Genomic DNA, 60,948 nt, shown 5'->3' with positions numbered 1-60,948 from the left:
GAGCTGTGACTAGGAAGCAGTAACAAGCAGGAGAAGACGTCAGAGCTGTGAAGAACTGCCCCCAAGAAGTATCGCTAAGAAGGTACGAGACTTTAGAAATATGATTGTGACAGTATGGGACTGTAGAAATATGAAATGTAACAGCAAGATAACAACAGCTGTGTGCATTCCAAGGGCTTGTGTGGGTCAGAAACAGAGACTTTGCTCTCTTACCAAAGCTGTGAGTAGAACCAGAAGAGACAAAATTTCACTCCAGGTTGAGCCCTGATGAACTCTTTCTTCCCCTGTAATGGGAGCCAGGTCTTGGCCTTTTACCAACTGGTTCCGCAACAAGCATCCTAAGTCATGTGCGTAGAGTGCACAAGGGAGATGTTGAGATTCCACAGTCACTCCTGTGGTGCTGGGATTATTGCAGCCCCCAAAATATCTTCCTCTGCTTTAAAAACAATTGATGGTGATGGAAAATGCAGTAACCAGTCACAGGAAAGCACCCAGGTTCCTACCTGATGGTTAGTTGCCATCTAATAAACCTATGCTACCTTTTGCCTACTGCTCTGACCTACCAAAACAGGGTTTTGGAAATAATTATTGGTTTTTTTTTTCATTAATGTGCCTGCTCTTGCAGTTTTCTTCCCTTTTATGAAGGCTGCTGAGGCTCTTGTGCCCTGAATGGCTCTCCCAGTCTCTCCTTGAAGACCTGACCTGAGCTGTGATCCTTCCAGCCAGGACCCCACTGTGGCAGGATGGCGAAAGCTCTGTGGTTCAGCCCTGGTCTGGAGGCTGAGCTGGGAGTGATAATTATCCCTTTTCCGATGACCTGTGAGTGGTGACTGTCAGTTGTCCAAGGGTCATGACACATTTCCTCTAGGAGCAGGGGGTCCCCGTGTCCCCACAGCCCCATGATGTTTGAGAGCTGGACGTCTCTGGTCACCCCATGCTGGGGTTTCTTCTGAGGCCAAAAGAGATGGCATCACTCCAAGGGCTGCCAGGGTCCCACCTCACCCGGCAAGCTTGGTGAAGTGTGGGTGTTTGACACGCTTGAGTGTTTTCCCAGTTTATCCCCATTTCTTCGGGGGATGGTGACCGCTTGCCCTAAAATGGCGGCTCCTCTCTCACCCTGGCGGTCATTATGAGGGGATATTGGGGCTCAGCTGGGGGTGGAAATGGTCCTAAGTGGCCTTGAACTCCTCTGGGAACCGGGCCAACAAGGAGGTGACGTTACTCCTTTCAGGGAATTGTGGAGAGTCACAAGGTCCCCGCTGAGCCTCCCTTTCTCCAGACTGAGCTCCCCCAGTTCCTCAGCCTCACCTCATCAGACGTCTCCAGAACCTTCACCGAGAGATCGCTTCTACCTGCTGAGGCACAAGCCCCGAAAAACTCGCCAGCAGACAATTCGCCTTGTCCGCCACCCGGGGGGGATCCTGAGCGAAAACAGAGTTCTTCGGTGCGGTTGCCTTGGTAAAAGAGAAGGAACCATTTCAGGCACACGGGAACCGCCGATTCGCTCGCCCAAGCGGCTCCGCAGCGGCAGGGACAGCCTCAGGGAAGGCTTCCTGGGGCCTCCCCGCGCTCCCCCGGCCCCGCCTCGGAGCCGCCCCGCCCGGGCCGTGTTTGCCCGGCCCCGCCCCGCAGCCGTGCCCAGGAAGCGGGAGCAGGAAGCTGCGGGGCCGCGGGCATGGCGGGGGGCGGCCCGGCGGTGAGCGGGGGATCCCCAGGCAGCGCCGGGGCTGGAGCGGGGCCGGGAGCCGGCGCTGCCCGGGCCGGGGGTGCGGGGCGCGGCCGCGGGCCCCGGGCAGGTGGTGAGGGCGGGGCTGGGGCGGCAGCGGTGCCGCCGGGGTCTGGCGGGGGCTCCCGGGCAAGAGCCGTCCGTGTCGTGCTCTGCGTGTGCCTTGTCTGTTCCCTCGTCGGGTTTCTGGCTGCACGGATGGCACTATGGCTGCCAAGTGCGTTTCAAACCATCCCCAAGGCCGTAGGTTGTGGTTTCTGGAGTGTAGCGCTGTTGTGGGGGAGGCTGCTGAGTCGGGAACCAGCTTTGCAGGGTGCTGAACGCCTCTGTCATTTGTCCTAATGCACCTTAACCCCATCCCTGCTGTCCTCCGCTTTGAAAGGATTGGTCTCTTGCCCGAAGGCTTTAACCGTGCTTTGAATTAACATCTTCGTTTGTATTAACAGAACCTACCACGCCCAGTGAGTGCTTCTGGTAAAGGGGGAGCTGTGTGTGGTGTGCAGCCGATAAGTAATAGTGGTTAATAATTGTTTTGTTAACAATCAGTGTAAAAGCCATTGCCATGGGCCTCATCGACCTCATGTGCACAGGAGCCACAGCGTCCATGAAGATAAAGGTCTTCCAGGCCCATATCCCATTGCTGAAGACCCCAGCACCTGTGATATTGTCAAGGCTACACAGTAAGTACATGTTCTGAATGTGCAGAGTGTTGGAACAGATGGAAGTGTCCTCAAATGTGAGCCAGGCTGGATATTTGTACAAAGGAAATGTTTTCAGTTTCATTTTCTCCCTGTAGTGGAAGAAGAAAAGTAACTTACTGTTGCTACTGTAAATAAAAACATTTCAAGCAGATTTGTTTAAGTAGAAAATTCTACTCGTCAAGGCATAGCCCCACTCTTTTTACAAGACTTCCATTGAATGCAATGTGGAATTTGCTCCAGTGGGATCTGCTGGGTGATGCTTACTGAGATATATTTTTTTCTTTAGGGTGCAAATGTCTCCAGACTGGAGAATACTGAAAAAATATAAGTATAATAATTTTTTTTTTGTTTCTCTTTTAAGGTATGGAATGCTAGAACGATGCAAAGAATTGGTAGAAGCAGGATATGATGTTCGACAGCCAGACAAAGAAAATGTGACTCTTCTTCACTGGGCAGCCATAAACAACAGACAGGAGCTGGTAAAGTAAGCTGAGAGTCCCTGTGGCAGTAACACAGTGTATTCTGCCACTGGTACCTATAATCACTTTGAAAAGAGAAGGGTAGAATTAAAATTTTAATGCACTTACCTTAGTGAAGATATCACTGAAATGTAAAGGTAGCCTGTTTCTTTATATGTGAAATCATCTAGTACATGAAATCATTGGATTTTCCTGGGTTTCTTTCTGTAACAAAGGTGAAAGCTGATTTTAGAAGTACCTTGCTAATGACTATTTTTTCTTCAACATTTTCTTGAAACAGCATTACTTACTTGGTAAACTGCTTTTGTCCATTTGCTTCTCCAGTGAATTTTTTATTATGAATCATTTACTGCTTTAGCTATGTTATCTTTAGTGTAAGGCTTTTCTATTTTATTGTGTCTGTTCCTGACCTTGTTGTGCTGTTATTACACAGATATTACCTTTCCAAAGGTGCAGTAGTGGATCAGCTTGGTGGAGATTTGAATTCTACACCCCTGCACTGGGCCACCAGGTAGTGCTGCTTGCAAACCCTAACTGCAAATCTGTCAGTATTTAAAGCTGTGGTAGCACTTTCTGAGATTCAGAGAGCAAAGCACTGCTTGTCAGGAGAAAATATAACCTGAAATAACTATTCTGGGAAAACTTCTCTGAGTGTGAAGTCTCCTGCTGGAAGATGAGTGCTTTCTTCTGGACTGTCAGTCTTTTGCCAGAATCAGAGGCTTGGATGACTACTCATAAGAGAAGTTACTGTGGAATACCCACTGTAGTCTAAATTAATGCTTCGCCCTAAGCTTGTTTGTTAGGCTGTATGTATTTAATATGATTTCCTAAATAAAGCCATGAGAAGCTGAAATATTTTGTGGGATGCCTGTGAGAATTATAAAGGCAATGCTTTCCTTAAAATATCCATGTTTGAAATCGTCTCTATAGTTTCATTTACACCTGTTGTTGCAGACAAGGACACCTTCCGATGGTCGTGTTATTGTTGAAGTGTGGAGCAGATCCCAGTCTCATTGATGGGGAAGGATTCAGTAGCATTCATTTAGCAGTGCTGTTCCAACACATGCCCATCATAGCCTACCTCATAGCAAAAGGCCAGGTATGTTGCTGATGCCCCAAATATACTTTTCTGCTTATGAGTAGCTGCCTGTGTATAGGAGGCATTCCAGAACTAGCTGGGTTTTTTTCGATGAAGAACAGTGATTTTACACCTCTTCTTATGTGCTAGAAGCACAGATAAACTTAGGCATTTGTATATATAATTTTTTTTTAATGCTCTTCCCTATTCCTGTCATGGCCCACATCCATATTCACCTACATTTCAGCATGTTCAGGAGGGTTGTTAAGGTCGTGTGGATTTGTGGTGCGGTGAAATAACCAATGGCTTTTAAACGTGGGAACAAAAAGCAGTATATGATGTATAGACATTATACAGTATTTATGAATTGATTACAACTTTGTAACTAATAATCTATGCAGTTTTCCATAAATTGAAGAATGCAGAAAAAATGATCAGACTAGGTCTGAATTTTCATTAGAAATTTCTGTGTTGTATCCATGGTAGTTGATGTCTCTTAGCTTATATGTGAAATGAGTGGAATTGATGGCAAGTGTAACAACATGCTAATAAAAATGACAAGAGAGTTCTTATATGATCTAGAGTGATTTTGAGGAACAATCTAGTGTTAGAATTTACAAGTTTGCTCAGTTTATTTTCCTTCTCATGAAGTTCTCTTTAGGGAGAGTGACTGACTTCAGGAACGTAGGTGCAGTGGTGTATATCACAGGCTTAATAAAGTTGTTGGTCCACCTCTCTTCTACTAAAAATATTCATGTGAATAATTCTTTTAAGTAAGTCTGTGCTAATATAATGATGGATGGAGGGAGAAAGCAAGGAAACCTTTGTTGTGAAGAAGGAAGAAAATTTAGGCTAGATATTTACCTATGTCTTGAGATACGTAGTCCTTCTTTGTTTTAATAAATCTGTTTTATGTGTTTTTCTTTACATCTTTTATGTACTTCTATTTACACAAGGAACTTGGTTAGCATTGCTTTATAAGGTTCTTCTTATTGATAGTGTATTTCTTTGCAAGGAGGACAAGAAATACAATTGACATGATTCACTTAAAAATATCCTTAGTGGAGTCTCTCCCTTAAAAATTCCCTTAAAATAGAAACTCAGAATATTCTGTAAAGAATGACATGCAAGACTTAAAGAAGGAGGAAAAAGTTTTAAATGAGTGTCGGCTTCTTGGCTGATATGTTTTGATTTGCCTTTTTTCTGTTCATTAGTGAAGCTAAGTCAGTTATATAGCCCCAAATTCCACTGTTTCCTGAGATCACTGGTAATCACTTGCTTGTTATGTTTTTCTTATTTTTAGAACATAGACACAACAGACTTCAATGGACAAACGCCTTTAATGTTAACAGTACAAAAAGCCTTTGGGTAAGTAGAGAGTAACTGAAGAAAAGTCTATTGTATTGTAGTCAAGAAGCAGTGAGGTGAATTTTTCCTTGCTTTTTTTTTTTAACTGACGTTCCTTTCCCTTCCATTTGTACAAAAATATGATGTGTTTCAGAGATTCAGAGTTGGGAATGCTTATTGGATATAGCAAAGAAAGTGAAAGGAATTTCTTAAATAAGTTTAGGTTTATGGCTAAATTGTCTGCAGCCTTATTGTATTTTCTGCAAAATTAAAACAAATGGGTGTGGATGCAGTGAAATACATTTAGAACTAATAAAATGGGGAGATAGAAGCTATGGTGTTGTAGAAGATATAACCGGTGTTATGTACCTCATGTTTGTTAAAATGGTGAGGTAACATCATCTGGAGAAATGATGATGCTACCTTACTTCCAGGGCAGATGGGGAATTCTAAACATGGATTTACCATTGATGAGCTGGTTGTGAGAAGGCATTATATGTTCAAAAGTTTCATTTCCAATCTAGATTATCTTCTGTTTGTTAACTCTGATAATTTATTTTCATCTAGACCAGAACCCATGAAGTTTCTCTTAAAGTTTAACCCCTCTCTCAATGCTGTAGACAATGTTCAAAAGAATACTGCACTGCATTGGGCAATAGCCTCAGGAAATACTAGTGCAGTGGATCTGTTGCTGGAAGCTGGTGCCAGCCTGGACATAAAAAATGTTAAGGTAGGATTTCCTTTGTGATATTTTATCCCATGTAGCATGAATGTGAAGAAAAATCTCAGTCTTCTCCATGTTGGATGTAAATTGCAGCGGGGTTTGGCTAAGAGCAGGTATTCTTAGTCTTTCCCAAAAGGGAGTTGGTGCCTTTCTTGAGGTGTGGCTCCAAGTATGAATGCAGAGGTTCTTTGCAACTTTTGTGTAATGAACAGCCACGCCTTGTGTTCACTGAACAGTAATTGTGTCCTTTGACTTGATTCTGCTCCCTCGCCCTTTTTTGTTTCGTTTTCTTGGGGTGTTTAGTTAGTTTGATTTTTCTCAGGACCTTGTTTAATTTGTTTCATTTCTTCATTTGGCTGTTTTCTACTTAAAGACATTGGTATGAGGACTTGGGCAGATTTTAAAAAATGCATTTCTTAGTGTCTAGTCAGACTTGTAAAGACTTCAAATTAAGTGAATGTCCTCCTGTGAAAGCTGATGTTTGGTAATGCCTGTTTGTACATTCAAAAGGTTATCACATATGAAAGGCTTCAACTTAATATTTGTGGGAACTGATAGCATAAATGTTGAAAGTGTAGATTCCCGTAACTATATAGATGTGTTACTGGAAACAGCCCAACAGATAAACAGCTACAAGTATCAGTTTTCAGAGCTATGAAGCTCTGATTTAAGCACATTAGCACTCTGAATTTAGCTTACCTTTACCTTAAAAAATAGTGCAGGGGGAGGTGGGGCTGGGAAGTAACTGCCCAGTTGGTCTTGTTTTAACTATGTTAATTTCTTGCCTTTGTTGAAAGTGAGAGTGTTTATGTGTAAAGTAATAAATAAATAAATAACCCTATTTGTTGTTAAAGGGAGAGAGGCCGCTTGACATTGCTTACCAAAGTCAGAATCCCTTCATGATTTACATGCTACAAGAGGAAGAAAAAATGAGAAACAGGAGAAATAACAGGTTACTGAAAGTAGTAGAGAAATATGAGGTAATTTCCTGAGTAATAAGTAATAGAAATAAAACCAGAGCATGCTGTGTTTAGAGTGACATGCAAATTAACTCTAACGAGAGTAATTTCTGAAATTGGGTGCACAAAATAGAATTCTTTAAAAGCACATTGGAGTGGTTTGGGTGAGAGTTTTGTGTCATACCTCACCCCTGCTTTTGATGTATTGATGTGTCACCTTGTCCTATCTTATTGTGAGTCTTTTCAGCATTTGTCATTACATGAACTGAATACTTTTAAGTAAGACCTGCTTGAGTACTTTGTCATATTTTAAAAATAATAATTTTAACAGCTCTTCCTGGTGTTAGCATCTTCCTTGACGTTCATGTGGGCCATTGGATACATCATGGACCTAAGTTCTGATTCTTGGCTTTTAAAAGGAGGTTTGCTTCTCAGCCTGCTATTTGTGATGTCTCTGTTTGTGAGGTTTGTGGCCTTTTCTCTCTGTTTAGGTACTTACTTGGCAAAGACTTTAAAAAGCATCTGATGCATAATTCTTTTCAAAGGTTAGTTTCAGTTAACAAAAAGATAGCACCTGAGAAATGGTTTTACAATGTGTGGAGAATTTAAATGCATGTACTTTTTAGAATTAATGACCATAATAATCAAATATATTTAGGTGCACACAATAATAGTTCCTTGTCACTGAAGGATTTGGAAAAAAAACCCCAAATGCAGTCTGTTAGCTGATTTTATTGTCAGAGTATTGCTGATGGTCTCTATCTGGTAGACATTGAGATATCTGCTCAGAAGTGTCCTTTATCACAACTTTTTCCTGCTGTGTTCTGTCACAAAATGAGTTTTCAGGAGACACCCCCTCTCCTGCTCTCCAGACCTCCCAGTGTTATCCTGAGCTGTTTCTCACCTTTCCTGCCAAGGTCAGTGGTCACTGATATGGCAATGCTATCTGTGTGCAAATAGACAGAGGTGGGACTTTTCAACCAGTCCTACTGCACTTTTCAGGTATATAATATTGTGCTGGAGCAGAGCACTCTTCAGTTTTATTTTTGCATTGTTAACCCCCTATATGTATGGATAAAGAATGCTTTTGAGTGACAGTTCTTGATAGCTTTGAGCAACTTTAAATAAACCCTGTGCTTGAAGTTTTTGCAGTTAAAACCATGTTATTTATATTCTGTGTATTTTCTATATCTATGTATAATCTATGTTTCAAATATATTTAGAAAAATATTTATTTCTTTTAATGTTCTTTCAGGCAACTTGTGGGGCTCAAGAACCTAAGATACCTTCCCACAGCATTTCTGCTAAGTTCAGTTTTTTGGATGTCCATGACCTGGTTTTTCTGGTTCCTGCCTGATATCCTTTATACTCAGGAAATGCAATTCCGCTTGGAGTTTCTTGTAAATCTAAACCTGTTGTGCAAACTGTGATGAGAAGTTCCAGATAATTCCATGTGACTGTTCATCTCTGGTAAGATTGGTTTAATCCCATTGGGAAGAGGCAAAGTGACTTTAAATTAAACAAAGACTAAAATTCTGTACCTTCTTTTGTCTGTAGATTTTTGTCTTCCTTACAACCTGACCTATTTCATATGTTACTGGAATATCAGAATGGAGGTGTTAGGTAACTAATGGCTTCTGTTAGCATCTACACATCACTCTTTAATCTTCCTCACTGAGACTGTGGTACAGTGATGTATTTTGTCATGTGCTGTAACTGGGTAATACATCTTAATAATAATGCTGAAAGCATCTCTTCTTTTTAAAATAATCATTTGACAGTTGGTGGTATTCATGCTCCTGCCTTTAAAAACATCCTCTACCACCACCTCCCTAAAAAAAGAAGAAATTCCTTTGTGTTCCTGCAAAGTAGACTGTCCAGTCTTCTGTCTTTATTCACAGGTTACATTGAATCTTTAGTATACAGTGAATTAATTTCTATCTGACATTTACTTGCTTTGAAGAGGCTTCTCAGTGATGAGTACAAAAGCATTTTAGTAGTTTGTGCTCTCTTTCTAGTGCCCTGTTCTTTGTGAAACAGTTGGCATCTGTTCATTGATTAAGTTGTGTGAAAAAGCCTTTAGGAAGATTCTTAGAACTGCAAATAATTTTGTACTAAAGCAGCTACAATGTATTGCTACACAGTTTTAATTAATTTTTAATTCAGCCTTTCAATTACATTTTCTCTTGTGCTGTTCCCAATTAAGATGCCCTTAATGGAATTATCAGGATTAACTTTGATGAACTGATCAAGTGTATTCCTGCTGGGGATTCACACACGTGCTTGTATAAATGGAAATGGTGTTATTCAATTGTTGTGAAGGTTTAAGGTTTGTTTTATTGGTGTAACATAAGTTAAAAGGAAAAACAATTCCCCTTGTAGGGATTTGAGTTGGATGCTGCTGAAGATAGTGAGCATAGCAGTGTTCTGGAAGTACTAACCATAGCCTGGTGAGATGGGCTGGTGGATAGGTTTCCATTTCACTGTCCAACCCTTGTTCTCATGAGTGTGTTTTCCTTCTGGAGCTGGTCACAGTGTTTTAAAAGTTTTCAGGATTTTAGTTAGCTGTATCTCTCTGTCAGACTTGCTTTGGACTGAATGAAAATCCAGCCATTCTAACTAAAGATTTCTCTGAGCTCCAAAAACCAATACCAGTGCAAATAGACCAGTAGTATCCACAAGAAACACACCATCATTTTGACTTCTATAATTGCACCCTGCAACTGCATTGTAACAAACACAGCTGATGTTTGTGCCAGTATTTCCTAAACTGTCACCTTGATTTTAATTAGAACTGTTTGCAGTGTTGTTAGTTCATAAGAGAAAACGACTTTGGGGTTGCCATCCTGGATTTTTCAAAATTATTTTCCCTGGAGTTCACGAAGTGACTGAGGAGTCACTGGAGATGCCATCCAGACTTGAGCTCTCTGTCTGGTCCTTGGTAGCAGCAGGATGGTTCTTTAGCAGCCTGGGCTCTCAAGGTTGATGCATGACTTTAAGTTGTATTAAACTAGTCTCACTCTGTATGCCTCTGTTTCTGTGTGGAGACAGTTAATCTTGACATGTTTTTCTTCCCCAGTCATCTGATACACAGATGGTTTTAGTTCTTAGTGTAAAAATGGTGTTCCTAATGTCCCATTACCTTCAGAGGTGTTAAGCAGTGTGTGCTTGGACTTTTTTTGTGTGACAAAAATAGTTTCAGGATGACTTTCAGTTACATTTTTCTGAATGAGTATATTTAGTTGCTTTTGGCTGAAATGAATGGGACAAGGTAAGACTGAGTAAGAGCCTGTTTGAGTTAGGGGTGGTCCAGCAGCCAAACTGATCTCACAGCTGCCAGAAGCTTTATAGCTCTGCATGTCTGACTGATATCGTGTAAATAAAGTACAAAAGCTCCAGAGGGGAAAAAAGAAATCAAATTTGTTTCGTACCTCTGAAATATTCAAAAGCAGAAGTCTGGAGGACTTTTAAGGAGGATGACATGGAGCCATGTTGTGATGCAGGTTTATACAGCTGTAAAAGTTGTCTTCAGCACTCAGACTGGACAGAATATTCCATTTCTCTGATAAGATGGCCTTGGAAGGACAGAGAGGATCCGACTGTAAAAGTGAAAGTATTTTTTTTCCTTCTTGTGTCTTGCTTGTATTAACTAATTAGTATTAACCAATTTTAGAATATTTTGCTTTTTTCACAAAGAGTGGTGTTATGAGTTGTAAGAATATAGTCCTTAACCTGACTATCACATACCACACACACAAATGTAATTCTTAAAATCACTGTTGTGTTCAGCTTGATGGGTCTTCTCTATTATTTCTATAAAACCTGGAGTACTGATCCTGGATATATAAAGACTTCAGAAGAGGAGAGAAAAGAGGTAGGTGGTTTTGTAAAAACAAATGGAAGGGCTGGCGTGGTGCAACATGTATCAGCCACTTCTGGTGGTTGCTTGTCATCATGTGCAGCTTTGGTAAACTGGAAAGCAGTGAAATATTCTTCCTTAAAGAGGTTTTAGCAATGTTGTTTAACAGCACAGATCTTGGAGAATTTCTCCTTCTACTGCTTGTTTCCTTGTCTGCCTTGTCCTGCTAAAGTTTGCTTGCCTCTGTCTTCTCATTGAAATATGAGCTTTGGCCAAAGATTGTACAGACCCACTGGTGTTATCTGTGATATGAATTCACATAGAACTTCACTTAAAAAATATAAGTTTTGCATGGCTTCTGTTGCAGTTGTCTATGGTTAGAAAGAAATAGTCACAGTGCTTTCCTATATATCATGTGCTACTAATTATTTAAATTCTATCATGTGCTTTGAGGATGTGTGTAATGTTTTTTGTGCTTGAACATCATGCAACTCTCATGCTATTTCCTAACTGTTTTATAGCAGCCAAAAGAAGTCATGGGCAGCCAGTCAGTAGAGAATTTAGTGTCTGCTCTCTCCAGCCTATGGGCTGAGGAGAGCATTTTCTTTGTGATCTCATGGCTCTCATTGAGGTTGTATTTCTTCCAATAGCCAGGGAGAATAAACTGCAGTTTTAACATATTGCCACAGGACTCATAAATGTTCTGTCCTTGTAAAGGAGCAGGCTTCATCTCCCTGAAGTCTGGCTGACTGTATGAGGGGTGCCATCTCATTTTAAGGAGTATTTAATTCACATCATTTATTAATTCTGACAACACAGAAATGCTTTTCTGAGTAATCTTGTGTGGGTGAAGCTGCATTAGTCTTTACTGGTTTGTTTTTTCTTGTGCACCTCTTTAAATAGCAAGTTCTTACTTCTGTTCATGCTTGGCATTTAAAATCCTTACAAACTGCAGAAGTCTTAATGTAGAAATGTTCATAGCACCTATGGAAAAGTTATCCAAGTGCAAGCACAAAATCTTTATCTTTCAGAACATTATAGCTCTTGCAGAAACTGGGTGCTTGGACTTCAGAACATTTTGCACATCGTGCCTTGTAAGTAGGGCTTTTTGTACTTATTTTTTGTGAACCTGCCTTTTACTCAATACTGCCATAAACATCCTTTTTCCTCACTGCTTGTCATTAAAGTGTTACACAAGTAGTTTGTTATATATTGTTTAGATTTCTTTTATGGTGATAAGAGATGCTTTGAGATACTTGGACTCTAATCTTAATTTTTAAAAATCCACTCTTTTTTTCTTTTTAATTAAGGTATATGGTTCTCATCCATGTTCTGTGTTGTGAGGTCTATGACACAGTAATTATGCAAAATGTGGTGGTAACTAAGATGATGCCTTAAATTTTGAGCAAAGTAGATGCTTCTGCTATGAGTGTTATCTTTCCCTTCATCCTCCCCTAGGTAAGGAAGCCTTTGAGATCTGTGCATTGCCTTGCTTGCCAAGCATGTGTAGCCAGATATGATCAGCATTCTCTGTGGACTGGACAGTGTGTAGGTGAGAGTGTGTTGCTTTATCAAATTTGAAAATGCCCCATATTTTAAAAGTTGCAGAGAACATTTATCCCCTTAAAGAGAGAGCACACATGACACAAGAATATCCTGTTGATGCTGAAGGCCTCTGATAGGTGGCAGAGTGAAATCAGATGGAAGAGAGAAAAGCAAATAAGATTATTTAGGGGTTGTTAGAGTGGTCACCCTAAGAACACACATCATGCAATCTGTAACTCCTTCTTTGGAGGGAGAAGGAACAGGAGATATGATTGAGACTTTAAAAAAGGAAAGAAAAAAATTTATTGAGATGGTGGCTAAAGTGAATGCAGAATTACTAGCCAAGCATGTCATAGTAGAACCAGGGATTTAGGATTAGTAGAGGAAAAATGCCTCCACATGGCAGGCAGGGAAATTTTGGATCTTGCTGTTGTAAGGGTTTGCAGACACAGGCAATGTCAGCAGGTTCAGAAAGGGTTTAGACAAACTTTTTTGGACAATCTGTCCAGGAGTAGATACTGAAAGAACCAGACAAGTGTGCACAGTCTGACATTTTAATGCAGTAGCTGTGGGTGAGGAGAATGAGCTGCAGGAAGTGGCTGGACTCGTGTGTCCTCCTGAACTTCCATTGCCCCTTGTCACTGTCGGGGACAGTTCTGAGTGGGGGAGCTGTACTGCTGAGATGGCCCTGCAGGGCATTTCCATCTTCTTGTGTTCTTCCCTCTCACCCTCTCTCTTCCTTTCTGGCTTATTTCTGGTGATGCTCAAGATAGGAAGGTGAGAGCTTCACATCTCTAACAATACGTTTTTCACCTTTTTTTTTTTTTGCCAACAGCCTTTTTCCTAGTGTTAAATGCTATTTTTGCAATGTTTGCTATTTACAAGGTGCTGAGACATCCTTCTGATGTGTTGTCTCAAAGCTTTGAACAATATCACTGTAATTAAAAATATCTTCATGTAACAGTTGTTCTGACAGAGGTCTAGGGCTTTTTCCCTGTATGTTTTCAATTCTGAAGCACACAACGTCCAGCAAGTTTAATAGCTTAGACTTCTCAGTACATGAGGCAATTTTATTGTGCATGGGAGGGAGTTGTGGTTGCTTAATTAGGGCTCACCAGACTAAAACAGCTGAAAGCATGCTCTGAGGGAGAGACAAATCCTGGTTGACTTTATCAGAACTAATTCTGTTATATAAATTGGGATGGCTTACAGGACAAAGTTGAGAGAGAGATCAGCCTTGCCAAGCTCTCTTGTGGATGGCAGAGGTTAAAATAAGAAATGGTTTTGACTCTGTTTATTCCTGATAACTTTAGTAGAAATGCAAGTACTGCTGAATTTTAAGATGTCCAACTTTAATTTTTTTGCCTTTTTTTCTCCTCAATTTCAGGCATTGGGAACCATTATTACTACCTGTTGTTCCTGTTTTTCCTGACAATGACTGGTGTCTGGCTGCTTTATGGAACTCTTCAGTGTATGTATCCATGAGTTTAGTTTTATTTAGCTTTCAAATCCGTCTCTGTGTGGTCTTTATTTTTCAGCATTTCCTTTCCAGCAAGTACAACCTGCACAAGCAATACCTTATTTCAGCAGTGATGTTACTGTAGCATTAAGTGAAAATGCATCCTATCTGAGTCTTTGGTCAAATACCTGATTCCATTTGTGTTGAGCAGGAACAAAGATGCTGCTGTAGTGGGGTACCAATGGAAAATGAAATAGCAGGAGGCATTTTTGTTAGAGAGGAAAATGTGGCAGAAGGTCAGGTGACAGGTTCTAATCTGGATCCCCTTTGCTGTAACAGAAAATGAGTTTGTAAATACATTATTGCAGAAGCTTGATTGATTTTTTTTTTTTTTAATTTGGAAATATTCTTACTAAATGCAGACATTTCTTCTTGGTTTTAAAGTAATTTAATTCTGAAGAGAAAAAAAGTATATTATTTTGTTAATGAATCTGAACTGTTGCTTTGTAAAATTCAAAATTTTATTGGAAAGCAGAGGAAAACCCTCATAATTTAGTTGCTGAGGATGAATTGCTATAGCACCAGCCTTTAAAAACAAGGATGTTTTTCTGTGGATCATGAGCACAGAGTGTAAAGATTATGCAGCCAGAATAGCAAGCACTCACACATCTGTGTGGGTGCTTTTAGGTGGCAACGGGATAGATGAAACATGGTATTTCTAGAGGATGTTGCTATGTAATACTAATTTCATGCAAATAATCTTCCCTCAGCTCTTAAGGGCTTAAAAACACAATTGACTGATTGTGTGTGTTGTCAGATTGGTCTAACCACTGTGCAGCAAATTTCCATCAAGATGGAGCATGGATGTACTTCGCCCAGACAGTGTCCTGCTCTCCCTGGGTTTCCTACATCTCCTCAGTCACTTGTTTCCACACCCTGTGGGCCTCTCTGTGGCTCACTGTTCAGCTTTATCAGGTAATATTTTCCTTCAGTTTGTGCTTCTTGTCAAATCAAAGCTCTTCCCTGGATGATTTGCTCCCATAAAAACTCTGTGCCTGCTCTCCCTGATAAATGTCACAGCAAGGTGCTTCTCTTAAATCTCAAGGCAGAGCTTCAAGTTTCACAGGTTCAGCTTGTGCACTCAGCATTTCTCTGTTGGAAGTAGAATCACCAGTCTGCAAATCATTCCTATAACTGAGCTCTGGGTTTACTACTCAAAATTCCAAGCCTATAAAAAGTTGTATTTAAAGACAAGAAATTTATTTGACTAATAGAACTGGTATTAATGCCCCCAAAACTGCACGAAATCTCAGTAACACAATTATTCAGGAGTTGAAAATTCTGTGGCAGAGCTCAGCCATGTGTCATTAGGCTGTATTAAATCCCACTGCTACTGTAAAAATATATGACCTGGATTTTATCTTGAGGACTGTCAAGTTTCTTGTTTATGTTTTTATCAGAGAAAAGCTTGGCTATGCAAGCAAAATTGAGAAGAGCTGTCTTAAAACATCTGTGAAAGCTTGTTTAGCAGCTCTTAGGAAACAGGTGTCTTTGAAATATGTGCTAAGCACACTGAGCTAAGGGCTTGTTTTACATCTTGTTCAGTAAAAAAAGCCGAAAAACCAAAAGCTCCACAATCTTAGACATGTACTGCTAGATTTTTGCAGTGTCCAAAACAGTGGGATATTATGCTGGAAAAAGATAGGGAGGATTAACTACTTAACACAGTTTAACTGCTGTGTTTCATACACAGTGATTTGACAATGTACTGCTTTGTGGCATTTAGTGTCATTGTGGATCAAGGTGTCTTTTTCTGCCATTTTGTGTGGTAGAATGTAGACAAAAATCTGAGGAGATTGGTGCTTAACTGTGATAGATCTTCCACTTCTGCAGACATCTGTGAAAGGTACAGTCTTCACAGACATCCCAATTAGGCTTGCCTTCTCTGGGAGCTGGTTCTTGCCAGGTCCTTTTAGCCTCAGTGACATTTCAAGACTTACTTTGCAGTCATCAGTTATAGCAGTGGTTACTTATTTGTTAGATATATCCAGGCTCTTCCCCCTACTCCCTTAGTAGTATCTTTTGCTCACTAGGATTTTAGTTTGTGATATTTATGTTGTAACCATTACTTATGTTTTTTTTTCCAATCAGATTGTGTTCCTGGGGTTGACCTCACATGAAAGAATGAATCTCCTGGTACAGAGAAAATCCTCTAAGCATCCTGTTTCACTTAGGAGGACTCCCTACAAGTGGGTATTAATGAATAGAGTGTTTGAAACATGTTATCTCTTCAGTACTGATTGGCTTCACCGCCTCATAAATGCAAAACCACTGTTTTTGGGGTGAGGGATGCTGTCCAAAAATTTGTTCATCAGTCCCTGTGTCTGTTGTGTAGGATCAGAAAGGGACTAGTTCACACCTTAGTTCTCTTTCTGACTTCTCCTGCAATATTTAGCTCTATTAAGAGAGAAACCAGTACCAAGGTTTCCCAGTTTCCTCAGGTATGCTAACAGATGGGATCTTACTAACTGTGGGGCATTATTTCAGTCCAGCTTAATCTACTCTTACGTGTTTAAGTAAAACATGTTGTAAAAGTTCAGCAAAGGTATAATGCTTAATTGAGAGCTCTTCTGTTTCTTCTTCCTGAGCTGTCTGCCTTGACAGGTTAAAATCTTGGGTGCTGTCTCATGGTGAAGTGGTGTTTTTCATGCTTGCAGTCTTCGTTTCTTGGGTTTATGAATGCATGTTCTTCTCTTTTTTCAGCCTTGGATGCTTCCAGAATCTTGCGGACTTTTTTCAGTGCAGTTGCTTTGGTATGTTCAAACCCAACTTAATTGACTGGACCAAGCAATACAAACTTTTTCATCTCTCAAAAGAGAAAAATGTTCATTCTGTGTAAAACTTTGCTTAATTTCTAAAATGACTGAGCTGAAAGCTAAATAAAACAAGATATTTCATTAATTTCTACAGATTCTTCTGAAGCTGCTTGTTTTTAATTTTTATTATTGTTTCTAATATTAAACTTACATAAGATACAGCAGATTTGTAGATGGAACAGTCACTGTGTGTCTGTGTATATATAGTTGGAGCTGAAACTATTTAAAATTTTATGTGGTGAGATGACACAAATATATATATTTTTAAAGGTAAGTTTTTGGGGCAAAATTTCAAAATTATGTTGGTAACATTTGCTTTACTTTTCTGGTAACAAAAGACAATTAAATTTGAAAATTAAGGTGAAAGTTCATGTTTAAAAACTTAATATTACAATTATATTGTAATTTTATTGCTGATGCTGTGAAAATCTCTATGTCTTTGTATTTGAAGAGTTTACATGTAATAAAACAGAGCTTTCATACTTGTGAGTGTATTTTTGCAGATTGGAATAGAGTCAAGGGATATGTGGCCAATGATGTATTTAAGAGTGGGTGGGCACAAAACCATAAGAAGGAGCCTGACTCTTTGCCTTATGTTTTTCACATATATATGCCCTGTTAGGGTATGAAAATGGGTGAGTTTATGATGGAAGAGAGTCATGCACATAAAAAGAGGGAATTGTTCCCCACTGCATCTGTAATAGCTGATGTCAGCCACATTCCCAAGGAAAGGAGGGGCCAGCTGTACAGTGTGATATGAATGTAAGTCAAAGTAGGTAACAATGAAAACCAGCAGGAAAAGGGTTCAAGATCAGGAAATTAAAGTCAGATAGCATCTAGAATAGACTGTAAGTACTGTAGTGAAATGCAATTCTTGTGAGGGGTTTCATTCATCTTGGTGAAATCCATTTATCTCAGCTCTGTACAATGTGTAAGCACAAGCAAATACAAATAAAAATAATGTGAAGCAGTAAGTACTTTATTGTAGCTTGAAAACAGACAAAACTTACACCACTATATCCTGAGAAAATGTTGGGTTTTTTTAGAAACACCTCCCTCAGAGAAAGGTGTGTTTAAAAAAAAATCCTTTTTAGTTGTGTCAAAGCGAATTACAGCTACTTGTTCTAACACAGTTGCCAGCCTAGTCAAAACTCAGCTAGGAGACTGGTGGAAATACAGACAGGTTAACATTGTGAAAAGCAGAAAATACAATCTAACTGGGAACACCTGGGCCCTTCGCTCCACAAGGGATCCCTGTCATAAGGGGGCATTAGGAGTCTAAACTTCCAGTCTAAAGTGTAACAAGTACTAGCTTAAGAAGCAATAATGTTCCATGAGGTTCTTTGTCTTTATATACTAAACGCAAACATGAGTCTAGTGTTATCATTGTACCTTTTTTAATCTACTCTAAGAATTTCTTAAGATACAGCTCATTATTTTTTCCTGCAAGGAGGAAAATCTTAATCAAATGCCCTAGGTACTTAGCAATATGTGTTGTTTAATGTTTTACTTGACAGCTGTCACTTGGTGTCATCAACAGCGGTTTGAGTCTGTTGCATCCATTTCTTCTCATTCACACTCTTTCTTTTCCACTTGGGTGAGGCCACCAAACCCAATTCCCTTGGGACCGAAGTTTTTTGCATAGCAAACTGCAAAAGAAGGAGTGGGAGGTAAATGGTGCTCTGAAGGCTCTCGGAGGTTAATACCTTTTGGTTTTCGTTTTTAAATTATCAAATTGAAGTTGATAAAAAGGAAGGAAGTCTGAAATAGTGTATTTTCTGTAAGTTTATCCAGGTCTTAATAGTGAAGCTGGTATTACATATTTGAAGTACACAGAAGTTGCATCTGGTGGCTCAAAGAAAGCTAAGAAATTATCTGTTTTTTCAGATCTAGGTAATAGTTTCGTTAAAGCTAATTTCCTGTCTGAAAATGCTCAGTAAAGCTTGATCTGATGAGTAGTACAAAGTAAGCCAGAGATTTTTAAGAAGAGCTGGAGCATAATCCAGAAACTATTGATGGGCATTTAAGTAATTCCATTTAAACTCTTTATTAGTTAACGTGTGCATAGTTGTTTATCACAACTCTAAGTGGTGATGGTGAGTATATTTCTCCGAATATGCCAACTTGATCCACTTGTGGTTAACAGACTGTACCCAAAGTCACAGAACTCCAGTGTTCTTCTTTAGGGTTCTCTGTAAAGTTTAGCTTTGTATATAAAAGCTTCATGTACTTTTTTTCCCCTAAAGCTATTCCTAGGAGTCAACTGAATTCTGTGAACTTTGTGAGTCTGAGAAGAAGATCTAGATGTGTAATTTACTATTTTTGCATCATCTTCTGTGCTACCAATGCAGTGGAAATATCTTTGCAACTTTACTGGCAAGAATTCTAATTTGGAGGACGAAAGATCTGAATCTGTGTGGGTTTTTTTTATTTTACTGAGTAAGGTGTAGGTACAAGAGTCTGCCCAGCAGATATGGCCAGCACTCTGTTAGAAGGTCTGACAGGTTTGAGAGGTTGTCCCATCTGTAACATTTTAAATTTAAATGTTAATAGTAGAAGCTGCAACTGCAATGTCACCATAGCTCTTTGCTTTCAGAAGGTTGTTAAAAAAGGACAAAAATTAAATTTCCTGGGGGTGTTAGTGTACAACAAGGTAAATCCCAATGGCAATCCCAGGTCTAGGGAGACTAACTCTAGATTGACTCTGCAGGCCAGTTCAGCTCCTGCAGCTCTCACCTTTGCAGTAGAGCTCTCCATCCTTGTCCGTGACGTTGGTGGATTCCAAACTCTTCCCACAAATGGCGCAGCGGAAGCAGCTCTTGTGCCAAGGCTGAGCAAGGGGAGAGAAGTCATTGTGTGGCACAGACAGTGCAAGAAACAAATACTGCTTTGGTGGTGTGGAAGGGTTAACATTCATCTGTTGATCTTGTGGCTTCCATTTTTAGTCATTCTGGGTTAGCCCTTTTTGAGTTACGCTGTCTAAGGTATCTTCAATTGCCTCTACACATAAATGTTGATAAATATACCCAGAGATAGAGGAGCAGCCAGCTTGTACAGTAAACTGTGCTTGGTCCTCAGACATCAATAAGAAGCAAAAAGTTGGAAAATATTTACAAAAAGTACAAGATTTTAAACCTGTTGTAGCAATTTGCAAATTCATCCTCGCGTTTTCTTTATGAACGAAAATTGAAATTATTGAGGACCTTTAGCTGTAGTTTCTCACTATTATAAATTGGTGGGGTTTTTTTCCTAGCGCTGAAGTCACTACTTACTTTTCCTCCTCCCATGATCTTTTCTGCAGCGTACACTGATTTGCCACAACGGGGACATTTATCCACATCTACCATCTTTTTGGCAAACTTTGAAGCATTAGTTGGTGTTGAGGGGCGAGCAGGCTTTGGTGACCCCCTAAAACAGAAGTTTTTAAAGCTGCTTAAAAATCTTATCTTCTTTAGAAAAAGGATTTAATTATTTTTTTAGTAAGGCATAAAAGATACTAAATTGCTCATCTCTGACATGCAAAAGGGGACAAAAAAAAAAAAAAAGAAAATGAAAGTATTCGATTGAATTCTGTGTTGTATGATTGAGAAGCTGGTAATGTAAGCACTGATATTGCCTGTTCTGGGCTAAATACATGGAGCTGGCAGCAGCCATGAGCACAAAAGATTATATTTAATGAAAACTGAAGTAAAAACCAATTTTCTCTCATTGAGAGGCAACAGGGAAAATAAAAGGAAAAGATGTCTCTAGTCTTTGTAACTGGTTATCTGCTGGTACTCATCAAACTGAAAATAACAATTCAGGTTTTGCATGCCGTAGTTTCATTAGGTAGTGAAACATTTGGATGGGGAATTGAGGTTCTTTCCTGGCCTGGGGTCAAAAGGACATCAGAAAAGTAGCTTTGTTTTTTATTTCTGGTCTGTGTGTTTTAAATCTTTGTGCATAAAGCCTTGGACAGAATGATTTCTGATTTATCAGATAGCTGGACCGAAACAGTTCATTTTATCCTCAGGATGCCGCAGTTTTGGGCGCAGAGCTCTGCCCGTAATGGATTTGTATGGCGCAAGGAGCTACAGTTAAATACATTGTTTAAGCTTTTATTTCCTGCACAGCATATTGCTTAATTGGTTTCTTTATAGCAGACCACCAGAGGGAGGAAGAAGCATTGTTGATGTAGAAATGTGCAACTTTGAGAATTGCAGGAAAATCCTATAAAAATGAACTGTCAGAGCTAATTACGTGCTTTTGGAAGATGGTATCCCATTAGAATTCTTTTTGTTCAAAGACATTCTCAGTGTGTTTGTAAGTGTTATTAGAACCACAGGGAGGAGAATGTTACTTCCCCCATTGAGAAATGTTAGAAATGTTATTGCCCCCATTGAGAGGAGCACTAGCAGTATGGGGTAGTGTGATTATTTCTCTAAGAGTAAAATGTTAACTAAATTTTAGCCTCTAACAGGAAAAAGAAAAAATCTTTTTCTGTGGCCAATGTGACTTTACCACTGTGCTGCAAATGGCAGATTACAAATGCAGTGAACATTTACACATGTAGTGGCATATAAAGGCTGCTTCTACAGAATAATTACCTATTGAAGGAGGGTATAATTTGTAAAGGAGGCTTAAAGAGATTGAGCATCATTAAAAAATGTAAATTACAGTGTCTATGGAAGAAAAGGGTGTAGGGAAGTCTGCTCTGCTCCTTATGCTGGATGTTGTTATGGAAACAGAATGAAATATATAAAACACCCTGGCAGGAGACAAGAAGAAGCAGAACAAGGAGCTGTGGCTGGGGTTTGACTCACTGCTGCAGGTTCAGGCCCAGGTGCTCTCCGGTGTCCGTGCTGAGGCATCCAGCCCCTTGTCCAAAGCCAACCCCTTTGGGGCCGTATTTTCTGCCATAACAGGTTTTGCAGTAGATTTCAGATTCGTGAGCTGCCACCGTGGTGCTGTCCAGAGCTTTCCTGCAAGCCACTGAGAACAGGGAGAGAAAGGCACGTATCAGCATTTGCCTTTTCAAATTTGAATTAAAATAATTGCAGTTAGTATTTCTTTTTGTTTAGCTTTAAAAATGTGGGGAAAGGAGCCAGCCAGTAGGAAACTTGTCAGTATAAAACTTGACTGAGTTGTTGCTGAAGTAAGGGGGAGGTGTGTGTGTGCGTGCACATAACCTGTTCTTCTTTTGCCACTCTGAAGTTATCCTGTAACCCCAGGGAAATCTAGATCTGTGAAGCTTAAAATGGGCTTGGGATTGAAATTGGGCATCCTGAACTCCCAAACCTTAAAAACCGGGGAAAGAAGGTTGCAGAGACATTGATCTGGCCTTTTCAGAGCGTTTGCTCTGGGTCTGTGGTGGCTTTCTGAGCTCAGCCCAGGCTGTTCTGACGTGGTGTGTTTCTGAGAGAGGGTTTAACATTGACTCCTGTCTGGAGTCAGACAGGACATGTTGGGGTTTTTTCTCATTATTTGTTTGTTGGAGCTGTGGCACCAGGGCAAAGCAAGTGTCAGCTCTGTCAGGCTTCCTCCAGGATGGCAGGAGTAGACAGCTTAGCTCAGCTCACTAAGGAAGGTCTGGCAGCTTTTTGGACAGAAGGTGTCATGGGAATGCCCACCTTTCATCAGGGAATACAAATACAAATTACAAATTATGTCCTCTAATAATGAATGGGGAAAAAAATACAGTAGCTATACTCCTCAGTGCTTAGTGAGGATTTTATGCCTGTGTTTGCTGCACCCCTTGGGGAACTCGGTGTGAGACAGCCTCCACCCCACAGAGAGGGAGGAAGATGTTTCAGATCAGAATCTCTCTTAAAAACCAGGGTTTTCCAGTATGCTAAAAAATTACTGTTTCAGTACTTCTCATAAACTGTTCACTGTTTGACAGTGGTTGATTAGAAATGGGGAAAAATTAGGGAAGAACTTTCTGTCCTGGTTCCTTAGAACAAATGCTTACGCTGCAGAAGGCATTCCAGTCATGGGCTATTGATAGCTTGGAAAATAAAGTTGCTGAGTTCACGTTTGCAACAGAAAACTGTGAAATGCAGAAGCATTGGAAGTGGCCTGAAGTGCAAGCTCTGGAGGAGACACCTGAGGGTTTGATTAGCCCCTTTCCCTCATGTCTACTTTAAATGTCCTCCTCTGAATCCAATTTATCCACCACAGGGAATGTACAACCTGGAACCTCTGCACCTTTAATTATAGACTCCTGGCTTGGTTTGGGCTGGAAGGGACTTTAAAGATCATGCAGTTCCAACCCCCAGAGCAGGTTGCTGTTCAGGGGCAGTATAGCTAGTTATACATCCCCAGCTCTCTGGTTATCCTTGTGGCTTTCTTCCTCCCTGTGTGGCATGGAGGGAGAAATAATTTGCAAAGACCTTTATAGCTAACAGAAGTAAAGTGAGGCACTTCTGTACTGCACTCTGGCTTTGACATGATAATTGTGTTTGCTAAGGGAGTTAAGGGATGATGGAAACTCTGGCAGTAGATAGTGTTTCTATTTCTGGTACCTTGGGGAGAGGGTATCAATTCACCACGACAGATGGAGCAAAAGCTCTTGAAGTGCTACTGTTGAAATAACATAATGTCATTGCCAGCAGGTCCTGAGACCTGTCATTGCCAGCAGATCCTGCTCTCCCGCCCGCGCCGAGGAGATCCAGGTTCATGGAGTGAGATCCTGCCCAATGCCCACCACAGCTGCCCTTGGGGTGAAAGCTGTCACTGAAACATCAGCCTGCAGGGAAACGGGAGCCTGCATGGCAAGGAGGGATTGCTGGAAACAAATTTCTCCTTGCAATACTTGTAGGGAAAAACCGTGGAGCGGAGAGTGTTGTAAATAATTTAGCTTGTCTGATCCTTCCCGTGTTAACAGGTTGCTTTGAGTTGTTTATAATTCTGCTGAAATTGAACTCGTTGGTCAAAAAATACTGATGTGCTTTGTATACCTGGTCAAATACAATATGAAATAGAGGATGTATTTGAAATAGTTTTATATAGAAATATACAAAAGTTTATATACATTTAGATAGAAATATACAAAAGTGCAGCTAAACTAACTGTTTCCATGCCCAAGTTTAGGCTGGGGAGAATTGGTTTCCTTCTGTTGAGAAATGAGATCCTATAAATGGTTCACAGTAAAGCCCACGAATGTGACACGTGATCCTGACGCATCCAGAGCGACTGAGCAGTGTATGTGAATCGTGGGGGAAAGTAAAGCCAATTAACATACCTTTTATATGCCAGCTGGGCAATTTAGATGCATCTTTGGGTTTTGACCTTAAGCATATTTCTGATGGGAATTCTATTTTTAGTATCTAACCTATTAATAATTAATTCAGACTTAAAACATGGGACAAATAAAGGAACATTTAAAAAAACCAACCAACCAAAAAAAAAAAAAAAAAAACAAAACCCACAACAAAATACACCCCAACCAACCAAGAAAAGCCCCACAACAAACCAAATACTTGATAGAGCTAATGAAAGTTGTTCATTATGAATCACTAAAAGAAAATAATTCAGCTGTACTAAGAATGAAGACTACACTAGAGAAATATTCATAACTATGCTATATTAGGGCAGATCTTTATTTACTATTTATTGTTATAGCCAGAACATGGAAGCATTAAGAAAGTTTTAGCTGAGACTGAGATTTTCCTTTTGCCATTCTGTAAGAATTGGCCCAAGGTTGTCAGTTAACTGATAATTTTTTGAGGGAGTCCTTTCTTGCTTGGCCTTTTAGGCATCACTAAAGGCATCATTTGGAGTTTTAGGCATCACTTTCGGGGCAGCTGGCAAAGGCACAGACAGCTCAGGTGTGTCCTTTGGTTTCATTCTGCAAAGAGCTGCTCTGTATCAGCTAAGCATGTAAAATTAGTCCGATGCCTCCAAATAAGAAGTCTGTATCCCTCCAGAAAGGGAAGGAGAAAATTGGATTCAGTGGCTCCTAAACTGTCACGCTGGGAGCCGTACTGCACAGGTGCCAATCCCGAGTATTTTCTGCCAGATAAACTCTTCAGCTATCTTTGGTTCTTAGCAAATTGTTTGCTCTCTCCCTATCCACACAGGGCAAACAGAGCTGAATTGGTACCTTCTCTCTGAATTTTTTTTTTTTTTACAAATTTCTGCCTCTTCTGCAGAGAAAGCAAAATTCCTGTAAACCAAACATCACAGAGGAGTGTGGAGGGGAGGAGTAAGTGAAATGGGAGTACGTGGAACAGGGAGGGAGGCTGAGGAACATGCAGAGTGTTGGTGGCAGGTTTTGATGGCACTAGGGTCCTTCAGCTTTTCGGAGTGAAACAAATGAGTGCCAGGATTCACTGTGAAAGTAATCCTCTCCTGAAAGTAAAGAAGCAATCATCCTTCTGTCTGATGGGTGCTGCTTGTTCAGTTCTGCTGGGCTTTCTAACCTGGAGCAAACCTGTGGTGTGCCACACGGTGGGACAGAAGGAAGGGTGTCCTGGAGATGGACTTGGACACTGTGATTCTGCAGCACTTTCGTGTCCCTGACAAAATCCATCCCATGTTTGGACAAAGAAAAGCCAGGAGACCAAGAGGCAGATTGCTCCAGGTAAAAGGCAGCAAAACTGCCTGCCAGGTAATACAGAAATAAATGTTTGGCTTTAATGCAAGAGTTATACAGAGCTGTGGGGGTGTTGAGATGTTAAAGCATTCAGGCCAGCTTACTGCAGAGGAAGCATGACTTGTGGAAGCTCCTTCCATTGCACTGGATTTCCTCAGCGTGGTACACGGTCTTTTCACAGGCCCCACACTTGGCTCCTCCGCCCCAGTTCGGCATCCTGGTGTGTAGGGTTAACCTAGGAAATCAAATTACATAAATAAATGCAACAGCAAATATGAATTCTTTTAAATGAAATGGCTTGACTTAAAATTTTGTTTTTCTTCCTTCTCCAGTCAACTGCTACAGCATACTTGGAATATACCTCATACCTGTGTGGTAGCAGAAGTGAGGGTGCTGCCTTGGTGCTTTGGGGACAGGGACAGTCCAAATCCCTGTGATTCCTTCATAAAAAAGGATATTCCTTAACTTGGCATATTGTGATGGTAAATACGTGAAATGAATGTGAGGCGTTTCAGTGAAAAGGTGCTAGGATCACTCTGGAAAAGAGGATCTGGGGTTTGTTTTCCATCAGTCATTTTCTGTCAACACTGCCCTTTCCTGTACTCCAACACAACCTTTTCTGAGTTCCTCACGAAACAGATGTGAGATCTCTGTGCTGCACAGCCATTGTACAGTAATAATGGACGGGCTCCTGGGGTGCTTAAGGTGTGGGCTTTTTTCTTTGTCTATTGCATTTAAAACCTAACCATCAGAGAAAAGAAGGGCCATGGTTTCTGTTCCAGTTCCTGCCGTTCCAGTCAGCCCTGGAGTGCCTTGCCAAGGTCTCCTGATGCCAGGCTGAGTGCTTTTCCCTGAGATTGTGCTGTCACACACCTGGAACAGCCCCAGCCCCAGCCTGCCCTTCTGTTTTCTGGTTTGAGTCATCGTTTCTGGAGAGCCTGGGACGTCATCTTGTCATCTGCACGCCGAATTATCGGGTTGTTCCAAGCCCCTGGCACGGCCCTTCCTCCTCCTTCTTGGAAAACCAGTCACCTTCTCATTATAGTTATTTTTTGAAGCCTGCTTGTGCTATTTGTGTTTGAGTAAACTCACCAAAAGGTAACTAAGAGGAGGATTTTGAAGGCTGAATCAGGCCTGCTACCTGAGAATTTTCTTCTGAGGTCAGGTGATAGAGAGAGGGGGATTTATCACAGCAGCAATGTAACAGAGCTGGTATTTTCAATTAGTTGCATTTTAGACTAACATTTTACTATATATTTACATTAGACTCATGTCCAATGTACAATGATGAATGATGAATAAACAAATAATGAATTTGATCCCTCTCACTCAGTGAAGCCTTCACTGAACGGCACTGTTAAATTGGTTTTTCAGTTTCTTTTAAATGTGAGATAAAGGAATCTTTCATGTAGGTAAAATCTTATTCTCACTCTGCCATTCTACATTTTCTTCTGCTTTTAAAGCACTTTTGTATTGGTGCCATTTCTTCTTTCTCTTACAAAAACATTTCAAATGATGCTTCAAACATTTTAAAAGAAGGAAGAGCAAATGTGGATAAAAACCAGTTTTGCGACGCTTCCTTGAAAATTAAAATGAGATTTCGGTGTCTACAGCGTTCCCTTTCAAATCAGGTTTCCAGTGGGATCCCTTCCCAGCTGAGGCAGCGCTGGGAGAGAGTGGTTTGTACCTCCGCTCCCTGTAAAGCTGCCTCCCCTCTCTCAGGTCTCCCCAAAGGCACAGCAAGCCTCCCAAACTGCAGCAGCAAGGATAGCTGCTGGAAGGTAACTCCAATTACATCATCAGCTGAAGGGGAAAAATAACCTCTGAAAAAGTCTGATAAAGTGTGATAGTGAACCTTGTGCTGTCAAGAGCTCTTAGAAGGACCATTGTTCCTGAGGCCAATTATAGTAGCATGACTGGGCATGCATGCACATTTTCCATGGTGTTTTGGCATCACCTGATGGCAAGCTGCAGGAGAAAGAAGAAAGGCATGGCAGAAATCAATATTTCTGTAAGGATGCTGGTGTAAGACCAGCAGTGCATCCACGGTGCCTGTGCTGGCTGGAGGAACAGCTGGGTGAGGGACAGGGCACATCTGAGCTCCTCCTGTCCGGGCTCTGCTCATCCCTCTGGAGCTGACCGCCATCCCTGGGGTGCTGCAGGCTCACCATGAGAATTCTGGGAGTCTCCACAGGGGTGTGGCACTCACACTTTTGTACTCATCTAAACTGTACAGTGGGTAAAGCTCCATCCTTTCAATAGAAACAGAACTCGGTCTCCCATTTGTCATCAGAAAAAAACAGATCCAAAGTCTCCACTTCACATCATTTCATTGGGTGTCAGTGTCTAAAGCCCCATGAAATTCCCTGAACTTTGTTGTCTTAATCTGGTTAGCTTTTCATGTCTGCTCATCACATGGTATTTGTTGTATTCTGGTGGTGGGAAGTAGAGCAGACTGATCCTAAAGGTAAGCAATGTGTGACGCAGAAACTCCTGAGTGCTAGATGCAACGTGTGGGCACTCAGGGTGCTGTTGGGCTGCAGGAGTGCTCTTGGCCTTGCTCAAATGCTGTTCAGCGGCTTGTGTCATTCCTCAGAATGCAGCTTCTATATGGAGCACCATTTACATGTCAGATGTGCAGCCAAGGATTCGTGCCTCCCATTACTTAGAGCTGTATCACCCCTTTGTAAGCAAGGAAGCCTTTGAAGCATTGGTATGCTCTGCACAGTTGTGAGCTGTCTTCTTTTGGGCTGTTAGTCACACTGTCCAAACCTGGGTGTCACATCACTGCCACAGAGGGGCTCTCTCTAATCAAAGTGCCATTGATAAGGATAAAATCCAAAAATGTGTTTTGGTCCATTGATCTAAATGGGTGGTGGATGCAGTACGGGCCTGATGAAATGTGGAGGAGTAAAAGGCAGTGCCTATGCCTGACTGTGCTGCATGTGAAAAATGTAATTAATTAATGAATTAATTCTGGTGCTTCCTTGCTAAACACAAGGTTTTCCCTTCTATATGCTCATGCATTTGGCAGTCTAGAGCTCAGGTCTTATCTGAATGGGCTGCAGAGCTGTGTTGTGTGTGGCTGGCAGGGTTATCTCTCTGCCACATGTGCTGCAGGGCGGCTGTGAAAGGGATAAACAGAATGGGGAATATTGGTCTTTGTGACCACGGGCAGCACAAGTGCTGGGTGGGAGTGGTGGGCAGGGTGTGCCTTGCATCTCTCTGCATTTTTGGTCCCAGCTAAGCTGCTTGGTCTAGACTCAGAGGGTAAGAAAACTCGTTCCTTGATTCCTTACCTAACGAGCAATAGAAATACAAAACTCACACATGGCTGCCTACGCTGAAATGCAAAGTGTCAAGGCCATGTTTGAAATTGGTTTCCCAGCTGAAGCCTGTGGGAATGCCAGTGCAGCCAGACCTTCACTGTGGTATCTAATCACAGCTCTGCTGTGCCCTGTCCTGTGACCACCATGACTCATTTGACCTCCCTAGTGCTGCTCACCCCACCAGCACCGTGGGATAACAAGATATGTCCTCCTTTATATAACAGCAATAAAATGCTGCTGTGGCTTTTCTCTGCAGCTGACACTCACGGTGAGGGTTTCTTTTGATGTGTCTGCATTTGAGATGCCACTGCATCTCGGCAGCCTGGGGGTGTTTCTGTCAAAACCCAGCCCCTTGTGGAACATGCTTCTCCCTCAGCAGGAGAGATTCGCAGCAGGGGGAAGGCTTGTGCTTGAAGCCTGAGCTCATTTGATGGAGATGTGATCTTGTTATGTGTTTGTAATCATATTTCTGACATTCCAATGCATTCAGCAGGCTGTGGCTACAGGTAAATCTTATTAGACAGTGTCAGACATTGAGCTTCCACCATGATCTCAGAATAACCAGCATTTTCCCCTTACATCTGCAGTAAAGCAACACAGAGAGGTCAAGGAATGGGAATTTCAACACTGGAAAGTAAATATTGATTTTTTTCATTGACACTGGTCATGTTAAGTTACATGTGGCACTTTGAAACAAAAGATTTTAACTGACTTCATGTGAAGCACACGTGCATTGCTGAGAGCTGATAGTGCCCCATTCCCTTGCTTTCATCTCTTTTCTTCCACTTTTTCTATTATTTTCTAGCCTAGTGATGCTACATTTCCTTTGAAACTTCCTCGATGCACACTTTTGCAGAAATTTAAGATTGCATCTCCAAAAAACACAGCATCTGACAGTAGAACAAGTACTTCATTCTGACTTAGAAACCAAGCACACCCCACATTCACATGCTTGAACATTGGCACTCATGCTTCAGTGTGATCCCTGTGGCTGTGGAAAGCTGCATCCTGCTCTACAAATGACACATTCAATTTTCCAGGCCTGATCCTGGGCTATCAGCTTTCACTATTCCTTCCACAAGATCCTTCTCTAAATGCTTATCCCTGCACTAAGTTCCTTAAGTGCCAGACAAAACTGTTGCAGACTTTAAAATAGCACTGTAATGAATGAGATAATACACAGAATTATTTTATCTATGTGCAAGGCTTTGTTCTCTGAAAGACTTTCACCTTTAGGCAGAAAAATTTCATAGCAAAAACACATGTGTATGTATGTATGTATTTATTTATTTATTTGATTTTTTTTTCCTGAAGATTTGGCCAATCGTGCTCTCTTAGAATGCTTGAATGATGGATTTGGGAATAATTCTTTCATCCTGCATTCTTAGCTAGCCATTTCTCGTCAGGTCTGCTCAGAAGTTTTCTTCTTATTTGACATGAAACCAATTGGTCACCAAGATTAAATACGTTGAAGATTTTGGGGGATTTGTTTGGTTACCATTATGGAAGCACACAAGTTTGTGTGCTGTGTGCGTGCGCTTTCTAAAGACTGACTGTTTGCACACAAATAATTCTGTAGCTTTGTAAGAAAATATTTAAATGTTCTGAAACTTCTGTTCCCCAGTCTTGCCTAGTCCAAAGGAGTGTCTCTAGTGAGGATGGATCCCCCAGCCCTGCTCCTGCTCCGTGGCTGAGCCAGAAGAATCTCTCTTTTTGCTGGCTACCCAAACCTAAAACACTGCTCTGTAGCACTCATATTTCTGCACTATACCTACAAAAGTGGTTTTCTTTGTCAGGCAACAAATTGCTTCTATGATCTGTTAGGAATAAAAGAATACCCAAACCCTTTTTGGCAGAACCCGTGGGACCCTACTCACCGGAGTCGCTTGAATTTTCTCCTTCTCTTCTTGTGTCTCGAAGGGTTTGAGCAGGAGGGGCTCCTGCTCTCTTTAAATGCAGTGACCCCTTCTGCCAGCCCTGTGGGCTGGGAGGGGAGGGCAGGGAGAGTTTCAGGGATCTGAGCAATGCCACTGCTATCACCAAGCTGAAAATAACCTCTGACAAAAGCCTGGCATTTTGTTCCCTGGTGTCTGCTTGTGAGTAGGTGGACAACAATGCAGCCCCTCGGATTACACCTAAAGGACATTCCTGACTGCAGCCTAACAAATCAGAAATAAAGATTAAAGTTTTATAGTTGCTCTGCTGCATTGCTTAAGTGTGAATCATAAAATAACAGCTCTTGAAATGGCGATCTCGTTATTAATGGTCATGTTGCCAAAAGTAATTTACCAAAATAATTGTTTAAAATAATAATACTTGTTTGTAGCACCTCCAGGAAAACAACAGTTTTAAACTAAATAGCATTGCATTCTACAGTTCATGGTTTGAGGGATACAAATATTTTGCCTTCTAGGATACAGGGGATTATGCTTTCACCTAAATCTTCCATTTTTTACTGGTTTTAGGCATTACGGTGGGTAGATAATATGTATAATATTTAGCCTGTGTAATTATTGCAGTTATCTTTGCCATACCTAACTGAGCCCCTTGGAAATGGATGAGGCTGCAGATGTGTTAGAGATGTGGGCAGCAAAGTGTGAACTTTTTTACAGGGCTTTATTTTAGGAGCTTTTGAGGTTTAGAAGCTAATTCTCATTTTTCTGAGCAGATGCCTGAATTTAGCAACTTTGTCCAGGATTGTGGACTTTGCTGTGTATGAAAGGGCCCATCCCAGGGGTTAAACACCAGAACTCTCAAGCTGAAAGTCTCAACCTGGGGACTTTCATGGCAGCATAAGAAAATTAGATGCCAAATCCACATCAGACTTTAGATTTTAGGGGTCAGTTAGCTGAGGCTGCTGAGAAAACTCTTGGGAACCTATAAATCTGTTTGCTGTTGAGTCTGGCACAGATTTTATAATGCAGAGACAGGTCCTTGGTGTAAAATGGAAGGACTCTCTCTTTCCTGAGCAGAGGAACTGGCCTCCATCCCTTCTGGGTGGTTCTCCCCAGATAGTTGATGGAACTATTCTGTATCAGACAAAGCCAAATGCAGAGGGGACGGTGCAGTGTGTGCTGTGAGGGTTCCTTGTACGAGGGCAGCAAGGAGGGGCAGGCCTGAACCCCCTCTTGGAATACATGGGAAGCACTGAGAAGCTTCTTGAATCTTTGTGCTGGCACCCTTGGTGACTTACATTAGGTAATGTAAGTCAAATCCCCCGACATTTGAGAGGGATGAAGCTTCTGTAATGTTCACTCTTATTTTATAGATCGTGTACTTGGATGGATTTGTGCCATACCCAGCTGCAGGGAACTCTGTGAAGGAAGCTTTTGCCCCAAAATGTAAGTATTTTCCCTTTGGTTTTGGCAGAGGATTTAAGGGGAAAATGCAGGTGATGAACTTTTAGTTTTCCTGGTGTTGGGTGCTGCCTGATTTCTCTGCTGCTGTGTAACTTCTGTGTGCCCCTGTAAGGATTGCAATTTCTGTGTGCCCCTGTAAGGATTTTAATTTCTGTAATTTCTGTGCGCCCCTGTAAGGATTGTAATTTCTGTGTGCCCCTGTAAGGATTGCAATTTCTGTAATTTCTGTGTGCCCCTGTAAGGATTGCAATTTCTGTAATTTCTGTGTGCCCCTGTAAGGATTTTAATTTCTGTAATTTCTTGTGCCCCTGTAAGGATTGTAATTTCTGTAATTTCTGTGTGCCCCTGTAAGGATTGTAATTTCTGTGTGCCCCTGTAAGGACTGCTGAAAGGCTCATCACAGCTCCAAGGAACAGCTGGATCCATACAGGTACCTGGGATTCCCTATCATTCCAGGTCAGCTGTGGTTAGCAGGACCTGGGGTTAGAAGACTCAAGACACAGAGCTGGAGTTGCATATGCATGAACTGGAGTGGAAAGTAGAGTTTTCTATGGATCAGGGGAAGGGATTAAAGCCCTGCCCTGAGAGCTGGAACACAGCAAGTCCAGAGCAAACCAGCTGGGGCTCAGAGGGGCTGCCCCAGAGCTCAGCAGGCACCCAGGGCAGGGGAGGCAAGGTGGGAAGGGCAGGGAGCTGGGCTGCCAGGGACAAAGGCAGCTCTGCTGGGGCAGGAGACCCCTGGAGCTGGGAGAGCACCAGCTTTGCAGCCTGCAGAAACAGCACGCAGCAAGAAAAGTGCTGGTGAAAAAGCAACTGCAGTGTGTCAGGATGTCAGGAGCCAAGGGACGCTGGGCAGAAAGGCAGAAAACAAGTTCAGCTTTCCAAAACGTGCTCAGCTTTCCAAAATGTGTGACAAGACCATTTCACCAAGCCTAAGTACTCTAGTTTCTTAGTCTGTCAGCTGTGGTGCTCAGAAATGAAAGGGGTGGTTTGTTTCTGCTGAGTAATGCAAATTTCTAAAACCTTTGCCTTTATATTCCAGAAGGAAGTTGATAACAGGTGTAAGAAAGATCAGTTATCTTGTTCGAATACAAAAATCTATTCAGTGCTCTAGGGAGAATTCTTCCCGCTTCCAGCTTTTATTCTTCTTTCCCCCTCATTTAGGAATATTTCAATAGTGAAATATTCTGTCAGGTTATTTGCATTATTAAAGAGCAGATGAGTTTGTTTTACTGGGGTAGCTGTTTTAATTATATATTTTGTGCAGTCCAGGCCTGAATCTTGGGGCTTGCTACCATTTCTTCTATCCCAGGTTGGTCTACCAGGCACATTTCACCTGGGAAGGCAGATGAAAAGTGTTTTTATTCAATTTGTCAGCTATTACTTGTTATCTGAGTGTGAACTGTATGAGGAGTCATCTTTCTCCCTTCAGTGTACATGAGACATTGCTGCCCATATTTAAATTTGAGTGGTTTGATTGAACCTGTTTGAAACTTCTGTGACATTTGGACACACGTTCCTGTGTGACTGACTTGATGTTCTGACTTGTTTTTTTTTAGGAGTTGTAGTATCTACTGATAAGAGTGCAGAACTTACACTGAGTTATTTAACTCACTTTTTCACAAAACACCATTTCCCCCCTTCCTTCAGAACACAGCAACCCCTGCCTGGCAGAAAAAGAATTGAGATGCCAGTGAATATGCAATATATGCATATGCAATGTGTAACTTAGGTAATCTAATCTGATCAAACAGAAAAAGTCACTGTAGAGTTTTATGTAAGTTTAATCCGAACAAATCAATTTAAAAATACAGTATAAATAATTCTTAACTTATATAAAAAATGATTAAGAAAATTTGGGAGCTTTTTTTGTGCTTCTTACTAACTTTACAAAAGAGCATTATTAAACACAGAAGCAAAACACTTTACCTGTGGCCTTTTTGCTAAGACATAAAATATTTACACACTCACAGTACTTTTTTTTTTTTGGTGCAAAATCTGTACTGACTGATAGACTGTACCTTTCTGTACAAAGACAATTTCAGCTTACTTTGCATAGAAGAAATCAACACACGCTCACAAAAAACCCCACTAGATACATAACTTTGCTGTTAAATACTTCAGGTAAGCCTTTTGGAAAAATTCATTAGGCATTAACTTTCTCCTTAAGAGTCAGTTTTATTTTCTAAAGCATCAATTAAGGCTATTCCAGCATTGAGGTCATGGCAATACACGTCCAAACCATTGTCCATCGTACAATGCCAGATGTGTGCAGTGTGTTACCAGCAATTTTGCCTGCTAACACAATCAGAAATTCCCTATCCCAAAATTAGTCTTCTGAAACTTCAAGTTTTCGTTGAGGAATATATAAAGTTCCTTGAGAGGTTCTCTGGGTGCCATCTGAGTTTGCAGATAGTGCAGGTTCTGTGTTTGGCCCTCCTGGTGTGCGGAAAAAGTTCTCTGTGACTGCCTGAGGCTCCTGAGGCTCCTTTGGCTGGAGGAACTGAAGAGAAAAGACAAAGTTACTTTCATTTATGGGGGAATAAAAAGTAAGCTCTACTACTTCTAAGTTTCTACAGGATGTTAGCAAACTTTTTTTTCTCCCTGAAATTTAAAAACTTTTTACTGTGAAGGGTATACCTGCATTCCTTTATATATATATTTAAATACATAAAAATATGGTTTTTCTAATCCCCTTCTTTTTTAACACAAACAGATATTAGGCAATACAGTATACATGAAATATACAGAGAAACTTCCTGTGGGGGAAAAAAAAAAATTTAAAATCCTGTACAATCCTATCCTATTAAAAGAATAGCTATTATTACACACGAGAACTTGAGGGTAGAGTAGGGAAGTATCAAGAAGGAAAGAAAATAACAAAGGAACAATTTTTTATAAGCACAATGTCAGTTTGTGATTATTAAAATATCTCTCAGATATGTAAAATCCTCCCTCTAAACCAGTTGTTTCTTCACATCTTGTCATCTTCCAGCTGGCTCCACTTCCACCACAAATAAGTCACTTATCTTCCTTGCTAACCTCTCATCTCTACTGTACTTAGGCTGGCCTTCACTGCTAGCTCTTTTTGGGCAGTGCTGATTTCTAAAGATCAAAAAGAAATGTTTATTTATAAATTTTACCTGCTGTAAGGGAATTACTGCACTGCATTTCCCACTCAACCCACCACGGTGGAGCTGCAATGTTTTAACTCACCTTCCCTTCTTGCACATTTGTGCTCCCTGAGCTGTGGCTGATATTTTCTGATTGGGAAGAGACTGGCACGTGCTGTAGAACGGGGCTTGCAGGAACTTGCACACCAGCAGGTATCAGTCCTATGTGCTGCAGCATAAAGTTGAGAGCTGAAGAGCTTGGGTTTGGGGCAGAGCTGGTACTGCTCGAACTGAGGCACGAGTTGCTCAGTACAGGTGCAGCAGCTATGGAATTTGGTGACAGCATTATGTTCAAGGGTGTTATGTGAAAAGCAGGAATATTGACTGTCTTCAGTTCTGAGGCTGGCATTGGAATGACACCTGGAACAGAAACATCAGGTGTTGAAAGCAATTGGGACAAGCTGCTCCTGGCCCCTGAGCTGCCCCCGTGCCTGTTTCCCTGGGCACTCACCAGTGATGGGAGAGCTGTAGGCTGTGTGCTGCACAGAGCACACCCCAGCCTTCTCTTTGGTGGAGCACTCTGCCTTGGTGCCATGGGTGCAGTGAGTCAGAGGAATAAGATAACCAGATGGAAAAAAAGTCTGAGAGAGAAAGAGACAGCACATCTTTAGCCCAAACATGGAATAAACAAACTCCAAAACACTCCTCCAGAGTTGCAACCTTCCCTTGCCTTGTTCTTATTCTTTATCCTCCATGTCCCCAGGATGCCATATCCCATGCCTGTACTACTTTCTGTCTGAAAAGAGACACAACAGACTCAAGGACATGGTCTTTCAATTAAAACCACACAGAAGTCAGCTGGCTCCATTTCCAGCTGATACTCTTGGTGGGGAACTGGAAATCCATCTGGGATTAACACAGTGCAATTTGACCAGATGGAAAAGAAACCCTGATACTGAATACCATTTTTTGCAGAAGAAACATTCTGGACCCAGTAAATCATCACATCACCTCATTCTTGGATTGTATTTTTCATAAAACAAACATTGGACGGCAAAACTTTTGCATTTACATATTCTGTTCTTGTCAACAGAACTGTTCAGGTTCTCTACAGCAAACAGTCTTAACTGCAGAATACTGAATTTTGCTGATGAAGAGAGTTTCATGTGATGCTGTTTCCAAGCATCTGACAGTAAGGATATGCAAAGAAAGGATGGGGGAGGTAAGGGATCTCATTATTGCCCTTAGCTCCTTGGTGTGACCTTCATTCCAATGGAAGCCTGAGAGCCTCTTTGTGTCCTCTTTTTTGTGTACTAAATGCACAAACAGAAATCCTACATTCCTACAAAATAAGGTTTTAAAAGCACACCAAAGTGAATTCAGCCAAAGACAACCTATGTAGGAGTAGTTTGTTGTAGTTTTGTTTCTTTTGCAGAGACTCCAAGTAGTGTCTTCCCAGGGAATGGCAAGACAAATCTTACCTCAGGAGCAGGAATGGCAAATGCCACAGGTATGTCTTGTTTTGTTTTGATTTTATCTTCATCTTCTGGAATATTTTCTTTTGTACATTGGTCACAGCAACTTGCGATGTTTTGATCTGTTTTGGTTTCATTCTGTCTCTCTTCCTGGACATTGTCCATTTCATGATTAGTTTGTGAGCTATTGGAAGGTGGTTTTTCATTCTTAGTGGATTCTCCCTTTGAAGAAAGCACATACAAAAACAAAGGCAGGTGTTGTAAGGCTTAATGGTCTCAATTAGAACTCTACAAGAGTAGTTATACATTCTTAAACACTGGAAAGAAAGCTTTTTACTTCCTCCTCATTCCCAAGTTTGTACTTAAAAAATTTCTGGTCCCTAGGACAGCCAGGTCCATGTTATCACATCTTGTTTCTCCCCTGCTAGTGGATGTGGAATAGCATGCACTGTCATAACACACCCATAACATATGATGGCTGTTTCAGCAAGCCAAATTTACAGCAGATTTGTGCTAAAACAATCAGCAACTGAGGAGTAGAAAGCAACCCAGCCCCAGTCTCTCCATATACATCAAGTTTATCTGAACCTGTTATTCTCTTCATGTGCTGTTCTATTATGCCTACAACAAACCAACACCGGGTGGAAATATTTAGAAGGCATCAGGATTTTGGCATGTTCCCTGTCCATTGACTTTCATACATCCACGTTCCCTCCTAACACCTCTAAAGCCAAGAAGGGATGCCAGCAAGTTTACAGAATCCTAGAATTCAAGGGACCTTGAACATCTCTTGCTTCCAACCTTGCTCCCCACCTGACCTACTCCAAAATAATTTACCAATAGGTAAGTTTTGACATAGTGTTTGGTGAGCTGCTTTTTTTTCTCTACACCTGAACACTTTGTCTCCTTAGATGCAAACCCCAGCCCCCTCAAACATTAACAGCATAGCAAATGAAACACCATCTCTTCGAGCCTGATGTTATTTACAACACCTACACTCACTGGCAGGCTCCTACTTCACTTTGAAAATGAGTAGGTGGCAACATTACTAAGCCATAAAATGGCATTTTAAAACTAATTTAACTTACCAAAGAAGTATCAAGGCTTTCCTCATCACTTTTACGCCTTTTAATTAAATTACTCTCTGGTAGTGCTTGTGATCTTTTAAGGCACCGCTGAGATGAAGTTTCTGATTTTGTTTCAGGTCTTTCTTCAGCTGCCAAGGACTTTGTAGGCTCATCTGGACCCCTCTGAGTGTCCCCTTCCTCAGTGGTTATTATGTTTAATATTTTTGAGTTACTACTCTTCATTCCAGTTACGCTGGCGCAGGGCAGAGGCTGCAGCATGAAGCCGGGGCTGTAGGTGGTCACCGTGTGGGCTTGGGAAGGGTGCAGATAGATGGCATATGAGACCCCAGACTGAGGGTGAGGGAGGATGACTGGTGACACTGAGCTGTGGCTGGCAGGGCATGCCCCGAGGGGCTGGCTCAGAGCTGGCTGCTGAGAGGGCTCGGGCTTGGGGACAGCCTCAGGCGAGGACAGGGCACACTTCATTTGCATCTCCTCTGCTGTCCTTCAGCAAAAAACAAACAAAAACATCCCAAATGTGTTTTAATTCCTTCATGCAAAAATCAGTGTTCTGACAAATTATCTTCTGTAATATAAACAGTTAACATAAACCTGTACTTCTCAATCCACTAAAGAGAAAATAAATTAAAAACTAGCCTGCAGTACTCAAGCTTACTGGTTTTTGCAGGCTATTACTCCACTCAAACTGAGCACAACTTTAACTTGTTCTCACCTGTAAACTTGTGCAAACTTACTTGGATTGTCCTTCCAGCTGATGTTTAGTGATTGCTGGAAACTGAGCTATTGTATTTGGGAAAACTGGTAAACTTTGATAAGTACCTGGTTGGAGGAGAAGAACAACAAATCAAAACAGTGAGTTCACAAATTCAAAGTAAAAATCTAACTTTAACTTGAGGAAACTGCATTATGTAGTGTAACATTTAATGAGGTAACTTATCCTCAAACTCAGCCCAGATGTGATTGGATCAACTGGACATCAGCTTACACCAAACCAATGTTAAAGCCCCCAGAGAGGATCCCTAGCAAGAACATGAACACGGCCAGGTAATTGTCTGGCCAGGTTTTGGAACACAGAACTGCTTAGATAGTATGATCCAAAGCAGAGTTTCTACAACAAAGCAGGTTCAGAGGAGATCCAATATTCAGTGATTCTAGACAAGCAGAAGGTTTGTAGCCATTTCTGCATTGTTGACAGCTTTTAAGATGCATTTTTGAAAGGAGGCACCACCCACATATCTACACATCCTGTGAGAAGAGGGCAAGCCCAAATATTTAATGCAAGACTACATCTGACTTAAAAACAAAGAAAAAGAATTTTCTAAAAGAAAAATGATGAAAAGATATGTACTGGCACTTATTTTAACTGGGCTGGTTGGAGCAGACTGGATCTTCCTTCTGTCATTCTCTATACTCTTAACTAATTTTATTAGAGATGAATGCCGAGTGAAGTTTTGCTTTCCTTTTGAAGGAAAAAGGGCTTTTGAGCACTGCTCTTTGGAAGTGATGGATTCTGAAATAGGTGGGGAACAGGTTGTAGAAGTGGCTTCAAGTTTTATATCTGGAAAACAGAAAAAAGAAGAAAATATGTATCATATGCAGATTCAGTAATAAAAAGCAATTATTTGAGCCTGGCTTATAATTCTTAAAGTACCAACAGCAGCAAACATGGAAATTCAAGAATCTCAATAGCTGAACATCCACTGTGTGCAAATACATATTGGTTGCTGTGGTAATAAGGACAGTGATGTGACTAGTAAAAGATTTCCTGCTTAGTTATTCTGTCTTTTGGTCAAAAATTTCTAGTAGAGAAAATTAAAAAAACAATCAATATCATCATCAGAACAAAAGGAAACGGCACATACACCTACCCTGAGTATTTGGCAAGACCTCAGGTCCTGTCCACTTGAATGCTGGTTTTCTACCTCTCTCCTCTGTAACATGAACTTTTTTGATAAGCTTAAGGCTGCTGAGAACATTTGCTATGTCATAAAGTCTTCTAATTTTGGCTGAAATAAAAGAAATAAATGGAAAGTGTAGCACTGCAATTAACAAGTAGCATGTATCAGATAAAGAAACGTTGTAACACTCTTTAAGCAGCTAAAAGGAAAAAGCTTTTGGAACAATCAAAAGAACAATTGTGTGGAACAGGTATTTATACAATGAAATAATATTGTGATACAAAGTTTACATGTAAAATAGAAGACATAGATACAGATCTAGAAGACACTGCAAAGTGTATTATGCTAAATATGGAAAAAAGAACATTTTCAAAACCAGTTGATTTCTGTGCGATGATCAAACCTACACAAATCCTGTAGCAAATATAAGTAGATTAAAAGGCAGGTGCACACATGCAATGGCAAACATGGGAGGGCAGAGACACTAAAATCCAGCAGTATAACCATCCTGCATATCTTCCCTGTCTCTAGGTTGAGCTATTAGGGAAAAGTTTCAGCCAGAAGTCAAACTACAAGTGAGTTCTAGAGCATAGTGAATGTGCTTAGGTCATGGAAGTTTTGGCTTCACAACCAAGAATGTGGTAAAACTTGATAAAAATTGATACTTGAAATACAGGTAGACAGATGGAACATCCTGAAAATGCTTTTATTGTGCGACAGGCTCTTCTTATGGAAGAATAAAAGCAAGAAAAAACCCTACTGAGTAGCCACCCACCATCTCTATGCTGCTGTGAGGCAGTGGAAAGGAAATAATGAACCGAAACCAACAAGGATCAGTATTCACATAGACACAATTCCACCAAAAAAAACCCTCAAAACCAACACAAAAAATAACCCAAACAAGCAAAGGAATCTTAGAATTAAGGAAGAGTCTAATTTTCAATGAAACCCACAACTATCCCTCAAAAGCAGCACATTTTTAATTATTACATGTCTACTGACCTAGACCTAGAAATACCATTCATTTGAATGGAGAGGAAGGGGAAGAAGTGTGCAGGGAACTGAGAGAAGGGTAAAAGAATGAAGAAATAATTGGCAGTTAGAGCAAAGGGTTTCACTTCCTCTGACACGCAAGTTGGTCACAGGATTTTTACAGAATTTCTTTAGATTTCTACCAAGTTAGCTATGGGGATGGAACACAGATTTTGCATGATTCTGGGGCATCTTTGGTGAAATGATGCTGAAAACTTTGACAGGTTGCTTGAGGAAAGAGAAATTGTTCCTAATATGGAGGCTTGTGACAATACTTCAGAAGGGAGGATTTAATGGACTTTTCCTCTCAGGTGGGCATTATGCATCAATAGCCATACAAAAATTATAAAATGTAGAAGGTGTTTAGTGAGTTTTTGGAGGCTCAAATAAACATTTGTGGCAGGAAAAATAAGACAGTATTTTTCCTTATATAAAGTAGTACTGGGATAATTCATTTAGCTTACACTTGGCTGTTGTACTTACTTTTAAACTTGCTTTTATCTAAGTCTTCTAACTGATCTTCTCCAATCAGGATTTTAGCAGCAACTTCAAGGCTCACTATTTGAGGTGTTGATACAAGAAACAGCATCACAAATTTCTGACTCATCACTCGTAAGGACTTGTATTTCCTGCCATTCACTGATGCTGCATCAGACAGGAAAAAGGAGTATTCAGGGACACACCAGCTACAAACATAAACACTGAAGAAATTAGTCAGTAATAATAGTTGTAAGGATAACACAGAGACTTAGGGCCAGTGCTGACTCCAGAATCAGTTCCTACGTGACCAGAAACAGATGACTGGATGGATACCAAGTCTAACTACAAAGAACAGACAGTGGTGTATCCCACATATACGCTTCCCATGTCTGACAACTTCTACTCTTAAAGATGCTTAACCCTTAATTAACATTTCTTCCATGAATCAAAGCTAAATTAATAAAACCAATTGAGTAATTTATGCTTCAAGTTTCTATAACATTCAGTAGTAACTTCTGGTTTCTATAACAATTCAGTGGTAATGGCAATTGAACTATATGTTGGTGTATTTGTTAGTTTTACCTGATGTAGAAACAAATTACAAGAACTGAACAAATAAGACAAGTGAAAGAGTGCAGAGCACTTTTTCTCACTACAAACAGTTGTGGTGCCTTTGGGGCAGCACCACCTCAGAAAAAAAAAGGAAGGCTAATAAATGTTTTTCTCCCGTGTTCATAGAAATTTATCATTTCAAGTACATATTATTCTTGGCATTATAGAGAATTATTACCAGCACGAAATTCCACTCCTGGGAGTTCGACAAAAGACATTTCTGACTGCTCACTTGAGCCAAAAGAACTTGCCATTTCTTCATTCCTTTCACCGTCAGGATCGAATTCATGCTCATACTCTCTTCTCTTGATCATCTGTATTTGCTGTATGTACTTGTTCTCCTCCCCCACCTTTTTGAGGGCCTGCAGGGTCTGGGGGAGGTTGTGGCGCCCGTGCCAGACGTATCTGTTCCTGGCCAGGCGGCTCACCATGTGCAGGCTCTCCAGCACGTTCACGATGTCGTAGATGCGCCTGCGCTCCACATCTGCGGGGAAAGGGGAACCTGACAGCTCTGCCGTGTGACACACCTGAACTTGTGCATTACCTGCAGCACAGAGCCCTCTCCTTCCTCTCAGCATACTTGCAAAGCATTTCTGCCAATTCCACAGCATAAACTGAAAGTAGCCCTCCCAGGTCTTGCCAGCAAGGAAAGCAAATCTGGCTTCGTATATGCAAGGACTTGCTGTTCCAGAGTTATACTTGGCTTTTAGCATTCCTTAAGAATTAAAATTTACTGGTGCCAGAAGCACCATTACATGGGTTTCAATTCAGCTTTAGAAGAAACAGAGCATTTTTAATTATTCACTGCATTGCTTCTAGATTGTGTCCTTAAATAACCTCAGAAACTCATGGTAGGAAACTGTTTTATAAGTTCGTTTTACCTGTCATTTTATTAGCACGCTCTTCTGTTGTGCTGTGAGGGTCCCCAGGATGAGGTGAGAGATGAATCTGTCTCCATATTTCTTAGAAGGCTGATTTATTATTTTGTTATTATATTATATTAAAAGAAAATTATATACTAAAACTCTATTAAACTATAGAGAAAAGAATACATCAGAAGGCTAGACAAGAATGAATAATAAAAGCCCATGACTGACCAGAGAGTCTAACACAGCTGGACTGGGATTGGTCATTAAATTAAAACAATTCTCCAAATCACATTCCAAAGCAACAAGACAGGGAGAAACTGAAGCTTCCCAGCTTCCCAGGAGATATCCTGGTGAAGGGGTTTTTCATAAAATATCACGGTGACACTTTTCTGTTCTCATTTGTCTGACAAACTCTTGGTTTTGACCAGACATTTCCTAAATTATATGTCCTTTTGTACAAAGTATACAAAAATGTAAATAATATGGCTTTAGAATTTTAAAACTATTATCCATATAAAAGCTGTAGAATACTGTAACTCCATAACTTTTTTTCATTTAAAAAAATTTCAGCTTGATCTTAGAAATGTGGACTCCGCAGAAATGATTGGTGCAACATAAAAGACAGTGATATAGAATAAGAAAGTTAATATACCATCAAGAACAGAAAGAAGATTCTTGCTTTGATGTCATGATTGGACAGGAAGCTGTGGGCTCAGTTTGAGAAAATCTAGTTCCTGCTGCAAAAATCTAACCACTAATCTTAGGTATCATCTCTGAATTTAAAAAACGGCAACTGTTTAAAATGCTCTGCTTATTTGTAAGCAATAATTTAGATGTCCAATATGAAACAGAATTCGGATTCTCTCAGTTCAATTCACTGAGGAAACATCAGCATTCTAAAAGAATTGCTTTGGGAATTAGCAGTTTCAAACTGGGTTTAAATAAATTTGAGAACAGAGTAAGCATTCAAAATTGTATGGAGCAAAAATATACTAACGAAAATGGCAGGTTATAGGCAAATTTGCATGAAGAAATATTCAATAGGATGAACACCAACTTACGTAGCTCTTCAGTGACTTCATCAAGGCAAATGTAACTTTTCTGTGAAGGGCTGGGGTAATCAGGATACCGAGCTAAGAATTTATGACACAGTAATCCGAGACTTTTCTCTTTGCGACTTGGCTGAGATTTTTCATATTCATCCCCCAATAAGTGCTCCTATGAGGGAATAAGGAAAAGAGATTGTGAGGTTTTTGACAATATATAAGCACAGATATTTAACAGCTTCACGGTGAGCACTGCCAAAGGGCCAGTGCTCTCCCTTTGTCCTCAGCAGCTGTGAAATAAAACCAGAACACTACCTGTTGAATGTAGCTAGTCAATATCATTATTATATTTGGTAAATGCTCCAAAACCAAAACTTTTAAAAAACATATGCTGAGTCAATGTATATTTTTATACTGAATAAACAGCCTTCAGCTAACTTAACAAAAAAAAGAAAGAGAGAAAACAAATACTTTTCAACATACCTGCAAACAGTGTTTTGTCTGTAGGACCTCACTTGAACTGTCTGACAGTTGCCTTCTCTGTTCTCTGCTCCTGATCTCAGGACTGGCTGCACTAATCAGCATCTTCAGGTTGGAAGTAGGCGTCCATGGATCTGCCGGAGGGGTTTCCTTCGGTTTTGGGGGTGTGGTTAGAGGCTGACAGTCAGGCTGTCTCTCTGTCAGTACCAACTGTGAGGTAGACGCTTGTTTCAAAGGTGTTTTCAGTACGTTTTTGCATGGCTCAGAATGCTCATTCTCCTGCATATCAATGAAAAGAACAATGGTGATATTAAAGCCCGGGTGTACCACGATCCATTTATCAATAACAGTCAAAGGGAGATAGAGATCCATCGCGTTTTTTGGGTAGCTCCAAGTCAAGGGTTCCAGTCCTACTCGGAACCGAGTCCCTTCCCTGAAACCATTTTTGTGCCTGTGGCTTAAGGCTCGGGTCCCCTGGCACTTATTTCTCGGGCAATTTTCCTTTTCCTTCCTCTGAGATAAATCAGAACATAAGTTAATGCATAGCAGAGAGCTATAAATAATAGCCGAAACATGTAATGACCCGGGAGCGGGTGTGATGTTGCCTATAAATTCTTGTTGAGCTAAATAGACACCAGCGTGCATGTCAGGGAAAACATATCCTTGTTATAATATAATTAATTATATATTTTATATATATATATATTATAATTATAATATATTTGCCTCAACTCCGGCGCCCAGCCCGGTATCTGTAGTCATGGAAGTGTTGGCTAACAAGCTCTTAACTTTCAGAGTGAACTTTAACAAGCTCCCAACAAACTTCGGAGCGGAGTGAGGGGTGGAATGTGATCGCGGGGCTTGCCGAGACAGAACACGAGAGGAGAGGATGAAGACGAAGGGAGAGCGAAGGGAAGGGGTGCCCGGGCGGGATCGGGACCGCTCCGCTTCCCCGTCCTTTCCCTCCTATTCCCCCTTCACTTTTCGCGCCGCGTCTCCGCGCATGCGCGGTCGGCCCCGCAAAGCCCTCCGAGAAATGGGTCTGGGGTCTGTGGCGGTCCCGGAGCCCATTTCGGGGCCCCGGAGCCCCTTTCGGGGAGCTGCCCGGGGCTCCGGGCAGGCCGGCCAGCCTGGAATTGTGAGGGAAGCGGGCTCCGTACAGCGCCGCCCCACCTCCGCGGGACCCTCTCCCAGTGGCAACTTCTCCGTCTCGGCACCACAGAACGCCCGAGACAAACGCGCTCCGAACATCACTATCCCTGCTCCTCCGGACAGCTTCCGTAAGGGAAAAACAGAGAGGAGAGGACAGCCAGGAGGAAGAAGTGTTCTTCACGGACACCGGGGATAAAGGTCGCGAGAGATGAAGTTTCAGGAGCTCTTGTTGAGGACAGAAATTAAAGCGAAGGTAAAACACGCTCGGTTTCTGCCATCCCGCGGTTTCTACGCGCGATCGTTCCGACCGGAGCGGTTTCACCCCCAGCCGGGCTGAGCGCGGGCAGCGGAGCTGTCACCGCCCCGCGGGAAGCGGCAGCCCCGGGGGGCGGCTGCTCTCGCTCCCCGGAGGAATTACCTTGTCGCCGGCCCCCATCTCCCCGCCCGCCGGCCGCATTCTCCCGCCGCCTCAGGAGGCGACACCCGCCGCTCCCGCCGCGCCGCTCCGCATCGCAGGTCCCGCCGGCTCTGCAGGGCGGGAGGAGGGAGGGAGGCACTGGATGGGGGCCCCGTGCCGGGCCGGTTCCCGCTGCCCTCCGCGGCCGCCGGGCTCGTCCCGCCGCCTCCCGGCCCGGCCCGCGCGCGCCCGCCCGCCGCCCAACGGCCCCGGCCCCGCCCCGCCCCGCCCGCCGCGGCCTAGCACCGCCCATCGACACTGCCGGCGGCGCGTTTAAACACAGGGAAGACGCTACCCCTGCGCCCTCCCGCTCCCGCCGCGCACCCCACGGTCCGGGAGCGCCGGCGGCCCCCAGGAGCAGCGCTGTCGCTGTCGCCGCCGCCCGCCCCGGCCCGGCCGAAGCGCGGGGCCGCTCCCGGTGCCGATTTGAATTCAACGCGCGGAGCCGCCGCGGGCGGGTGGGGCGGGCGCGGCAGCCAATCAGCTCCCGACGCCGCTCCCCGCGCGGCCAATGGGAGCGCGGCGCTGCGAGGCCTCTCCCTCCTCCTCCCGCCTCCCGCTGCCGGGCGAGCGCCGGCGGGGCTCGGGCCGGGGCTTTGGCGGGTTCCCTCCCTCGCTCCCTCCCTGCCGCCCTCCCGCCCCAACGGCCGCGGCGGCGCGGGGCGGAGCGGGCGGGGGGCGCCGGGCGGTTTAGCGGAGCCCATTTACCCGCCGCTGCCGCCGGCCTCGCCCCGTCTCCGTCCTGTCCGTCAGGGGCCGCGCGGGCCCCGCGCGCCGCTCGCGCCTTCCCCCGCCGGCCGCGGGCCGCGCGCGCCCCTCACGGGGTCCCGCCCGCCGCTCCGGCGCCAGACCGCGAGCGCCCCGCCGCGCCCCTCGGAACCCACCGCGCACGTCGTGGTTAAAACACGCCGCGCTTCGGGTTAAACCGCGCCCGGTGTGCTCCAGGCTGAGCTCCGCTGCCCGGGCCGCGGGTGGACGGCGGCTGGAGAGGCTCCCCCACGCAGCAAAAGGAGGCGATCAAAGGTGAATGGCTGAGCCGGTGAGGGCTGGTGAGGGAGCAGGTGAAACGCCTCGATCGCCCCGGCCAAAGGGTGGTATTGCCCCAAGATAAGGGTCGCAGCCGTCTGGTGCCGCTTATCGCAAAATCACAGAACCAACTAGGCTGGAAAAGACCTCTGAGATCAGCAAGTCAAATTTATGACCAACATATGGCAGTGATGGCGGGTACGGCAGTGGGGGCCACGTCCAGGCTTTCCTTAAACACCTTCAGGGACAGTGAGTCACTCCAGCACCGCCCTGGGCACCCCTTCCTGTGAAGAAATTCCTAATGCCCAACCAAAAACCCTGTCACATCTTCAGACATGCTGTCCTGTCCCGTGTTCCCTTAGAGCAGAGCCCGACGCCCCCGGGCTGCGCCCTCCTCTCAGGGGCTGTCGACAGTGATAAGGGTGCCCCTGACCTCATTGCAACAAAACAATACTTTTGTTCTGCAGGCAGGAGTCTGGGATTGAAACCCACCTCGTCTCGGCCGGTTTTTATGCTAGAGTCAGGATTTCCAAACCTTTTGACGTAACTCTGCAGTTTCCTCTGAAAGGTTGTAAACTCCAATGAAAATATTGGCCCAAAGGGACCTTCACTCCTTGGTGTCACCAGCCATGTGGCAGCCAAGGGTTGTTCTCTTGCAGTACCCTTGAGCCACAGCTCAAAAAGTGGGATTTGGGTGGACATTTGCTCTTTCTCCTTGTTTATGTTTTGATATAATTACTGTGTATTGGTTTCTTTCTATAAAATGTGCACTAGAAGGTGTGATTGTTGTAACCCAGAGCTGGTGTGTGACTCACAAGAACTACAAATGTAAATACTAAAAACATAATGTGTGTTTTTCCTTACCCCCACAACGCCAGGCATGACCACTTGGAATTTGAGTTACTTAATGAGGAGCACTCGTGTTTCAAAAATCAAACCAGGGAAAAAAAAAATCAGGCTTTAACATTGAAGCTGTCATTTGAATATTTATTTAATTTATGTTGAGCTTTGAAAATTACCTTTATCACCTAATCAAGAAGCCATTATCTCTGTTCAAACAACACACTCTTATGACCTTTGTTCAGGGGACTTCTTTCCTTCGAGTTAGCTTTACAAGCTGCCCATTGCAACAGTGTCAGACATTTTAAAGTAAAAGTTTAAGGAATTTCCCAGGATATTACATCCACTGAAATAATTATTCTGTTAATAACTTCTGTGCCTCTTTTGCCATGCTCCTTACTGCGAAAGTGCCTTTGCATTTCTGGAATTACATGGAGCAATAAAGATGGAGTTACATGGAGCAATAAAGGGCATTCTCACTTGCAGCCACCAATTGAAACAGTTTGTATTTCCCTCTGCTCTTGCTTGACTTGCATGAGAAACTGCAATTACGTTCTCTGCCAGGTACCTCTTAAAGGAAAAAGAACAAAGATTAGAAATTTTAATGTCCCTGACTTGGCAACCAAAAGCACCAGCAGCTAGGTAGTAATGGGCCCTTTAATGTACAACCTTGAAGCCTTTTGTGTGATGGTCTTTGTCGGGATGTTTGCTGTTTTCAGGTATTGTGCTGAATGAAGACAGCACCTGATGCCAGAAATCAGAGCTGGAGAGTGATAGGTGATTTTATCTATGCTAGTTCAGCTAAAGAGTTACTCACAGCATTGCCATGTGGATTAAAGAGAATGTTTGACATGTCCTAGCGGTTTGGTCAAACCAAATCACTGATAAAGTGGTAAATAAGCAAAGAATTTGTGAAATTAACTGCTTCCATTCTATTTAAGCATCCCTCCTCACCTGCCTGTACAAAGTTTCCTCTCCCAGAAACAGCTTTAGCAATGCATTGGGCTAAAGGAAGCACTAATCTGGTTTGCTCTGCATGCACTGCTTGAGTTGTATTTCTTGTATGAACACACGTTGTCAATAATGGATTTGTTTCAGTGTGATCACAAGGCAGCAAATTCAGCATCTTGTGCTGGTGTGCTTCCTAGATGTGGTGCTACACTTTTGTCAAGAGGAATTGTAATTAATGGCCCACATAAAGAGAAAATGCACACTGAATTTTACTGGAGTCATTCTTATTAGGTAATTCCATGTATAAGGCCATTTACAGAATGCCCAGTTGGAATCTTCATCCTTGGGGTTACTTAAAAGCTCTGGATGTGATCCTGAGCAAGGGGCTTTAGTGACCACATTTTTAAGAATACTCTGTTGTAAAGTTCCAGTTAATAATAATAATTTAAAATAAATCACTGGCAGTAATGTGAATTGAAAATATTTTGTGATCTCTACAACCTTCAGGAAGCTGAACTTTCTATGGCTTTATGCCCTGCTGTCAGGGTGCTCAGGCTATTTTAGGCTGCTTTCCTCAAGGAGCTACTTTGTTATTTCTCTTTCTAGGGCTGGAATTGTGAATTTGAACATCGTAGCTGCCAGCAGGAGATTTGCAGGGAAGTGCCTCGAGTCCAGCATCCAGTTTCACTGTTGAAACACAGCTTGTGGGAACCCTGGCAAGTGATGCTGCTCGTTGCATATGTCTCTTTCAAATGTCATGTTTTCTGGTAGGGTTTATTTTATTCAAGTTAATTTTAAAAGGCAGTTGATACCTAAATAAGGTATTTATTATACCTTAATTTTAATGTCTGATGGGTTTCAAGGAGAAACTGCAGCCTTCTGTAGGTATGTACTTCTAGGCAAGAAGTTACTGATATAAGCAGACCCCCAAATACGTCATAAATCTCTCAGTAGATTGGGTTACATATTTCATATATTTTAAGTATAAATAATGAAATTATTGACTTCAATAAAAATGAAAAGAAGGCAGAGTAGTTTCAGAAGTACAAGCTGGAGGTCAGAAACCATAGTGTTTCCTTATTCACGTGCTGATGTAATGTTAATCTCTCAATTCAAAATTGTGACGAAATCTGGATTACAACATTTATCCTTTTCTTCTCCTTGTCTTCGTTCTGGGCTGTGATGTAACAAAAATATATCTTCATTTCTGAGCTGTGAATAAAGTTTTGCAGAGCGTGCAGATAACTTGAGGCTGTGCCTCTTGCAGGAGTGGTATAAGCACTTGGGTTCACTAGAGGTCACACTTGTTTTACTCCTCCCTGTCTGCAAGAGACTGCTGCTCCTCACAGAGATGCACTGGCAGGCTGTGCTCCCACCATGGTATACGCCCAGCAAAATGACATCTGTAATTCTGTACAGGGTACAGCAGCACTAAGTGGCTTTTAAATGATTAAAAAAAAAAAAAAAACAAAAAAAACACCCAAAAACCCCAACAACAACAACAACAAAACAACCCGAACTTTTTAAAGATTAAACTGGGAAATGAAGGCAAATAAATGACTTGTGGCAGACTGAAAATACAATGTCTAAAAGCAATCTGGATTTTTGTCAGACAAGTGTCTCCACAGGCATGTTGTCACAGAATCCTGAAATGGTTTGGTGTGGAAGGGACCTTAAAGCTCATCCAGCTCCACCTCCTGCCATGGGCAGGGACACTTTCCAGTTTCTCAGTGCCTCGTCCAACTTGGCCTGCAGCAGTTCCAGGGAGAGCAACTGCATATCCTGGGCGGTCTGTAAGGTTAGTCCCACAGCAGGCAGCACCCAGAGGAATCACTGCTGCCACGTGCCAGCCTGGGAGCGGCTGTGGTGGCAGGGAAAAGGGACAGGGAGCAATAATTGGAGCCCCAAACCCGGGTGTGGGAGCAGCTCCCAGCGCAGGGCACAGCGCCGGGTCAGGAGGAGGCACTGCCTGCTGCGCAGGGCCCCATGGAGTGCTCCACTCCAGCCCTGCCTAATTCTGTATTCATTAGTCTGCATAAAATTAAATCATATTAAGCATATTATTGAACACAGGCTGATTAAATTTAACTGGAGTTTATTTGCTTTCAGTTGTTACACTATCTTTTAGAATTAGGCAAATTAAATCAGCTGGTCAAGCACTGAGGTGAAGGCTGAGAAGGAAACAACCCCACAACATTATGAAAACCTGGATTCCTAAACAAACAAATGCCTTTTTCAGGCATGCTAATTTCAGGGAATGTTAATTAAAACTTAATGCATGCACCAGAAACTACACTGCAAGAATATTAATAGCATGGTATGAAGAAAAATAGAGATACAGTATTTCAGTGCTTCACTTCTGTAGGTATATTTTTCCTGCTAGGATGAATTATTAGGAAAGGAAGAGAACAACTCAGAAATGTGTGTTTATTAAGATCAAACACAGGGCACTTTCTCAGCTCTGGAACATCTAGAGCTAAGAGTTTAGAGTACTCAGTAAAGAGCATGTTTGTACTTCAAATGCATTTCAGTTTTTGTAGTCAAACATTTCACAGGTAATACCATCTAAATTATTTTAGTGTACTTTAGATTTTGTTGTTTCAACATTACAGAGGTAAGTTATCTCCACTAGGAGTCGAGACTCATGGGCATTTAAATGAGTCAATATTTTTGAGAAATTAAGAGGAATTCTGCTTACCAAAGGGAAACATACACACAAGTCTTTCACAATACCAAGAGTTATTTCCTGAAAGGGTAAGTTGGAGAAAAGGTCTACTTGCTTCATGTCCTTGAAGTAGAAGATTATATTTTAAAAAAATATTTATACATTCAAGTTTTTTATGTGTAGAAAAAAAAAAAGATTGCTATCATGTTGTTATTTGTGGGAGCCTTTGGAAGATCTTATTTCCCTAAGTGATGTGCTACTGAAAATCCTTAATTTATTTTGTATTTGTTCTGTCACGTATTTGTAGTGTAGAATCCATCATGAATTCTTAAAGGAGCCGATGAAGCATTTTTCTTATGACCTGATCTCAATTTGTACTTGTCAACAATCAGCATCTAGGTTCTTATTTAAGGGGATTCCTACTGCACAGACACATCCAAAAGTTAATGTTTGTTTAAAATGCAGATTCTTACGCAAATTCCTTCCCCCCTCAGTTCTTTAGCTGAGAAATGACACATGTAATTTTCAGTGGCATGTCAATAGCAGAATACTTTGTACTGTGGGATTAACAAAACAGACTCCACTGACATTGCACAGACACTCTTCACTCCTCTGGTTCAACTGAATAGATTCTCAATATTCTCATGCTGAATTGTTTGCCATAACTCATTGAGTCGGAATAATGTTACATTCACATCAAGACATTTTCCTCTACTGCAAAATGACTGGTTTCAGAGGATTTGCATCAGGAAGGAATTTAGCTTGAGAACGTTAATAGTATTTTCTATTGGAAGACTTTTCTCCATGTCAGCGTAATTCTCCTTTTCCTGAGTTTTTGTACCATATCATATTTGAAAGCTGTTTCTTTGAGTTTGCTCTTTACATGTCTCACTTAAACCCTCTGTACAGCTCTGCCTTTCTAACCTGGGCCACCTTTTCATCTTCTTGCTCTGAAGGTTGTCTTGCCCTAACTTCGGATGGCTCATTAGTTCCGCACTGCCCCTCTTTTAAGGCTGCTCTTGGGTACTTCCATCCACAAGGGGTGTGTTCTTGCAGGCTGCCTACAACAAGTACATGGCAGGCCCCCAGCCAGGGACACGGGTGTGCATTGTAATAATCTCTAAGTTTGTGATGTACGGCTGGACACACTGGGCAAGGACTCAGCATTCCTCTTTCCTTCCTTCTGGCATCTTCCCAGCTGAAAGGACTGCCTACAGGATGACCTTCTGCTTCTCCAAAGTTATGCAGTACCATATGCCCTGTATCCAGACTTGCTTGTAATAAGTAGATGTGAAAGGCAGACTCTTAGCTTGTCTGTGCTGTGGATTCCACGTGGTGGAATGGGTAATAAAAATTCCTGGCTTCTTAGAAATGGCATGCATTATAATGGCATAAAGGGAACAGGGGATTCCGAGCTTCTTCCGTGTGCAATTAAAAGCAAAATTCTGTTATGAGTTGAACACAGACTTTTCTCTCCATTAGCTAGTTTTCCATGTCTTTTGCATGTAAAGAGAGTTGTTCAGCACTGCACGCATAACCTTTTTCTTTTTCCCCTATGAGAATGCTACTTGAGCGCAATAAATCCACCACAAAGCCCATAATGCCCGAAATAAACTTCACTTGCACCTGCCATCTTCTGTTCCAAATGCCATCTCTATTGAACCACTCCTCTCTATTCTGTATGTAGCATCTCAACCAAGCTGAATTATTTCATCTGCCATGAAGGGATTAAACATGTCAACAGTAATTATCTATGCCTTAATCTCTAGCAGTTGCTTTTCCTTAAAAGTGCTCAGAGGTTCATTATAACTTTCTCACTGAATCTCTTGCTGCATAAATCTACCAAGGTATCACTTGCTGGCATAGCAAGTGCTGACACGTGTCCACCCTTGCAAACAGAAGATGGTCAGGAGGGTTTTACTCATCAATTCTAGTCTGTGTTGTTCTGGTTAAAATCCCAGTGGAGCTTACACCCTGCATGGAAGCCTGTTAGGCTGCTGGAAAGTGATTCTAACCTGTGAGAGGGCTGAGAATTTTTGCAGAGCTTTGTGTTATTAATATGAAATACTTAGTGCTTTGAATTCTAATGGCAGTCAAGCATTACTTTTAACTAGAAGAAGTGGCAGAGGTGAGTGAGGACAAGGGAGCAAGCAAGAAGAATTACTAACTGGATATTTAAGTTTCATGGATTTTTTAAAGGTACATGACCCCCAAGCAGTGGGCTCCTGAGGGCTTCAGTTTATACTGAATAATATGACTGAACAATATTTTGTAGACAAAATATTTCAAGTGCTATTTTTCAAAACCTATTAGTAATTCTTGCTGTTAAAATCAGTTTAACTTCATGTCATGATTAATTAACAAGTTTAGTTATGTAAAATAACTGTAAAATATCATTTACCAATGCCTTGAAGTAAATGTTTTGATAGAAATATCACAGAAGTCAAGAGAAATAAAAAAAAAATAATATCAAGCTTTAAAGGATGGTGCTTTTTAATATTAAAGCCATGTTTCACTCTTTTGAAATACTTTTACTGGAAAAAAAGTGCATCATCAAATATTCATAAACCTAAAACTGCATGAAAAGATAACTACAGTCCTCTGTTATTAAAGGAAACTTGTGTTTATTACATTTACACTATATTCCTGCTGAAAGGCTGGCAATTAAACCTAATAACTAGACAAATACATTAAGGGTTTTCTGTGGGCATTACAATATTCCAGATAAGGTTTTTGGCATAAGCAGTACAATGCAGTGAAATACTTGTGCTCCAGGAAGGCATAGAGGATAACAAATACTCATTGTGGTGTGCCCATCAAATAAAATCCTGTTTGCTCTGCTTGGCAGCGCCTCCAGTTCTTCACAGAAATGATAAATCTCTGAGGAGATTTTCCTGGGAAGAAAAGAAAAAAAAAACCAAACCAAAAAAAAAGAGCCTTAAATGCATTTGAATATTCATTTCTTAGCTATCTTGTTCTGTTTTGTTTCTTCCCCCTCGGAGAACACAGGAAAATGTGTGGTGCTCTAACAAAGAGCCTTTTTTTTTCCTTCTGTATAACCTGACACGGCGGAAATGTGCATCCAGTGACAATTGTGAAGAACTGGGGTTTTCCCTGCCAGTTCCCTGCTGGCTGTACTCCAGAATGTGGCCTGTCAGTCAGGTAGGGGCCATGTGCAGCCTGGGCTCCTTTCCCCCTATTGGAATAAGGCTCCCAATATTACCAGTTAGATTGTGCCTGGGCCAGTCTGACCCTCGCTGCTGGGCCAAAGGCAGCAACTGTGGTGTATCACCCCAGAGATACCTTGGCTTGCTGGAGATTGCAGCTGGGCACTGAACAAGTCCAGGCTTGTTGGAACCCCGTTACCTCAGGAGGAGAGCTTCAGGCGATGGTGAAGAGAAAAAGGAGAGGATTCTGCTGGAGGGTTTAATGTCCAGAGGTTTATTCCATGGTTAAAGAGGTCTGAACGTGAGCAACTGCTCCAACAGAATCCCGACCGCATGGTTTGATTCACCTTTTAAGCTCAGGGACAGGGGGAGGGGAGGTACAGGTGAGCCGCCAACCAGGTGAGAGGGTCAGGGTCTCAGGGGAAGATGACACCCAGACAGGCCAATGACCCCTGGGCCTGAGGGGCATCCTTTGAACTTGACCAACCACACGACGCCTTGCTGGAATGATAAGCCTGATTGACAGGACTCACTCAGCATGGGGGCAAGGGGGAAGGGAGAGAGGTATAGGCACACCTGGGGAAGTGACCTGGAAGTCCAAAATGGGACGTTACAGCACACCACAACATCCCCCTGCAGGGATGATACAGTGTTTAGCCACAATGGAGAGTGTCCATTAAAATGACAGGGCCTGGAAAATCACTGGGCAGGCTGAGCTCCCAGATGATGCACAATGGGCTGTTCACAGCAGGCAGACACCTTTTCCAAGGACTATCCATCCTCCCTGGGCATCTTCACCCACCAGGAATGCCCTAGTGTCAGTTTAATGAAGTGAAGCTCCTCTTGAGAGAGTTTTGTGGCATTGAAATGATGCTCTGCAAAGTGTGGTTTTTTACCAGGCTGGGACAGCAATCAGCTGCTTTTACACCTATTTCCTCCTGCTGTTTCTTGTCCCAGTTACAGCAGCATCCAGGAGCATCAGCTGAAATAAAAAGTCTGTTTTCATATGATGTTCACCACCACAAAACACACAAGGATGGATTTTCCAGCGACCAGGTGCTTATTGGAAAGATGGCCTTGGATATTCTAGAATCCTTGCTCTCTTCAGTTGATTGGGGACTTCAGGCACTGAGTCCCTTCCTCCTAGCCAAGCCCATTCCAGCTTCTCATTCCAGCCTTCCCAAACAGCTGCCTCTGGCTGTGCCTGCGATTATTTTAAGCTTTCTGCATTATAGATAAGCAAAACTTTATTGGGCCAAAGAGTGAAAAAGAATTAGCACCTTCATCTGTGAGAATGTACTCCTGATGCCTTCAGTGATTACTTCACACAAAATACCTGTTTAGCACAGAGAAGAATGGCACGTGGATTCCCTCATTTTTTCATTGCAATGTTTTTCTTTCTCCAACCTAACAAAAAGTCAGTTATGCTCTACAAGTGACAGAGCTTCAACATAAGAATGTCCTCCTGTGCTTAAGGCTGTCCTAAGGAAACAGGACAGAGAAGTTCCAATGTCCCTGTGTAGAGAAGAACTTCAACTGTCTTACTAGGGAGGATCTCCCTAGATTAATTCTGTGGCATGGTGCAGAGGTACTTTATTCTAGAAGATGGTGTAGACTAAAAAATCCTGAGGGAAAGATGGTGCTGCTTATCAAAATTACAGAGGCCTGGGAGGGTGAGGGTTCAGCTTACTGAGTATGTTAGGAGCTCAGCTTTTTACCATCTCTTGACCTTGTAGTAACAAGAATATGTCCTCTTTATTCATTTAGCCTAGATACCCATTGCTTTCTTAATCTATTTAAATTACTGCCTTTACATTAAGAAAAGGTAAATTCTGAAGTGCTTTTTATCTTCATGGGGGATGGGGGGGGGGGGAAATTACAAGGTTCAGACACATCTCTCTGTTTTTCCACATACAACAAACCTGTGGAAGAACAGATTCAGCAAATCCGTGGAAGTCAGCACCACTGCTGGTTTTTAGTTCAAATCTCAACAGCTGGATTTCATCTGAGCACGTGGTCAAAGAGAGACACTATCAGGTAAGCAAACTCAGTATGCACAAACAAGCATTGACAGACAAGTTTCAAGCAATTAAATACATGAATCAAAGTCCTGATTAGAGCAGGGGATTTGGGTGGAAGCAGGGTCAGGTTCATTCAGTTATGAAAAAGTTATGAACAGACAAAAGTTCCCTATTCAGAGAGCAGAGTCGTGCTCCCAAAGGAAATACAGTCTCACTATGGATTGGTATTGGCATGGAAAGCTCCTTCTGTATTGGAAAAGGTAGGATGGAGGTTTTGTGTACAAAAATCACACCAATTACCTTGGTGGCAGCGCTAGTAGGTGTCCTTTACACTCAGGCCAGATTGCTCTTGCAAATTTTGTTTTCCTTCACCTAATTGCTGGAATGAGGCTGAGCGGGTCCAAAGCCAGTCCATGGGGATGGTTTGCCAGGGTGAGGCGACAGGCTGATGGGCTGGAGACAAGCATGTTTCTCCAGTTGTTTGCAGACAGTCCTGCCTCATCTTGAATCATTTCTGTCTGTAATCACTGAATCACAGATCAAGATAAACACTCGTACGGAGTCAATAAACCTAATCTTTATTTTTATAATTAAATCTTGAGAGTCACCTGATTCTGCATTGACTCAAGACTAATTTCACCTGTAAACATCTGATATTTTATTGTAATGAAGAAGCTAAATATGAATAGAGCCACATTTTTGATTAATTAGAATTTTGTTGCCAAGGAATTAATCTGTTTTCCCTTCTCCATGGAAAAAAAACCCCAACCCTCTCTAAAATGAGTTTCTCAGCAAGGATAATTATAGAAATGTTGAGTGAACTCCAGCAGCAGACACGTTTCAATGTTCCTTTGTTTTCCTGGAGCAAGGGGAATATGGGAGAGCATAGATGACCATTAAATACTGATTATGGCTGTTACTTTTCCTGATCATAATGTAACACAAAAACTAGTCCTGGACTTAGGACTTCCTGGCCACTCAGCTATTTCTGGGTGAGATAAGAGGAGTTTAGCTCAGGCTGTATTAACTCAGTCCCGTATTCATGCAGAAATGGCTCCAGGCTGGGAGTCTATACTAGTTAGCTGCTGCTGTATCAACTGAAGAGCTGCTGCAGTAATGCACTGCATGACTGTGCTTCCCTGGATGATCCTTTGGACTGATTCCCATGTTCTCATGAGGCAACGGGGGTGATGCTAGCAGAACTGACAAGCCCCCAAAATGAGTTAACTGTACTGCAGTAAACTTTGCTGAATTACTTGTGATTTATGGATGTGAATCCATTTGTGCGCATAGCAAGCTAACATGTAATTTCCATGGTTATGAATAAATAGAGCAACCACTTAGTACCTTAAAACATTGCTTCCTGTCATTAGTTATGGCACCAGGGGATGCATTTCATTTCTCCTAAGGTTAAGGCAATAAATGCCTTTTCTTTGTTGAGAAAAGCTTACCACACTTACACAATTTGTAGTAAGCAATGTATCTGTTGCGGTGTTCCTGCTTTAACATGTCTCTGTAGGATGCAGAAAACTGCTTTCAAAATAAGGATAACCAGACAGCATTAGAACATTCAAAAGGATACTGTCTCCACATCAGAAGTGCAGATCCAAATGCTGCAGTTCAGGCTCATCAATATTGATTCAGATGTGAGTAACTGAAACTTGCTGTCCCTGCGTGCTTCTAGCAAAGTGTGAAATTGAGGAACTGGAACACAATACCGAACGCATGGATGCACGACTGCAGCCTTGAGTGCTCTCCTTGTGGGTGACCGAAGCATTTTATTGCCTGGTTACCCGCAGAGGAGAGAGCAAAGAAACTCTCTGGCATGAGAATACTTTGGGTGCTCAATTTTACTTCCTAATTTTACTGTTAACTAAAAAAACCCAACCCAAAGCCCTGTGTAAGATTGATTAATGTATAATAAGCAGTTACATCTTTGCTGTTAACATAGTTGAGACTCTACTGTTGATACTTTTAAATCACTTTCTCTCAAAGAGGTGTAATGTAGTTTTTCTTGTGTGAGTGATTACATACATGGATTGAAAACTTGAACACAATGATCTGGGCTGTTTCTTAAGAAAATGTTTGTGGTTAAATAAGGACTGGGTTGTTTGATCCCCCAGTTCTTGCTATGCAAAGAGCTCTCCCCATACAGAAGAACTTATTTTTGAAGGTTTTCTGCTGTAGTAATGATTTCTCCAGTTGTAGGGAGAGGGATGGAGAAGAAAGGGGCCCTTGTCCCTTTAAGAGCCATGTAAAAGAGCACCAAATAAGTTTGCTCAGTAAACAGAGTTTTTGTCAATGAGGTATTAGTTCTTGTGCACTAGGGTCCTAAATAGTGGATGACAAATCTAGTATCTGCAGTAAAATATAATGGATTGTCCTGTGTTAGGTCTAACTAAACAAAGTAGAAGACCCTGAATATAGAAGCTTGGTAAGAAGTTACTCCCAAAGACAATTTCTACTTTTGTCTGTTTGAGCATGGTTTATCTTGAGCTACAAATTTTTGTGTGAGCTCAACTTTGTATCCTTCTAGGACAGGCAAAGCCATTTTATTCCCTTCTGGTCAAGTACATTTATGTCTCATGGAAGCAGTGAACAAATGCTATTTAAATTAAAGTACCGCAATATTTATCATTTCCTGTATCCTTTTAAAAAAGAAAAAAAGGTTGTAAACATCCTAGGGATTGCAGCCAAACAGTCTTTTCACTTTTGAATGGAGTGAATCCAAATTTCTTCTCTGGTTAGCTCAAAAGTCAGGTATCCTACTAAAATCCATAATCTGCCTTAGCTCTGAAACCTTGTAGACATCTGGTTACACAGTGAAACAAACAACAGGTTGAAATTGACTGCTAACTCATGGATATATTTTGTTTTCTTTCTCGCTCTGATTAATATTTTATTCCTAAGCAGTGTTTTGAACACCTCTGAGACTATTGTTACAGGAGCTATATTGTGAAAGAATGACAGATGGTGGATGAGGAGAACCTTTTTCATAAATCATTTCCCTTTGCAATGCTTCTATTTTAACTTCTGTAAAATAGGTAAAAATATAATATTCCTTCTAGTACTAATGAGAAAATCTGTAAGTAAATTAATTCTTTGACTCCAGGCAGTTGCATTTTACCTACCAGAAGCTTGAAGTGGTGTTTCTTCCTGGTTGCTAGCATATTTGCTTCTTCTTCTTTCACAATTTCATCACAGATATGGGCTTCAACCCTTCCAGTGTTAATATTGAAACTGCTCTTTTGGGTTTAGAAAGTCCTTTCAGTCTATTAGAGTGTAACAGTATCATTTCATTTCACATTCTGCCTCCTTAAAAGGTTGTCACAGCAGCAGTAAGCCCAAGATTAGTTAAAAGCCACGACAAAATTGTAACATTCCTGTACAGAAGAAAACAGGTGACGAAAGATTTCCACCCCACTGAAAATTCCTGCTCTCTTACATCTTCTTAACTGACACTTAGTGCTTGGATAATAATGAGAACATAGGAAAAAAAGATTATAGCTTTCTGTTCGTGACAGTAGCGTTATGGCTGAAGAGCTGCTCTCATTCTAAGCCTTCATTTTCAGCCCTTACAGCTTCTGAATAGATTACCCTTTGGGCTTCCATTACACATGCTTGCTTTCCTTCCAAAAGGTGGTTTGTGCCTTTTTTGTTTAGTCTTTTTCTTTTTCTTTGTCTTTTTTTTTTTTTTTTTCATTACATTTCCTTGGCTATTTATTTGATATCTAAACATGGGGAAAAGTATCCTCACTATTTCATCAATAGTTCAGATTTTTTTCCCTGCACATTGGTGCTGGTGTTTCTGCAGAACATCTGCCTTTGATATAGTAGAGGAAATTTCTTTTATAGATAACTATATAAAGTTCTTAAAACCTACCTCTTCCATATTGGTTTTTGCTTCTTGACATAAGCATGGAATTTGTCCTTAGAGAAAGAATCCCGAAGTGTGATATCATAGTTAAAAATGTAAATATGTGCTAACCTATTCACAAAGTTTCTCTGTGTGAGTAGTGGCTACATCTGAGTAAAAAGAATAGATGATTTCTGTCAGTTCAGAGCAGGACTTCACTTTTCTTTATGGAGTGGTGGGAAACCATCTGTTTCACCAAAAAATACCATAAATAAAAGCCAGACTTCATACACAGCTTCAGTTTTGGACTTTCTAATGCTCACAAACAACAACCTCCCTTTGTTTATTTATTTATAAATATATTTATTTATAGTTTAGATTACTGGGCCTGATCTGGGGGAAATGATGAGGAATCAGGGAAGTCAAACCCTCTATGGGTTCCTGAAGGGGGCCCCAACTGTCATCCCCAACAATAATAATTTCCATCTCTTGGCTTTCAGTGGAAATGCATTAGCTCAAAAGATGAATTAACATCAAGGGTTTTGTATTTGAGTGAGAAGACATTCCATGTGCCTGTGCACATGCACAAAAACAATGAAGGATCAGCAAAAAGAACCAAAGATCATTAAACACAAACAAAACCAATCCTGAGTGGGAAGTTTCTCTCATACAACCATCACTTACAGTCTTTCTGAAGTTCTTTA

At 41.7% G+C, this 60,948-nt stretch overlaps 3 protein-coding genes across 4 annotated transcripts; 1 reads left to right on the top strand and 2 right to left on the bottom strand.

The window, feature by feature from the left end:
* The first annotated feature begins 1,617 nt into the window (after positions 1-1,617).
* ZDHHC13 (zinc finger DHHC-type palmitoyltransferase 13) lies at positions 1,618-17,235 on the top strand. Of its 2 annotated transcripts, XM_058806869.1 has the most exons (17): positions 1,618-1,696; positions 2,273-2,406; positions 2,789-2,911; positions 3,340-3,417; positions 3,861-4,005; positions 5,288-5,352; positions 5,899-6,061; positions 6,910-7,035; positions 7,346-7,479; positions 8,270-8,373; positions 10,761-10,888; positions 11,905-11,967; positions 12,332-12,425; positions 13,806-13,889; positions 14,695-14,852; positions 16,029-16,126; positions 16,641-17,235. In XM_058806869.1, exons 1-17 carry the CDS (start codon positions 1,676-1,678, stop codon positions 16,774-16,776), a joined length of 1,854 nt encoding a protein of 617 aa, XP_058662852.1. In that variant the 5' UTR covers positions 1,618-1,675; the 3' UTR covers positions 16,777-17,235. The 2 variants fall into 2 exon arrangements, with proteins under 2 accessions (XP_058662852.1, XP_058662853.1); XM_058806870.1 differs by lacking the exon at positions 6,910-7,035.
* A 476-nt stretch (positions 17,236-17,711) lies between these two features.
* Positions 17,712-30,624, bottom strand: CSRP3 (cysteine and glycine rich protein 3). Its single transcript, XM_058807264.1, has 6 exons — positions 30,535-30,624; positions 25,433-25,563; positions 21,556-21,724; positions 20,026-20,161; positions 19,490-19,583; positions 17,712-18,402 (listed from the first exon to the last, which is right to left on the bottom strand). The coding sequence occupies exons 2-6, from the start codon at positions 25,542-25,544 to the stop codon at positions 18,323-18,325; spliced, it is 591 nt and encodes a 196-aa protein (XP_058663247.1). The 5' UTR covers positions 25,545-25,563; positions 30,535-30,624; the 3' UTR covers positions 17,712-18,322.
* A 3,158-nt stretch (positions 30,625-33,782) lies between these two features.
* On the bottom strand, positions 33,783-44,481 carry E2F8 (E2F transcription factor 8). The gene is made up of 12 exons (XM_058806785.1): positions 44,113-44,481; positions 43,645-43,801; positions 41,947-42,198; positions 41,106-41,267; positions 39,561-39,698; positions 39,041-39,250; positions 38,427-38,511; positions 37,693-38,176; positions 36,611-36,826; positions 35,641-35,770; positions 35,233-35,549; positions 33,783-34,519 (listed from the first exon to the last, which is right to left on the bottom strand). Exons 1-12 carry the CDS (start codon positions 44,479-44,481, stop codon positions 34,346-34,348), a joined length of 2,694 nt encoding a protein of 897 aa, XP_058662768.1. The 3' UTR covers positions 33,783-34,345.
* Between the last annotated feature and the right edge of the window lie 16,467 nt (positions 44,482-60,948).

The sequence above is a fragment of the Ammospiza caudacuta genome, chromosome 6 (genome assembly GCF_027887145.1).
Source record: "Ammospiza caudacuta isolate bAmmCau1 chromosome 6, bAmmCau1.pri, whole genome shotgun sequence".
NCBI classification, from domain to species: domain Eukaryota; kingdom Metazoa; phylum Chordata; class Aves; order Passeriformes; family Passerellidae; genus Ammospiza; species Ammospiza caudacuta.
The sequence above is the reverse complement of the archived record's forward strand: the minus strand, read 5'-3'. Positions and strand labels throughout refer to the sequence as shown.

Excerpts from the sequence above, each read along its gene's own strand:
- E2F8 (XM_058806785.1), bottom strand. The coding sequence starts at position 44,481 with ATGGATCTCTATCTCCCTTTGACTGTTATTGATAAATGGATCGTGGTA. Across the intron at positions 39,251-39,560 it reads GGTCTTGCCAAATACTCAGG|ATATAAAACTTGAAGCCACT; the intron begins GTAGGTGTATGT and ends TCTGTTTTCCAG. Across the intron at positions 38,177-38,426 it reads CAGCTGGAAGGACAATCCAA|GACAGCAGAGGAGATGCAAA; the intron begins GTAAGTTTGCAC and ends TTTTTGCTGAAG.
- ZDHHC13 (XM_058806869.1), top strand. The coding sequence starts at position 1,676 with ATGGCGGGGGGCGGCCCGGCG. Across the intron at positions 4,006-5,287 it reads ACCTCATAGCAAAAGGCCAG|AACATAGACACAACAGACTT; the intron begins GTATGTTGCTGA and ends TCTTATTTTTAG. Across the intron at positions 13,890-14,694 it reads GCTTTATGGAACTCTTCAGT|ATTGGTCTAACCACTGTGCA; the intron begins GTATGTATCCAT and ends GTGTGTTGTCAG.
- CSRP3 (XM_058807264.1), bottom strand. The coding sequence starts at position 25,544 with ATGCCGAACTGGGGCGGAGGAGCCAAGTGTGGGGCCTGTGAAAAGACC. Across the intron at positions 19,584-20,025 it reads AGATCATGGGAGGAGGAAAA|CCTTGGCACAAGAGCTGCTT; the intron begins GTAAGTAGTGAC and ends CCCCTTGCTCAG. Across the intron at positions 18,403-19,489 it reads TGGAGAGCTCTACTGCAAAG|TTTGCTATGCAAAAAACTTC; the intron begins GTGAGAGCTGCA and ends CTTCTTTTGCAG.